The 70,553-nt window shown below is 45.3% G+C and overlaps 3 protein-coding genes and 1 pseudogene across 9 annotated transcripts in view; 1 reads left to right on the plus strand and 3 right to left on the minus strand.

Annotated features, from left to right (window-relative positions):
• Nucleotides 1-25,634: 25,634 nt before the first annotated feature.
• SMIM10L2B (small integral membrane protein 10 like 2B) lies at nt 25,635-29,341 on the minus strand. 6 transcript variants are annotated; one of them, XM_049107523.1, is made up of 3 exons: nt 28,469-29,341; nt 27,581-27,592; nt 25,635-26,817 (listed from the first exon to the last, which is right to left on the minus strand). In XM_049107523.1, the coding sequence occupies exon 1, from the start codon at nt 29,091-29,093 to the stop codon at nt 28,857-28,859; it is 237 nt and encodes a 78-aa protein (XP_048963480.1). In that variant the 5' UTR covers nt 29,094-29,341; the 3' UTR covers nt 25,635-26,817; nt 27,581-27,592; nt 28,469-28,856. The 6 variants fall into 6 exon arrangements, with proteins under 6 accessions (XP_048963480.1, XP_048963483.1, XP_048963482.1 ...); XM_049107526.1 differs by having other exon boundaries at nt 25,635-25,825; nt 26,166-27,592; XM_049107525.1 differs by having other exon boundaries at nt 25,635-25,837; nt 26,166-27,592.
• A 5,303-nt stretch (nt 29,342-34,644) lies between these two features.
• Nucleotides 34,645-47,059, plus strand: CT55 (cancer/testis antigen 55). The gene is made up of 5 exons (XM_025431458.2): nt 34,645-34,946; nt 37,516-37,697; nt 40,880-41,024; nt 45,942-46,054; nt 46,797-47,059. The coding sequence occupies exons 1-5, from the start codon at nt 34,847-34,849 to the stop codon at nt 46,986-46,988; spliced, it is 732 nt and encodes a 243-aa protein (XP_025287243.1). The 5' UTR covers nt 34,645-34,846; the 3' UTR covers nt 46,989-47,059.
• An 18,758-nt stretch (nt 47,060-65,817) lies between these two features.
• On the minus strand, nt 65,818-66,641 carry LOC112649065 (26S proteasome non-ATPase regulatory subunit 8-like; annotated as a pseudogene).
• A 3,405-nt stretch (nt 66,642-70,046) lies between these two features.
• The window catches only part of LOC112649322 (embryonic testis differentiation protein homolog B), a 1,161-nt gene continuing 654 nt past the window's right edge, over nt 70,047-70,553 (minus strand). For both annotated transcript variants that reach the window (XM_025431567.3, XM_049107586.1), the window contains exon 2: nt 70,047-70,403. In XM_025431567.3, coding sequence (XP_025287352.1) covers nt 70,164-70,352 — 189 coding nt within the window. In that variant the 5' untranslated portion in view covers nt 70,353-70,403 and the 3' untranslated portion in view covers nt 70,047-70,163. The remainder of the gene's footprint in view (nt 70,404-70,553) is intronic.

The raw sequence follows: 70,553 nt of genomic DNA on the forward strand, positions 1-70,553 counted from the left end.
TGCTATCTCTGTCTCTCTCAATATAAATAAATAAATATTTTAAAGATGGTTTTTAAAGGAGGTAAACATATGGCTAAATATATACAAGCAGTAGTACGAATATTGAATTTTAAGATTAAAAACAATAGATGGAGGCACCTGGCTGACTCAGTTGGTAGGGCATGACACTCTTGATCTTGGGGTGGTGAGATAATCCCCACATTGAGGGTAGGGATGACTTTTTTAAAAAGCTTTTAAAAACTGGGTGGGTTGGGACACCTAGGTGGCTCAGCGGTTAAGCATGAGGCGTGATCCTGGAGTCCCGGGATCGAATCCCACATTGGGCTCCCTGTGAGGAGCCTGCTTCTCCCTCTGCCTGTCTCTGCCTCTCTCTGTGTGTCTCTCATGAATAAACAAATAAAATATTTTTTAAAGTTATGTACTATATTTATCTTGTTTTAGTGTATCTGAAAAGTTAACATGCATATTTAACGGTATACAAAGTTTCAGCTGACAAAAAATTAGACTCTAACAATACCAAGTACTAGTGAGGAAAAGGGAACACATATATTTTTTTTTTTTTTTTTTTTTTTTTTTAATTTTTATTTATTTATGATAGTCACAGAGAGAGAGAGAGAGAGAGGCAGAGACACAGGCAGAGGGAGAAGCAGGCTCCATGCACTGGGAGCCCGATGTGGGATTCGATCCCGGGTCTCCAGGATCGCGCCCTGGGCCAAAGGCAGGCGCCAAACCGCTGCGCCACCCAGGGATCCCGAACACATATATTAAAGTTAAGAATGTAAATTAAGAAATATTTTGGGGCAGCCTGGGCGGCTCAGCGATTTAGCACCGCCTTCAGCCCAGGGCGTGATCCTGGGGACCCAGGAATGAATCCCGCGTGGGGCTCCCTGCATGGAGCCTGCTTCTCCTTCTGCCTGTGTCTCTGCCTCTCTCTCTCTGACTCTCATGAATAAATAAATAAAATCTTTTTAAAAAAAGAAAAGAAAAAAGAAATATTTTTGAGGGGCTTCTGGCTGGTTCAGTTGGTCTGGCATCTGCCTTCAGCTCAGGTCATCATCCCAGGGAACTGGGATGGAGTTCCAGGTCAGGCTTCTTGCTCACTGGAGAATCTGCTTGTCTCCTCCCTCTGCTGCTACCCTTGCTTGTGCTCTCTCCCTTGCTTTCTTTGTCTAATAAATAAACAAAAATCTTTAAAAAAAGAAATATTTTGGAAAACACTTTGGCAATTCCTTTAGATTGGATTCCCCGTGAGCTGATTTTGACCAAGAATTCATGTAAAAGTGATAAAAAAAATAAAAATAAAAGTGATACAACAAGACCACAAGAAGTGGTCCAAATAAAAGTACACTGATGGGGAGTAAGGGAAGAAAGCTAAGCAATGTTTTGATATCAACTGAAGTCTCACAGAGGGTCACTTGACAAAATCCATTGTATAGGCAATGTAGGTCACACCTCAAACTTGTTCCAATCAGGGACATGAGAGCTAAGGTTTTTATAACTACACATCCATCAGTCATTGGCTAAAGGCTGCTCTCTCTGGAGAACTTAAATTACTAGCTACTAGCTCTTCATGCTTGCAGACAAAGGGGATGTTGGTAGACTGTGGGCAAAGAGCCACAGATACTAGCTGTTGGGAGGAAAAGCACAAGAGAAGCTGATGTGCAATGAAAATGGTTGAGAGGTCCAAGGGGGAGAAAGACAGAATGTTCATAGCATCTGCTTCCATGGGCATTAGTTTTAATACTGTTAATACCATGAAAAATAATATGACAGCTAGAATCAGCTCCTCCAGCCCTTCTTATAGTTATTTGAACTAACTGCTTAAATACACCTGCTTAAAATACCTGGGGTATATTGTTTGTTTGCAAATGCCTGTTTCTCCTATCTGTGCTATTCTAAAAGAGTAGACATAAACATGATCTTCATCTTAAGTTAATGAAATGTGCACAAGGCACATCTAACATTTCTTTGTACATAGTAGGAGCCCAAAACATGCAAGTCTTCAATACTTTTAAGTATCAGATATTAATATGTTTTCTTGTAGGCAGAATGGACGGGGCTGGCCCTGATGTTATGGCTACTCACATAGCAAATTCTTTGCTCCTCATCTTTATGACCTTGATCAAACAAATTGTATGGATGTGAATTCATTATTTTTTAAAGACTTTATTTATTTATTTGTGAGAGACACAGAGTGAGAGGCAGAGACACAGTCAGAGGGAGAAGCAGGCTCCCTGCCAGAAGCTTGATGCAGGACTCAATCCCAGGACTCCAGGATCATAATCTGGGCCAAAGGCAGATGCTCAACCACTGAGCCAACCAGGTGTTCCATGACCAACAGTTTAATAAACGCCATGCTTCTCTCTAAGCGATTGGCCTGTGATGGCCACCTGACACTTCTCCTCAACAGCCTTTGTTAAACCAGTAAGAGAATCAATGCCTAGAGGATTACAAACATAAATGCAAAGTTCAGGTCATTGCAGTACAGACTTAGTGATTAGCTGTAGTGATGATAGGATCCAGGGGTCTTGATGCCCTCACTAGGTATTCATTGGTCAGTAGACTGGTTTTTTTCTTACTGTCCAGTTGTGACCATTTCCCCATGTCATTAGGTAGTTTAAAATCATAATGGGCTTTCATTTTACTTTATTTCATTGAGTGTCTTTTGATTGATCACTGTCCTTTCCATGCCTGGTCCCATTAGATGTGTGACATTTCATTTTAGATGTATTGCTCAGAACAGCTTGATGAAGGACCTAAGTTCTCACAGTACCTCCATGATGGAAGACAAAGAAGTGTCTCAAGCCCTGAAGAAGCAAGCAGAGTACCAGAGTACCAGAAAATGCTCCTGGAGGAAGCTTCAGGGCTTCAGGGCTCCCCAGATTTCTGGTACTCTCTCAGCCTGCCCCTTCAGCTCCAAGCCTCTGGTAAACAGATGGATCAGGAGTATTCACAAAGAGTCCATCTGAATTCCATTCCTACTCTGTCTCTGCCATAGGGCAGGGTCTGGATACAGGGGTATACTTAGCACTCCGGGGATAAGGGAAGAGAGAGCCATTTCACCACTATGTTCTACCACAATTCCCCTGACTCGGACACTCAGGACCCTGAACCACCCAAAGGCCACTTCATTACTATTTTAAATTTTTGTGAATTTCACCGTCACAAAATCTCTGTAATGTTGTCTTAATTACAGATTTCAAGTCATCATTGGCCTCAACTACCAAAAATAAATAAACAAAAGGTTAATTGCATTTCTCTCTTGTCCCTCTTATATGCATCTTCCGTTTTCTCAGTTTTTATAATGCTCCCTCCTTCTAAGGTAAAGTTTCTTGGTGGATACAGAGTTGAGTGCTAGAAGGAGGTCAGGGAAACAAACCAAGAATGATAACCTCAAGGCAGAAGCGTTGGATTGCAAAGTAATGAGAAAGAACCACCTTCCTTCCTTACAAATGCTGTTCATTTGTCCCTTTGTGGACTCTTACTAAAGTATCTAGGATTGATTCTTGCAAACTAAGACCGTCTCCAAGACATTTTCCTCATGAAAAATGACTGGGGATAATACAACTAGAGTACATGAAGGCATGATCCCTAACAGAGCCATGCTGGTGGGAGGATGATAACTGCCAGGTGTTTTTGTTGGGAAAGGCAGGCTGGGGCGGGCTGTTAAGTACATTGTTCGAAGGATACTCAGAAGCCCCTGCCCATTCTACCTAGCTCTCCAGCCAAGTGGACACAGATCATAGGGATAATGCTAGACGGAGTACATAAACTGTTTCCAAACACTTCCTAGAACCACTTGAGCAGGGTCTATGTTTAAAACCAAACAGTGAGGGTAGCCCAGGGGGCTCAGCGGTTTGGCTACGCTTTTAGCCCAGGGTGTGGTCCAGGGGGGTTCTGGAGACTCGGGATCTAGTCCCACGATGTGCTCCCTGCATGGAATGAGCCTGCTTTTCCCTCTGCCTGTGTCTGTGCCTCTCTCTCTGTGTGTTTCTCATGAATAAATAAATAAAATCTTAAAAAAACAGTGAATATGCTTAACACAGTCATCCTTGAAACCCATGCAGGAAAGCTGACAGGTAGCACCTCAACTTGAGATCTCATAATTAGACAGCGTTCAATTGTTTTAAGAACTCTGCGAACCATAACAACTTTATTAAGTAACTTAAAAAAAACCCTCTGATTTCAAGATTTTGATCTATTATAAGCCACTATGAAAGTTAGTGATGCTTCCATGATTTCTTGGAATAAAAACATTATCATATATGTAACACAGATGTTCCTCTAGTTTCTGTACAGCCTATGAAAAACTGTATATATACAGCAAAAGTTTACCTGTTCAAAAGAAGAGAGATAGAGAGAAGGGGAAAAGTGAAAAAAACACTGGTATGATGGATTCTTTTGCATGTTCTTGAAAAATCACCCAAATTAGAAGTGAGACAGAGTTGACAGTGCTGCCTTAGAAGCCCACCTTTCATCTAACTCTAGTAGGATACTTAATTTTTCCAGCCATAGATGAGGCAGCAGAGGCTTTTCTCAGCCACTGTGGATTTCAGAGGTGAGCATACAGAGAACAGTAAGAAGTGACATTTTTCCTTTTCTGCCTTTCAGAGAAACTTATAATTTTATTGTCCTGTAGTTCATCAACCAGGTTCGAACTAAATTAACAATCACACTTCTGCACTCCCTTCTCTACTACTCACACAACCAAGGCTCTATAAATGTAAATGCTTTTTCTAAAGAACCTGTCATTCTGATTTCCTGAATAATGGATTAAATAAAATCTGACAGGTGTTCAGCAACTTATGTGTGGGATTCATGATTTGTCACAGAAAGATGCTGTGCATTCCAGCAGCTCTTTGGAAACGAGGAAATGTTTTCCAGAAGCTTCCTAGCTGCCTTTTCCTGATATTCCCTTGGCCAAACTCAGATGCAGGTCCATTTCCTAGGGGGCATGGGGCTGACCGGATTGGAAGAGTCAGCATCTGGGCCCACATGAAGGTCGGAGGGATCTCCATCCCCAGGACCACCACAGGACCACTTGCTGTTTCATTTTTTAAATATTTTATTTATTTATTCATGAGAGACACACAGAGAGAGGCAGAGACATGGGCAGATAGAGAAGCAGGCTTCCCGCAGGGAGCCCCAATGTGGGACTCCATCCGAAGGGCCTTGGGATCACAACGCGAGCCAAAGGCAGACGCTCAACCGCTGAGCCACCCAAGTGTCCTCCGGTTCTGTTTCATAATGCAAGATTCCACATCAGCCACAGATCGGCAGGGCACACGCCTGCTGGACAAGACCCACGGACCCCGAGTACCGGCCCGGGGAAGGAAGAGGTGCCACATTCATCAAGACTGAATTTCTTTTAATAGCTTCTCACATTTATTGAAAAAAAGAAAAGACGTTTGTCCAGGTAGTGTGGAAGGGCTGGGCAGAGTGCAGGGGTTAATTACTGTGTTGAACAAAAGGCACACATCAGAGAGACAGCTGCAAATTGAGAACGGAACCTGCCCAAAACGCACAGGTACACAGAAGGAAAACGAGTGACTGGACCCGACTGCCAGGCACCCCTGGGACCTGGTGGCCATCTGGCAGGAGCAGAAGAGGTCTCTGGGAGGAGGGGGGTGGAACGGGTCTCACTGGAGGCGAGAGGCTGGCCGGCCCCTCCGCGGGGGTGGGTGGCAAGCTGCTGGAATCAGTGTCCGGGGACCGCGGCCGGCTCGGATACTTCCTGGCTGAGCTCAGATCGCTGGAGGCCGCAGTCTGGTGGTGGCGCACGGTGGGGGGCGTCAGCGGCGGCGGCGGCGGCGGCAGCCACGGCGCGGGTCTGTCTCCTGGCACCGCGCTGCAGGCCTGGCGGTCAGTCTGGCGGAGGCGGCCCGCGGCGGCCGGGCTGTGGGTGGTCCGCCCGGCGTGTAACGGGAGCCAGGCCCGCAGCTGGAGCGCGGGCCCGAGTCCAAGTGTGCACGGGAGGGGCCCGGCTGGCCGCACAGGGGCGGCGAGCTCCGGAGCGGGGCCCAGAGGCAGCGGCGGGGACCTGGAGCGCTATTCCTGGAACAAAGGCAAGCACTACGCGGGAGGGGACAGCAGCGCGGGGGAGAGCGCGGCCACTCGAGCGCCGCGAAGGTGAGGGAGGGGGAGGCGCGGCGGGGCGACGGGCGCAGCGGACCCTCCCCCCGAGCACCCGCCCCCAGGCCCGACGGGCTCTCGGCCTAGAAGTCCTCGTCCTCCACCCATCCAAAGACCCGCTTCATCTCGGCCAGGAAGCCCCGGTAATCATTGAGGAGGGGGCTCCCCTTCCTGATGTAGGGGATCACCCACTGCAGGGCCGGCCCGGTGAGGCGGGTGATGAGGAACGTCACCTTCAGGGCATCGCTGGAGAACAGGGTCTCGTCCACTAACATGTAGGCGCCCGTCTGCACGATGAACTCCGGCAGCCGGTCGGTGTCGCCGTCAAACGTCTCGGGGAAGGGAATCGGGTTCCTCCACCGCCGCGTCTGGGGCCGCAGGGGCAGGGCCAGGAGGGCCTTGATCAGCTGCACTCGGCCGTCCATCGCGCCGCGCTCGCGCTCACAAGGCTGGGCTGGGCGGGGCGTGGCCGAGGTGGGCGGGGAGGCGTGGCGGGAAGTGCGTGCGCGCGGAGGCGGGCTTGGGCCCGGGCCCGGGGGCGGGGTTGGCGCGGGCGCTGGCGCGGGCCCGGCCCATGAGTCCTCGTGGTCGTTAGGGCGCAGGCGCGACAGAGGGAGGGCGCCCTCGGGCCCCCTGGGAAGTGTAGTCAGTCCTAATGCCGCTCGAGGAGGCAGGGTCAGAATTGAGGGGCTTGGCCGAAGGTCACTAGACCAGTGGCCAGTGTGGGGCGGGGCCAGGAGAAGAGCCCAAGATGTCTGGGTCTATGTAGGTCTCTCTGTACCCATGTCTCTATTTGGTGCAGGCAGGGCCTGCTGCATGTGGACATCGGTATGGCTCTCTTTTGGGGGTTGAGGAGTCCTTTCTTTTCAACTTTTCTGCCTCTGAGGCCTATATTTGTGGAGTCTTGCATCTGAACACCACTTGAGAAAGTTTCTTTGAACAGATTCCTGCTTAATCATAGCTTTCTCAGCTAGAGTAGTTTTACTCGAAAGGTTTAGATGTAGTTGCCTTGCAGTATAATGGGAAAGCTCCAAATATTAGCAAATATTATCCAGAACCTTGTAACCAAAGAATGATGCTCCATGACATCATTAGTGTAAAGAGGGTTAAATACAAGAAATCTCTTGGGATCCCTGGGTGGCTCAGTGGTTTAGCGTCTGCCTGCAGGGTTCTGGGATTGAGTCTCACATGGGGCTCCCTGGGGAGCCTGCCTCGCCCTCTGCCTATGTCTCAGCCTCTGCCTATATCTCTGCCTCTGCCTCTCTCTCATGAATGAATAAATAAATAAAATATTTTTTAAAATGTTAAGAAATCTCTGAATTTGGTTTATACAAGATCAAAAGAGGATTATCAGTAACTCCTGGGTGGCTCAGCGGTTGAGCATCTGCCTTTGGCTCAGGGCGTGATCCCTGAGGCCTGGAATTGAGTCCCATATTGGGATCCTTGCATGGAGCCTGCTTCTCCTGTCTCTGCCCCTCTCTCTGTGTCTCTCATTAAGAAGCAAATAAAATCTTTTTTATAAAAAAGAGGATTATCAGTATAGAAACCAAGAGACAAAAGAAGAGGTATTGAATGCTTTCCAAACCTGACTTACATTTCCATGCCGAAAAATAAAGGAAAGAAATAACAGAGATTAATCTATTGAAGGAGGGGAAACTATTACAGGTTATATCTGAATTCATTTGTTTGGTTGAATACAAAAGTAATATAAATTCACCACAAGCTTTCATATATGGAGAAAATAAGCTAGATGAGGTTGTTAATGACCAAATTTGAAAAAGCAATTAAAAAGAAATAGTACCAAAAATAAAAAATAAAAAAATAAAAAGAAATAATACCTTGGTATGTACTTGAAAAATTATAAAAGCCATGTAAAGAACATTTTTAAATGCTAAAGAGGTATACGAAAGAATACTCAAGCAGAAATGCATGCTCAGGTCTGGTACAGAATAGCACAACTTCTTAAAGATATTCATTTTCCATGCGTGAGGAAATGTGGACTGGGTGGCACCCCAAGACGTGCAATTGCGGCCTTAGCAGTTAGAGAAGGTGAAGAATTGACCCAGCTGGAACTAGATGAGCTATAGAGCCAGCTGCTGCCCATACCAATAAGGTGACAGCAAATTTGCTTCAACCTGCTTGACTTGCAACAGTGCCCAGAGCCCGCATGATCTTCCAAGGGCAAAATATCTATTGTAGACCTAACCAATCCAGAGTTATTTACAAGAAAAAAGGCCTTTAAAATATATAAAATGACAGACAGCCCGGATGGCTCAGCAGTTTAGCGCCGCCTTCAGCCCAGTGCCTGATGCTGGAGACCCGGGATCGAGTCCCATGTCGGGCTCCCTGAATGGAGCCTGCTTCTCCCTCTGCCTGTGTCTCTGCCTCTCTCTGTGTTTCTTTCATGAATAAATAAATAAATAAATAAAATCTCTCTCTCTCTCTCTCTCTCTCTCTCTCTCTCTATATATATATATATATATATATATATATATATATATAATATGCCGCATATAAAATGACAGTTTTCTGATATCCAGCAGCCAGGGTAGTGTTCCCTAAGAGTGAAACACTACCTCAGGTGAACCCTTTCATTGCCTTGGCTTACTGTCAAGAGCATACACCCAGGCTGCCTGTTTCATTTATTTGTGTGTATATGTGTGCGTCTGTGGGGGACTGTTTATCCCTGCTGACCCCAAATGGGAAGCAGATGTGAGAAATCCCTGTCTCCCATAGTTTTGCTTAGCTTCTTGCCCTGCAGATCTTATCTCTCTATTGAGGCCAATTAATAACATACTTCTCTCCCGCTCCAATGTCTCTTTCTCCAGGTCGAGACCACTCCCTCCCAATCCAGGCTGGACTTCTCATTGGCACTTAAAATCTCTCTGGAGGAGTTAGGGCCGGTGCAACCAACCCTAAGCACTCCCTGGTATGTGCATGGTGACAGCTCAGAGAATCTCTAACAGCTGAGGGAAGACACTTGGCTGGTGTCCATAGAAAGTGAACAAACCTTTTACAAAATATTTAAAGAGAAAGGAAAAGCATTTTATTCAAGCTCAGGATAGGCAGCTGCCCTTCTTCACAAAGAAGGAAATGCTCCGGGAAAGGAACATTTGGTGCAGGGTTAGACATATTTTTTATATAAAGAGTTACAAGTTGTAATGAAGAAAGCCATTCCAGAAAGTTACAGTCCTTACCTTATGTTTTTAGTATGTACAAGGCCATATGATGATAATCTCATGGGAATCAGGGAGGGGTGTTGTTGTTTTTCTTATCTTTATGTTTAGAATTCTCCTTTTTGGTTATTTATTATTATTTTTTTAATAAGGCAGACATACGATGTGGGCTCAGGGCAGAAATAGAGCCCATGCATTGAGGCTTTGTTAAGCCGTTTAACCTCAGTAAATATTCAAGCACAGGTTCCCTGGGAGCCCAGGAACAGGTTCCACAAACATTAAAAGTTGAAAATTTCCTTTATCACTGAACAGCTAGTGGAGCCAGGCATCCAAGCCACATCTGAATTGTGACAAAGATTCATTACTGAGTCCCCATCAGAAGCTTGGAAAGACCATCTGTTGCCACTTGTGGCTCTGCCAGTGCTGAAATGCTGTCCTGTGAGTTAAAATACCCCATGTGTCACTGACCGTCTGCACACATAACCCCTAAGTCCCTCACAAACTGGTCACCACACGGAAGAGCATTTCTGAGACTCACAGGGACACACACTGTGGAGACAGTGTACTGTTTGCAGTGCGGGTGAGCATAGCTGGGTAGGAGTGGCTCACAGCTCCATGGACAACCCATTCCTTACCCCAGAGAGAGTAATAATGGGGATATTTATAAATACAATTCCAGCTACCCTGGGAGACCAGAAAGGAGGTGTTTTGTCTTCCGCATGCTAAGAAACCCCTCCCACAGCACGAGAGATGTGGCAGACGGGTCCCTCTTGACTGGGAGGCAAGAACAGAGCTGCTCACACCTATGGACCAAGATCCTTATGAAATCCCAGGGAGAGACCTGTGTCCCACAGATGGCCACAGTCTTGCTGTCTCTTCTCATGGGGGGGGGGATTTTATTTATTTTTATTAAGATTTTATTTATTTATTAATGAGAGAAACACACAGAGAGGGAGAGGTGGGGGGCAATCAGAGACAAAGGCGGAGGGTGCCTGATGTGGGACTCGATCCTGGGACCCCAGGATTATGCCATGGGCCAAAGGCATGCACCAAACCGCTGAGCCACCCAGGCGTCCCGGGGTGGGGGGGGATTTTAATCATGACAATGATAAGGCTATTTGACAAATGTTTAAATCATAGTCAGCTGTATAGAGGACATGCAATAGTAGTTAATTGAAAATTTTATACAAGTAGTGGGAAATGTTTTGATATCTATTTTTAAAGATTTTATTTATTTTAGAGAGAGAGAGCACAAGCAGGTTAGGAGCAGAGGGAGAAGCAGACTCCGCATTGAGCAGGGAGCCCAATAACAGCTCAATTCCAGAACCCTGGGATCATGACCTGAGCCAAAGGCGGATGTTTAACAGAGTAGGCCACCCAGGCACCCCTATATTGATATTTTTTTTATATAGATATTTTTAAAGGACAGTGTCACAGATAATCTTTACTGACCTGACTCTCCAGATTCTGCTCTTAATAAGACTTTCTGAGGCCAGGTAGTGTAGAATAATGAGAACTATTTCATATTTTTAAGGGACCAAGATTCTAACACAGGCTTGACCGGGAATTACTGCATGCTTGCTGCTTCCAGTTTTGAGTCTCATGACTTCTGTACTGTTCTTGGGCAGAATGGGTTGGTCACCCTACCTCTGCCTTATTCTAGCAGGAAGAGAAGATGCCCCATCACTCCCATAGTATCTGAACATGTATTTATAATCTTCATGAAGTGGCCACTTTTCATAGGAATTATATGTTGGATTATCTACTACATTTCTTACCTTAGGCCCCTCACCCTGCCACCAACCACCTGACATCAGTGCCTCAAATTACAGAGCTGGGAGTTCTGCCCTGGCATATACCCTTAATGGCAGAAGCACATGCTGCCTTGATCACATTTGCATTCATTGCAAATAATAAAAATCTCCAAATGGGAGCTTCTCCAACAGCAGCAAAAAAATTTATTAAAAGAATGCAAGTATTTTACAAAATCCAATTGGAACCAAGCCAATGAACAAGTGTCACAAGGACAGGAACAAGGGTAGCTCAGGAGAAACCAACAGTAGGTCATCTAAGTAAAATTCTCAAAAGAAATGATGTTAAAGAGACTTAGCAGGAAATCACTCGGGGTCCAGTTCAATACTCTAAAATTCATGGGACAAAGACTATGATTGCCTTAACTAGGGTGAGGAAACCAGTATCAAACCAAGTTGCTATGGCCAAAGGACTCTGTCACACAACCAGGAGAATGGTGTATTTGCAGTGGACAGCTCTCAGAGAAAAGGTGGGGTAGTTCAAACAGCCTATGACCATTGCCTTCACCCTGTAGGATACAAATAGGGCACAGATACGTTTGACATCTTTCCATGTATAAAATTCCAAGATCCTTTGTCTAAGCACAAATGGACATATTTTAAACAATGAAAGCAACCAAAAGACAGAGACAAAGCCAAAGTCACAGCCTCCCCACCCCGACAAAAGATAAATCACGTCAAACCCATCAAGAGCTGTTTTAGAAGGTTTTCTTAAATGAGTGTTTCTTCATTTACTGCATTCCCTTAGCCCCATTTCCAAAGACTTTAAATGGCTGGTTTTGAAATAATTTTCACCAGTTTCACATGGGAGCGGGCCCATGGAGCTCTTCACGCCGCAGTGCGGGAAGCAGACCTCTGACTTACCTATTCTGAATCTGGCCTTGCAATGATTTTGTAAAAGCAGGCACTGTGATGTAATGGAAGATTCTTCAGAGTTAAAGAACCAAGGTTCTGATACCAGTTTAAACAGGATTTAACTGTGTGCCCACTTTTTCCAGTTCTGTCCTTCCTGAGTTCTTTCTCTTTTTTTTGGCATCAAAGTGATCCCGTAATCATAGGACCAACTGACCAGATTTCAGCAGGAACCTGGGTTCTGGTTCAATACCATTGTCTGAAGTTGAATCTGAATTTACATGCATCTGAAAACATCTGAGCAGGGGACATGTGTGTGTGAGTGTGTGTGTATCCAATATATGACTTAGAATGTATACTGTCTCCCTATAAAAAAGATCAAATAGGTATGCTGAAAGCACTTGCACAAAACAACATTCCTATGAAGATCTTATAAAAATTATAGTATCTGAAGAGAGCAGCAGAACTTGCTAAATTTGGTTTCACTTGGCAGTTTCCTGATTAGGTCTCACTACACACTCTGATTTACATGGTTGACTTCAATACATCTGCAGAGTTGAATAACATGCACTAAATCCATTACCCACTTTCAGTCCATAATCAACACAAGTCTCCTCATTCCATGTTAGTTTATTTACATTAAAACAAAATCCAGGGATGCCTGGGTGGCTCAATGGTTGAGCATGCCTTTGACTCAGGGCGTGATCCTGGAGTCCGGGGATCGAGTCCTGCATAGGGCTTCTTGTATGGAGCCTGCTTCCCCTCTGCCTATGTCTCTGCCTCTCTCTGTGAGGCATGAGATAAATAAATAAAATCTTTAAAACCTGAAAAAAAATCCAGTTCTTTTCATGGAGAGAAGAAAATGGAGGGTGAGTTTTTAAAAAGATTTTATTGATTTATTTGAGAGAAGGAGAGAGACAGAGTACGAGAGAGGTGCAGAGGGAGAGTGAGAAGCAGACTCCCTGCTTAGCAGGGAGCCCGATGTGGAGCTCAATCCCAGGACCTTGAGATCATGACCTGAGTCAAAGGCAGATGCTTAACTGACTGAGCCACCCAGGTGCCCAGAGGGTGTTTTTATTTTTCCAAGAATGTGGAGAACAAAGCAAAAAAGAAAAAAGAAAAACTGGTAGATTTGACAGTGAGTTGAATCCAAGTAATGGCTGTGAACAGATATGTGTGTGTGTGTGTTTAATGGCCCTAAGAATGTATATACAAAAATACAAGAAAAAGAAATTAAGACTCTAGAAAATTAATGATAAATAACATGTTTCTTACGGAGCAGTTTTTAAATTTTCAGGAAGCTGAGATAATGCCTGAAAGTTGTCACGATTCCAGCAATTCTGCCCTGAATACTCCTCAATTCTGCCCTGAATACTTGCTCATTGTAATATTAATCGCAACTATGCTGTTGGAGCTGCCAATTTGGATGATTTTATATAGAGCCTCAAAACAAACTCCACGGCTGCCAAATCCAAGTGAAAACCAAAGTTGTGTCTACATGAGAAGTTAGAGTTAGAAAAATAATCAGTTAGGCACTTTTCCAAGGCTTATCTGTGTTAGGAGAAGCAGGAATCTAAAAGGCTGGCTTCACTGTTCAGAGAGCTATCTGGACAAACCAGTGAACTGCACTGCACAAAATCTGTAGACATCACCCTAAGAGAGACCAAGAAAAAGGCTGATTTGCATCAATTCAACACAGAAAAAAAAGTCACACCCTGAAATCCAGTACAGTTATCTGTCATAAAATTTATTAATGACAATAATGATATAAGTTTTACCCATTCCAATATATACTGCCAATAATCATATGAATTCAAGGGGTGTCTGGGTGGCTCCGTTGGTTAAGCGTCAGACTCTTGATTTCAGTTCAGGTTATGATCTCAGGGTCATGACATTGAGTCCCATGTAGGACTCATGTGCATGGAGTCTGCTCTAGATTCATTCTTCCTCTCCCTCTGCCCATCCTTTCTCTGCCCCCCTTCTAAATAATAATAATATGAATTCAAATTTAATTTTATCATGGAAATAAATCTCAGTTATGGAATTTCTAAGATTTTTCTTTTTAAAAATTATTTATTTATTTGACAGGGAGGAGGAGAGAGAGAGCACAAGCAGGGGGAGCAGGAGAGGAAGAAGAAGGCTTCCAGATGAGCAGGGAGCCTGATGTGGGGCTTGATCCCAGGATCCTGGGATCATGACCTGAGCCAAAGGCAGACACTCAACTGACTGAGCCACCCAGGCACCCCAGATTTTTTTCTTTCTAATGAGAATTACCTAAATTCATACTTTCATGTTCATCAGTGCACTCTTGTGTTTAATATTTTGCCCCTCGTTTATTGTGCTTAATTTTTATTTTTATTTATTTTTTTAAAGATTTTATTTATTCATTCATGAGAGAGACAGAGAGAGAGAGAAGCAGAGACACAGGCAGAGGAAGAAGCAGGCCCCATGCAGGGAGCCCGACGCGGGACTCAATCCCGGGACTCCAGGATCACGCCCTGGGCCAAAGGCAGGTGCTAAACCGCTGAGCCACCCAGGGATCCCCATGTGCTTAATTTTTAAAAAGATTTTATTTTTAAGTAATTTCTAAACCCAATGTGTGGTTCAACCTCCTGACCCAGAGATCAAGAGTTGCATGCTCCACCAACTAAGCCAGCCAGGTCCCCCAACTGTACTTACTTTTTCAATTGAAATATAATTGACATACAATGTAATATTAGTTTCCAGTGTACAATATACTGATTCCACAATTCTATACATTACTCAAGGCTCATCACAGGTGTCACCACAAAACATTATAAAAATTGACTATATTCCCTATGCTATACTTTTTACCTCTGTGACTTATTTATTTTATAACTGGAAGTTTATACCTCTTAATCTCCTTCACCTAATTTGCCCACCTCCAGTTTGTTCTCTGTATTTAATAGTCTGTTTGGGGGAGCCAGGGTGGCTGAGTCGGTTAAGCATCTGCCTTCAGCTCGGGTCATGATCATGATGTCCCAAGGTCCTGGGATCAAGCTCCATATTGGACTTCCCACTCAGTGGGTAGCCTGCTTCTCCCCCTCCTCCCTGCTCCTGCTCTCTATCTCTGTCGCTATCTCAATCTCTTTCTCTTAAATAAATAAAATCTTTTGAAAAATAGAGTCTGGGGACACCTGAGTGGCTCAGTGGTTGAGTGTCTGCCTTTGGCTCAGGGCGTGATCCTGGAGTCCTGGGATCGAGTCCCATATTGGGCTCCTTGCATGGAGACTGCTTCCCCTCTCTGCCTCTCTATCTGCCTCTAATGAATAACCAAAATCTTTAAAAAGAAACAGAGTCTGTATTGTGCTTATTTTTATTATTACTTCTCATCTTCATAGTAGTTAGTGCTGAGCAACACTAGAAAGAACTTTGCTCATCTACATAGTAGAATGCATCAATTAACAACTCAAATTATTTCTTCAACTTTATTTGAACTTGAGAATTACAACATCCATACCTCAGGGAGCTTTCTCTGATAGCGTAGCTGCTTTATCAAAAAACATAACTAATTAAGAGGGGTAAAAAAACAGACAGATATCCCCTTTGGAAACTACTGGAATTCAAAGGTGCCCTCTCTACCCCTGGCTCACTAAATATGAGGCTAAAGAAAGTATATATGCTTAGGCCTTAAAAAAAACTCTCATTCTCTCTTTTTTCTTTCCTTTCATTAACACAATGTTCATTTATGTAAGACCTTAGATTTATTTATAAAAGCACCCTGTGTAATGAGTTCTCATCTACTAGGGATCTGAGACAACCATCTGGAAGAGAGCATATGAGTCAGTAGGCCCCAATAGCTGGCAATGATATACAACCTTCTGCCACTCTTCTTTGAATTTTCAATGCTAAGTAATTGTACTTCTTTTATTTTCTTTAAAAATTGTTTATTTATTTATTTATTTATTTATTTATTTATTTATTTACTTATTTATTTATAATTTAGAGAGCATGCGAGCCAGGGGGGACAAGCAGAGGAAGAGGGAGAGAATCTCAAGCAGGTTCCCTGCTGGGTGCAGATCCCATGGGGGCTCAATCTCATGACTCTGAAATCATGACCTGAGCCAAAATCAAGAGTCAATCACTCAACCTACTGAGCCACCCAGGTGACCCTTAAGTTATTATATTTCTAAATATCTATTGCTGGGATCCCTGGGTGGCGCAGCGGTTTAGCGCCTGCCTTTGGCCCAGGGCGCGACCCTGGAGACCTGGGATCGAATCTCACGTCGGGCTCCCGGTGCATGGAGCCTGCTTCTCCCTCTGCCTATGTCTCTGCCTCTCTCTCTCTCTCTCTCTGTGACTATCATAAATAAAAATAAACATCTATTGCTTCTTTTTTTTCAATTTTATACAAACTAAAAAATAACCTTAAAACAATTGACCCATTTCTCCCACCCCTAATCCCCTGCTTCTGGCAACCACAAATATGTTCTCTGTATCAATCTATAAGGTAAGTTTTTTTTTGTGTGTGTGTATGCAAATATATATATTTGTTTAATATGTGTATATATGTCATATGTGTATAGTATTACATGTATATATATCTAGATTCTCCATATAATAGAAATCATATGGTATATGTCTTTTGCTATTTGACCTATTTTAGTTAGCACAGTGCTCTGGAGGTCCATCCATGTTGTTGCAAATGGCAAGATTTCCTTTCTTTTTTATGGTTGAATAATATTTCTGTGTGTGTGTGTGTATCTCAATTTCTTATTTTTTAAAAAGATTTTATTTATTTTATCATGAGAGACACAGAAAGAGAGACAGAGACACAGGCAAAGAGAGAAGCAGGCTCCATGCAGGAAGCCCCATGTGGGACCTGATCCCGGGACTCCAGGATCATACCCCGAGTCAAAGACAGACAACCACTGAGCCACCCAGGCATCCTTGTATCTCAATTTCTTTATCCATTCATTCATCAGTGAACACTTAGGTTGTTTCCGTATCTTGTCTATTTTAAATAATACTGCAATGAACATAGGGTTGCATCTATTTTTTCAATTAATATTTCTGTTTTCAAAAAAAAATTCTGTTTTCCCAGAAATGGAATCGTTCAATTATGGTCATTATATTTTTAATTTTTTGAGGAACCCCCATACTGTTTTCCATAATGGCTGCAATTTACATTTCAACCAACAGTGCACAGGGGTCCCATTTCTCCACTTCCTGACAACACTTGTTAATTCTAGGCTTTTTGATACTAGCCATTTTAACAGATGTGAAGTGATATCTAATTGTGGTTTTGATTTCCATTTCCTGATGATTAAATGATGCATAGTATATTTTCATGTACTTGTTGGCTATCTGTATGCATTCTGTGCAAAAATATTTATTCAGATCTTTGCCAATTTAGAAATCAAATTGTTTCTTCTTTTTACCATTGAGTAGTATGGATTCTTTATATATATTTGGATATTCATCACTTATAAGATACATGATTTGCAGATACCTTCTCCCATTCAGTAGGTTGTCTTTTCATTTCACTGACAAGGTTTCCTTTGCTGTCCAGAAGCTTTCTTTTTTAAAGATTTTATTTTTATGTATTCATGAGAGACACAGAGAGAGAGGCAGAGACACAGGCAGAGGAATAGTGGGCTACCTGTGGGGAATCTGATGTGGGACTCAATCCCAGGACCCCAGGATCACGACCTGAGCCAAAGGCAGATGCTCAACCACTAGGCCACCCAGGCATCCATATGCAGAAGTTTGATGTAGTCCCATTTGTTTATTTTCCCTTTTATTGTTTTTGGTGTCATATCTTCCTGTCTTTTTTTTTTAAGTATTCTTTTTTTAAAGATTTTATTTATTTATTCGAGAAAGAAAGAGAGCATAAGAGAGTGGGAAGAGCAAAGGGAGAAGCAGATTCTCCACTGAGCAGAGCACCTGAGGCATTGACCCCAGGACCCTGGGATCATGACACAAGCCAAAGGCAGACATTTAACTGACTGAGCAACCCAGGCGCCGCCCACTCCTGTCTTCTTAGATGACCTTTTCTAAGACTACACTAGTCATGCTAGCTCTGTCTTGCTTTAGCAGGGTCAGGAGATTTCCCTCAACACCTCTACAATCTTCACATATTCATCTATGGCCTTCATGTAGTGGCCCAAAGGATCACTTTTCACAGGGACCTATAAATTTACCTACCTTCTTCCTTTCCTTAATAAACTACTAAACCTCAGGCATCACCAGTAGGGGAGGACAGATTATGGGATCTGGTTTCTCATGATGGGGTATTATGTCTCCTAGTAGCAGGATCTAGTATTAATCCAAGAAAGGTAATGAAAAGGTAAAAAGGGCACGGCTTCACCTAAAAATATGGGGGAGTGGGGGTAGACGCCTGGATGGCTCAGTTGGTTGAGCATCCAACTCTTGGTTTCAGCTGAGGTTGTGATCTCAGGGTCATGAGATACAGCCACGAGTCTGAGGAGTCTGAGCTTTGTGCTCAGCATGGAGTCTGCTTGGGATTCTTTCCCCCTCCTGATCCCCTCCTCTGCTCCTCCCTCCCACACCAACTCCATAAATAAATAAATAAATAAATACATAAATAAATAAATACACACAATCTTTAGAAGTATGTGGCAGGAAGAATCCCATCCTGTTGCTGGCCAGAGACTTCATACAGCAACCCAATATGCAGTGCATCATACCACCTGCTATATTTGCTTGCATCACAGCCAGAGTCAGATGCAAAGATTTATTCTCCTTTGGATCTGGGTACCTAGAAACCTAGGTACCCAGCTACTTTCCCATACCAGAAACTCAAAAAATTATCCCTGCATCAGCCACCCTAGCAGCCCCATCCTGGCTTTGGGGATGTCTGAAGTAATTCACAAGCCAATAAAATGGATGAATACAACAGATCTGATAATTGCATACTTGGAGTTCTTTTATTTTATTTTATTTTATTTTATTTTATTATTTTTTTACTTGGAGTTCTTCATAAGGCTTTTCTGGCCCTCTTTTTGAGAGCTATTTCCTATACATATTTATATGTAATGTATAAGATTCATGTAAAAATAATCCTGTGGTAGTAGGAAAGGCAGAGATCAAGTGTGATCAAGTATGGGTTGATACTAATTGTCAACAGATGATGGGAACATGGAGTTTCTCATATTATTGTTCAACTTTCCTGTGCTTGATCATTTCCATGACGTTTGTGAAATGCAATCTGCCTTGGAGAGCAACCGCAAATCCAGGTCCTCCTGAACATCAAGTGCTTTATTAAGCTTGTGATTCTCTGGAGAGCAAGAAAACAAACCTCAGTGTGGCTCTATGCATTGGAAATTAGACTCAGAGAAGAGGCATCAGAGGCTCTGGAGAGAAGTGTCCCACTCCTAAATGCTGAGATTTCTCGAAAGATGTTTTTTTTTTAATTTTTATTTATTTATGATAGTTACAGAGAGAGAGAGAGGCAGAGACACAGGCAGAGGAAGAAGCAGGCTCCATGCACTGGGAGCCCGACGTGGGATTCGATCCCGGGTCTCCAGGATCGCGCCCTGGGCCAAAGGCAGGCGCCAAACCGCTGCGCCACCCAGGGATCCCTCGAAAGATGTTTAAAGGAGAGTGGCATGGCCATATTTATGTTTTTGGTGAATCATATTATCAGGGATAAGGATGAATTTTGCATTGGCAGGGGGCAGGGCTGAAAACCTGGGTGGGGGTAAACAATGACAGGAAACGTCGAGAAGCAATGGGGAAATAATCTCTGTCTAAACCAAGGCAAGGTTGATGGGGATTGGAAAGTGGGGATGGATTCCAGAAGCCATGGGAAGGGGAGCTCTACTAACTGGATACTTGAGGAAGAAGGATACAGTTGACTCAGAGATGATTCCTGATTTCTGGGTGGATAGTTTCTGACACCACCCAAGATAGGGAGCCACAGAAGAAAAGAAATGTATTTTTTATTTTTAGTAAAGACAAGTTCAGGGGCACCTGGGTGGCTCAGTGGTTGAACGCAGAGTCTGCCTTTGGCTCAGGTTGTGATCCCAGCGTCCTGGGGTTGAGTCCAAGGAGCCTGCTTCTCCCTCTGCCTATGTGTCTGCACACATGTGTCTCTGTGTCTCATGAATAAATAAATAAAATCTTTTTTTAAAAAAATGAAAAGTTCAACTTGGAGCATTTTGAGTTTAAATATTTGAGTGTTCCATTAGCAGTTAGATTCTTTTTTTTTTTTTTTTTTTTTTTAGCAGTTAGATTCTTAATCACAACTGCTGTGGTTACCATGTCTAAAGCCTGGTCCTTGGCATTGCAGGGTAATGAGTTCATTTTTACAAGTCAAGAATTGACGTAAACTCACGGGAGATTGATCTACAAACTAGGACGTCAACCACCTGTCATGATGGAGAACTATAATGGTCAGGATACACTACAAACATGAATCTAGAGAATAGAAGTTATTCTCAAGGGGAGGGTTTCCCAGGACAAGTGTATTTTAACTGAGTAGTGCAGACATAAAGACCTCAGGAGCCCCAGGTCAGGCATAGGAATCTAAAGTTATGTGATGGTTCCCCAGAAAGAAATGTGGCTGACTTTGCAATTTTACACCCTCTGTAGCATAGGAGGCTGAGGAAGTCCCTGTGCTCCGTGGGAGCCCCACATGATGGAAATGCATAGAAGGGGATGAGTGGAGGACGGCGGCAGACAGAGCAGGCAGGGATGTGACCAGGCTGTGGAGGTCGTCAGCCTGTTTCCCCTTTGTTTCATGTTTTCCTTTCTCTCCTGCTGCGAGGGCGACCCCCGCGTCCAGCACCCCCAAGCCCCCTTGCGCCCCCCCACCCTACCCCCCTAACACCGACCCCTGCGCTTCCCACACCCACACGCCCCGCTGCCCCGCGAGCCCCCACCCCCCTGCAGCTGAGAGCCCCTGAGCAGAAGTGAAGCACCCCACGCGCACCCGTTGGAAGGAAGGGGGCGTTCCTGGGGGACCGCGCGTGGCAGGCCAGGCTCCTGCCCAGCGGGGTGCCACAGCAGCCGTGACCCTAGGGGCCCCTCCCACGTGCCCCCCCGCCCCCCGCCTCCGTGACAGCCTGCCGGGACCCTGTGGCACCTGCCAGTGTCACCATCAGTCACGAGGCTGGGGCTCCGGCCGGCGCAGGGCGCTCCCCACGGCCCCTGAGAGGTGGTGCAGCTGTGGGACCCCCACCACCAGGTCTGTGGCCCCGACGCGGACACGGGGCTGCCTTTTGGCGTCCCTGACCCCGCACAGCCTGTGTGACTAGCTGCCCACACGGCTAAGCGCCGATAAAGACTAGTCTTCGTTTACCCCACGGCTTCCACGTGTCGGCCCCGCGCGATGCTTGTTCATTGACGGACATGTCCTCACCGACTCCCCACAGGACCCTGGGTCACTAATCCTTGTGCAGACGAAGAAGGGGGGGCAGACAGAGAGTACGCGGGCCTGGCAGAAGTCCCCGCTCACAACCCAAAGAGCCAGGGTCCAAACCCCGCTGCTTTCCGCTTCCCCAGCCTTCCAGGACCGCACGGGCCCCGGTTTAAGATGGGACTGACCATCTCCTGGTATTAACGGGGTTCTGAACAGACCCTGGTGACACGGGGGTGCCCTGCTACCCCCGTGTCTGAGAATCATGGTTGCAGCATGCCTAGAATCGGCAGCACATCATCCGTTCAGGGGTCTTCGTTGCTCAAGATCTTGCACCTCGGGTAACTGGGAAACCCCTATCTCATCTTCAGGGGTTCCTAGTTTGCAGGCAGCTTAATTCTGTCAAAGCTGGATGAAAGGCCCTTTGTGCTCCCGCGAATCTGGCCTGTGCTGAGCGTGGCGCCATCTCCTGGCGAGTTCCTCGAACTACATCAGAAAGCCTGGCGGGGCCGTTGCTCTCGCCTTCCACTAAGGGGCGGCAGTCAGCCATGCGGAGCAGTTTTTAAGGGGAAAGGTCTTGGGGCACCAAAAGGGGGTTGGGGATGTGGGGGTCAGTGTGAGCCTGTGGGGCATCTGCTTTAGCCCTATCGCCAGGGTGATGTGGTATGACTTTTTTATTAAATTTGACATCGGAGAGAAGCACAACCAGCAGCAGTTCAGCTGAGAGCTACAGTAACCCACAAGTGGCATGTATTACAGTTTTGTCTCTTACATGTATGCCATGGTTTTGAATTAATTTTTGTATAGGATGTGAGGTTAGGGTCAAGTTTCATTTTTCCAGGCAGGCCTTTCCGATGTGCACAATACTATTTCTTGAAAATATTATCCTTTCTCTATTGGCTTGCCTTGACGCTTCTGTCAAAAGGCAATTGTCCACCTAGTTCTGAGTACATTCTGAACTCTCGTCTGTTCATTGATGTCTTTCTGCAATACCACAAGGCCCGGATGATGGCTTACATTCTATAGTAAGTCTTGAAGGCGTCAAAGCCCTGGAACTCTGCTCATCTTCAAAATTGTTTGGCTGTCCTAAGCCTTCTGTATTTAGTATAAATGTTGGAATCACCTTGGTAATTTCTTTTAAAAGTCCTGCTATGATTTTGTTGGGAATGCGCTGAATCTATATGTCAGTTTCATCAGTCTTCAAATCTATGAGCATGGCATAGTTCTGCATTTATGTTCATTCTTGAATTTCTTTTCAGGTTTTCAGCGTACAGGTCTTGCATTTCTTTTGTCAAGTTTATCCCTAAGTACTAAACTTTCTACAAAGTTATACAAATGGCCGACAGGCAAATGAAAAGATGCTCAACATCCTTAGTCATTAGGGAAATGCAAATAAAAATTACAGTGAGAGGGATGCCTGGGTGGCTCAGCGGTTGTCTGCCTTTGGCATGACCTGGAGTCCAGGGATCTAGTCCCACATCGGGCTCCCTGCATGGAGCCTGCTTCTCCCTCTGCCTATGTCTCTGCCTCTCTCTCTCTCTCTCTCTCTCATGAATAAATAAAATCTTAAAAAATTACTATGAGATACTACTTCACACCCGCCAGGAGGCCATAATTTCAAAACAGGAAAATAACAGTTATAGGGTTGGATGTGGCAAAATCATAAACATCATACATTACTAGTGTGAATATACAGTGATGCAGCCTCTATGTGAAATAGTTTGGTGGTTCCTTAATAAGTTAAACGTAGAATAACCATGTGATCCAGAAATTCCACTCCTAGATATGGATCCCAAAATTTGAAATCAGGTGTCCAAACAAAATTTGTACATGAAAAAAAAATTGTACATGAATGTTCCTAGCAGCACTATTCAAAAGAGCCAAAAGTTCTAAACAACACAAATCTCCAACAGCATATGTGAATGGGTAAACAAAAGTGGTATATTCATCCAGTGGAATATTATTCACCTCCCAAAAGGAACAAAGTACTGACACATGTAACAATGTGGATGACTCTCCCAAACCTTATGCTAAGTTAAAGAAACCAGACATAAAAGTCACATATCTGTGATTTCATTTTTATCAAATACCCAGAGGAAGCATATCTATAGAGGCAGAAAACACATTTTTGGTTGCCAAGGGCTGGGGTAGGGAGGGAACAGGGATTGACAGCCTCATGCATATGGTGTTTCCAGTTCAGGGTGATGAAAATGTCCTGGAACTTGAGACTGGTGACAGTTGCAAAATATTGTGATTGTACTCCATGCCACTGAATTGTATACTTTAAAATGGTTAAAATGGCAAATTTCATCTTATAGGTACTTTGCCACAATAAAAAAAATCAATGGATCATAAATGTAAGGATTTCTTTAAAGTCTCTCAATCTGTTCCAATGATTAATACACATATCTTTGCTCCAATACCACACTGTCTTTCTTACTATAGTTTATACTAAGTTTTGAACTAGGTATGGTGAATCCTCAACTTTTTCTTTTTCAAAATGTTTTAGTTATTTAAGGTAATATACATTTCCACCTACATTTTGGGTTCAGCTTGTCAGTTTCTACAGGAAACTCAGCTGAGATCTGGATAGAGCATCTGTTCAATCTACAGATAAATTTGGGGAAGATTGCCATCTTTGACAATATTCAGTCTCCAAACTATGAAATGTCTTTCTATATACCTTCATTCTTCATTTTATATATATACATATGAGAGAGAGAGAGAGAGAGAGAGAGAGAGAGACAGTGAGCTGGAGCAGGATTGTGGGGGAGATAATCTTCAAGCAGACTCACTTCTGAGCACAGAACCCACGCAGGGCTCATCCTAGGACCCTGAGATCATGATCCGAGCCAAAATCAAGAGCCTGCCGCTTAAACAACTGAGCCACCCAGGCACCCCTCTATCCAGAGCTTCTTTAAATTTTCCCAGCAATGTTTTCTTTTTTTAAAGATTTTAGTTATTTATTCATGACAGACACAGAGAGAGACAGAGACATAGGCAGAGGGAGAAGCAGGTTCCATGCAGGGAGCCCGTTGCAGGAGTTGATCCCATGACTCCAGTATCACACCCTGAGCAGAAGGCAGAAGCCCAACTGCTGAACCACCCAGGCATACCCCAACAATGTTTTCTCATTTTTAGTATGCAAGGTTGGTACATATTTTATCTGCTTTATCCCTAAGTGTTCTACTCTTTTTAGGCTATTGTGAATGAAATAAAATATTTTCTTTATTCCAATTTTTAAATTTCTGTTGCTAGTATTCTGAAATGTTCATCTCATGAGCCGAGCATTTGTCTGGGCCAAGCCCTGGGCACAGGGCCAGAAGACCCCACAAGGAGGGGGTTTTATTGTCATGTCCACTTTACAGCCAGGTCAGGGAGACATGACCAGGGGAAAGTGGGCACCCGACTGGTATTATCCAGACCCAGAGGCCCAGCAGCCATTCCCTGCTGGGTGTGCCCCCCCTCCAGCCTCTGGGGCACCTCCTTCCACAGGATGAGTGAAGGGCGGGTTCCGGGCACTGGCAGGGACTGAGGTCCATCTCTCCCGTGGTGGCAGATGTCAGGAGGGTCTCTCTCCTGTCAGGGTGCTTGGACCCCCAGAAATTCCCAGCAAGGGGAATATACCCAAGGCCCTTGCCCCAGGCTGTGCTCCTCCTTGTGACCATTGCCCTGCTTCCTCAGCCGCCTGCCCCCTGGGGACCAAGAGCCTTCCTTTTTCTACCTGGGCCACTGTGCTCCCCAGACCCCCTCCACCAGGCCTCTGCCTGCGTACCCACCCTCAGCTCTGCAGCCCGTGGAGCCCATGGCCAGGCCTCTCTGAGGAGTCACCAGGCTGGGGCTCTGAAGGGACAGGTGGGGCCTAAGCTGGGGGGAAGGGCAGCAGGCTCCCAGTCCCCATGCTTTACCTTTCCCAAATCTGGGCACCCACCGGACTAGCAGGGAGACAAGGGGTCCTCGCCACCTGCTGTGGCTTTTGGGGGCCCCAAAAAGATGTGCAGAGAGCCCACTTCACCCCACCTCCCCCAGCCCATCCTCAAGCCTCCAGGTGTTAAGTGCTTTCTGAAGCCCAGCTCGAAAATGGAGAAAAGACCGAGGTGCTTGGTCATTCAGATAAAGGTTGTGAGTAGGACAAATTCCCACTCCTCGGGCCAGGCCCCACTGCTGCCTTCTCCTCAAGGAGCAGTGGCCCAGGCCAGCCCATCTCCCCACACCTCCGGAGCAGGCCTCCACCCCTACCGCCACCCCCACCCCGCAGCCCTGCAGCGTGATATCACCGCTGGCCCCCTCCTCGAAGGCTACTGCGCCACACCAGAAGGATGGCCTCCACTTGTATTTCATTTTATTGAACTTAGGGAAGGTTTTCTTTTTAACTTAGAGTGACAGGATTTGACAGCAGAAACGAGCCCATTCCTCTGAGCAGAGGGCGCTGACCAGCAGTTAATCACACACGGGAAAGTGACAGTCATCATATTCAGCCCGTGGCTCTGATGCTGTAGAAGCTCTGCCGCCTGGAACACAGACTGCAAATAAATAAAGTGCATGGAGAGCCTGTCAGGCAGCCAGGGCCCAGTGCGGGAGAGGGAAGGGGTGGGGAAGAAGCGCGCTAAGTACTCAAGGCCAAACCGGTCAGGAAAGCAGTGGCAGGAACACGGGGCGAAAGACGTGCATCCCCTCCCCTGCCCCTCCCCTGACCCTTGAGGGCTGCGCAGGGACACCCTGTACCCTGGGGGAGGGGGTGGCACAGGATGGAGCTTTCTGCAGGGGAGGGGCCGCGGGCCAGGGGCCCTGAGGCTCTCCCCACCCCTCTCCCAGCCGGTAAGAGATGTCACAGGCCCCAGGCAGCTCCACCTGAGCCACAAGGCTGCAGCTGGGGAGCCGGTCGCTCGAGGGTGAGACGGGGGTCTTGAAAGGGGCACATCAGTGGATCAGCCCTAAGGAGGCCCCTCGTCCTCTCCTCTCAGACAGCCTCAGGTGGCTGTTGAAGGCTGTCCCCAGACATCTGTAGATGGAGTCAGCAGGCTGGCAGGCTCCCCGAACTGGACCTCGGTGGAAAGGGTTGGGGTATGGGAGGTTCCACCCGGATCAGGGACCCCAGGGCACTAGGCACAAGGAAGGAAGCCATCACACCCTGTGGGGAGCTGCAGGGGACACATGGTGGCTTCGTCTGGCCTCAGTCCCCGGGGTGAGGCAGGCAGAGCTCTTCAATCAGGATCAGGCTTCCAGCTTGGCAGCTGAGGAAAGCAGGAGGTGTGACACTGGGCCACTCTGTCCCTGGGGCTGACCAGATTGCTTTGGTTTTCAGGTCCAGGAATTCAGAGCGTGGGGACCAAGAGCAACCAGTGGCAGAGCAGCTGTGGGACAGGGGTCTTTCCTGGCTCCCCTTGGGGCCATGCCTGGCCATCCTGGTGCACCAGGTAGCAGTACACCTGGGTCCTCCGGGACCAATCCAAGCCCATCCAGAGAAGGTTCTCTGAGTGATCCTGGGCTTGGGGCCCTGAGCCTGGGGACAGAGAGACGGAGTCACACACGGGTCCCAGGCTCATCTTAGGTTTATCCCTTCACCCTCCTGATTCCGTCATGTCCCCAGGAGCCATGCCACCACCCACCCCCACCCTGCCACCCAAACTAAGAGGCTCCTGCCACTCAACTGCTGAGGAGCCCTTGGTCAAGCCTGGGGTGGGGTGCTGGGGAGGCCAGGCCGTGTGGGTAGACGTCAGCTCCGCAAGGGGTTCTAGGACTCTCCTGAGTCCACCTCAGCTCTCGCTGTCTCCCCTGTGACCTCCCATAGCACTCCAAGAAAAGCCAATCCCCCACATTCCCTACCCTGGACCTCTCTCTTTCCCCTTAGGTCCCTCAGAGGGGCCCTGAGTTCCCTCCCACATCCACCCTCTACCATGCCAGGTTTTCCCAAAGTCTGGGGGCAGATCAGATTCAGCCCCACCACTTCTTATCTGTATGACAAGGACAATCTCTCCCTGTCCCAGAACTAGTCTTTCCAATCATCAGGTGGGGAGAACAGAACTCCTTCAAAGTGTTGCTAGGAGATCTAGTGCTGAGATGACAGGGTCGAGTCCTTCCCCATGCAACAACTGGACCACTGGGTACCCCACCCCTCAGTGCCTCTGCCTGAAAGGTCCTTTCTCTCCTCCTGGCCCAGGCCTTTTGCCCAGCTGCTCCCCAGGCGGCTGTGGGGCCAGGGGCACCCCATGGGCAGGGATTGGAGTCTCTTGACAAGGCCAGAGAAGGGGTGGGTCACCACTTACAAACACTGGCTCCTGAAAGACAGAAAGAGATGGAGATTTCACAGTGGCCTCCCCACGAAGAGTGGTGACGGCTTCCCCAAGTGCTGTCTCCTCCCAAGCCCCTCCTCCACCTGCTTTTGCCACGCGAGCCTGAGAACTGCCTGCCGTCTGCTCAAGGAGATCCCCATTTCCCCGGATGCTCTGGGTGCACAGAGGCTGCTGGAGGCGGCACTCAGTAGCATCGGGAGGGCAGAGGTAGAGGCTGGAGGGAGGGTGGCTGTGATGGCGCAAGAGAGAGACTGTGGGGGCAGGGATAGGGCGGGGCGACCTTTCCACTCTAGGTCTCCAAATGTCCAAATGCCCAGCGCCAGAGGATGCCCCTGGGGGTAGGCGAGCAGCAGGCACAGCAGAATCAGGCCCAGAGCAGTCCCCTGGACACCAACACGGGGCAGATGCAATTCTGCCAAGCGCTGGGCGTGAGCTGCCCAGACCCCAGGGGCCTGAGGGATGGGAAGAGGCCTGACCAGGGCTTTGGCCAAGAACACAACCAGCTTTCCTGTCTGGTCCCCCAAGGGGGCAAAGGGTGGCAGCATCTTTTCCTTCTACAGTCTTCCCTGGGGCCTCCCCCAGCTCATTCCCCTCCATTCCCTGGGGTTCAGGTGGCAACGCCAGGCCTCTGGGCAAAGCGGGGCGGGGATGGGCTGACCTCCCAGATGCCCAGGCCGCCGCTGCCCCTCACCCTCGTCTGGGAATGAGGACCAGGGAGTTTGGGGTGCCTGCGGCCCCCTGCCTGGGCAGCTCCGGGGCTAGCTTCCCGGCGTCCCGTCCACAGTTCCCCCTGCCACCAAGATGTCATGGCAAGCGCCGCCGCCAGCCCATGGGTCCTCCATGGAGCCTCGGGCCTCCTACCTTGAAGACTGAGGCCAGTCAAGTCCCTGCTGCAGAATTTTTCCTTGCTGCTTCCCCGCCTCTGGCCAACGTGAGGCAACAGGTCGGCGGCACTTAAATCGTTTTTTTTTTTTTTTCTTTCGAGCTCGACGGAAAGGGCCCGTTTGTGGAGTTTCTGTGCAATCGGTCACCGGCCATGCTGCGGGCGGGGGGGTCGCGGCCAGGGCCGGGCAGGGTGGCCCCGCGGCCGGGTGGCCGGCGTCCTCCTGCGGGGGTCTAGGGCCCCGGGGCCCGGGCCGCCCCGCCCCCTGCCCGCGCCGCGTCCCGGCGGCCGTCGTCCATGCCCGCGCCCCTGCCCGCGGCGGCCCGGCCCGCGGGACCCTCTGGCCGGGGCTGCGGCGGCGCGCGCTCACTCGATCCGCACCTGCAGGCGGACGTTGAGCATCACCGAGGCCACCACGTAGAAGTAAGGGAAGTTCATGCGCAGCCGCCAGGCCAGGTCGAAGAAGGTGATCAGAGTGCGCGTGAGCCCCTTGCAGAAGGCGCCATACGAGCCGCGGGCCGCCGCCGAGCGCGACAGCCGCACCGCCAGGCCCGACAGGGCCGCCGCGGCCGCCGCCGCCGACAGAGCCGCCGACGCCGCCATGGGCCCGGGCCGGCGCGGGCCCGCCGACCCAGGGGAGCCCGAGCTGCCGGGCAGGGGGACGCGAGGCTTGAAGCGCCCCGGCCCGCCTTCGGTCACCCGTTCCCTGGCCGGGCCGGGGATGCAGCCTCAGCTGCTGTCGCCTCCGCCTCCGCCACCGCCCCTCTCCAGCAGCCTATGGGGAGCTCCGCCCACGGAGAACTCCGCCCCTCGCCGGCTGCCAGGGCAGCCGCCGCCAGCGGAACCCCGCCCCTGGCTTGGCCACGCCCCCTCCCGGGCGCCACAGAGCGACGGCCCGCGGGACCGCCCCGCCAGCAAGCCCCGCCTTCTCCTGGGCTCCCAAGGGCAGAGCCCGAGGGCGGGAAGAGATTGGAAGGTGACGTTCCCCAGGGATCGCTTCTGGGGCGTGTCCTTGAGCGCGGCGGACGGCCAGAGGGTCTAGAAAGCTATACTGATGACGTGCCGAAAGCCCAATGGGCACTTGAAGGGATGAGCACTGGGTGTTATGCTCTATGTTGGCAAATCGAACTCCAATAAAAAAAATACAAATAAATAAATAAATAAATAAATAAATAAATAAATAAATAAATGGAAAGCCCACTGGGAAGGCTCCGCCTGTTTAATTTATCCCTTCTTCTGCACTGTTTACACAGAAAACCCAGCCAGGCAACCCATTGTACCATTAATTTGCATTTCTCTGCTAACTCAGCACTGTAGAGGTTCACCAAACCCACAGACGCATTTTTTTCTTTTTGGTATATTTGCTGGTTATGTGTATTTCTTTTTTTTAAGATTTTATTTATTTTTCTTTTTTTTTAAAGATTTTATTTGTTTATTCATGATAGTCACACAGAGAGACAGAGAGGCAGAGACACAGGCAGAGGGAGAAGCAGGCTCCATGCAGGGAGCCCGACGTGGGATTCGATCCCAGGTCTCCAGGATCACGCCCCAGGCCAAAGGCAGGCGCCCAACCGCTGTGCCACCCAGGGATCCCAAGATTTTATTTAATGTTCATGAGAGATACAGAGAGGCAGAGATGTAGACAGAGGGAGAAGCAGGCTCCCCACTTGAAGCCCTAGGTGGGACTTGATCCCAGGACCCTGGGACCACGCCCCAAGCCAAAGGCAGATACTCAACCACTGAGCCACCCAGGTGTCCTTATTTTTTTTAATTTTAAAAAGATTTTATTTGAAACAGAGAGAGAGCAAGCATAACTGGGTGGAGGGGCCGAGGAAGAAGCCTATTCCCCGCTGAGCAGGAAGCCCAACATGGGGCTCATTCCTGGGATCCTGGGATCACAATCTGAGCTGAAGGCACATGTTTAACCAACTGAGATACCCAGGCACCCCAAAAGATTGCCTTCTGAAGTTTCTGGGGGGATCAGAAGGGTCTGCTGGACTTGATCAAAATAGCTCAATAAATCCACTGGCAACTCTACCAGCCTGCCCACACACCATCTGATTATGTGTATTTCTTTATTAAATTTCCCCATTGTCCTTCCTTTAGCTGTGAGGGAGAAAAATTTCCCTCTATACTCTTAGAGCCTATTTGTACACATCTCTTAGGTCTATGAAATAAATCAACAATATGCAAATTAACTGCAGAAAAGGTATGCACATTTATTAATTTTTAATATTACCTGCACGGGGACATCACAGGAAAATAAATGTAAACACCCAGAGAGGCAGTGAGATTTGAGAGCTTATATACCATCTTAATAGAGGAAGGGGAACGAAGATGTAGGCAATTTAGGGAAGTCTAAATGATTTTTGGGAAACATGAGTGAGTTCTTAGTAGAATAAATGGAAGATGTGATAGTTTGTGACAGAGTTTGCATGTGGTGTGGACTTCTCATCCATTTACCTTTTGTCAGAATCAATTTCCCGGGGATCCCTGGGTGGCTCAGCTGTTTAGCGCCTGCCTTTGGCCCAGGGCACCATCCTGGAGTCCCAGGATCGAGTCCCACGTCGGGCTTCCGGCATGGAGCCTGCTTCTCCCTCCTTCTGTGTCTCTGCCTCTCTCTCTCTCTCTCTCTCTATGTCTATCATGAATAAATAAATAAATAATCTTTAAAAAATAAAAAAAAGAATCAATTTCCCTGGTTGATGAAATTTCTAAGGAGGGATTTTCACAATCGAGTTCCTCTTGGAGGATCTTTCTTTAGGCCCATAAGGGGATATTAATCTTAAAAATAAAATGGTCAGTTATTCACCAGCCAAAATGTTTATTTGGGAATCAGAGTGAATTACAACTAAAGACAAGCAAGCAAGAACATAATGATAAGCAAATCAGTAGAACAAAAGAGAGGAAGCCTCTTTTTTTAAAAAAAAGATCTTATTTATTTATTTGAGAGAGAGAGTGAGTGAGAGAGCACATCAGCAGAGGCAGAGGGAGGTGAGGGAGAAGAGGAAGAAGCAGACTCCACTACAAAGCAGGGAGCCCCAGGCAGGGTTGGATCCCAGAGCCCAGGAATCATGACCTGAGCAGAAGGCAGTTGCCCAACTGACTGAGCCACCCAGGTGCCCCAGAAAAGCTCTTTTATAAAGGAAAGGAGGAGGCTGGGGTAGCTATTAGAAAGGACAAGTCCATTAGAGTAAACTGGGAGTTCCAAGTATACTAACTTTTCATTGACTTGAGTTATGACTGTCTCTCATTGGCTGGGCTGTTGGGGGAGAGTGAAGGGAAAACAGCTTTTGTTTTTCCTGCCGGGGTAGTAGTAACAAAAGTAGTGTCTATCTGCATGATAAGTCTCTTCTTGTTGAAGTCTGCAATTTATAAGGAGTGGTAGGACCTAAGAGCCCCCCCTTCTGGTCTCCCAACTCCACTTTAAATGAGGTTTCCTTTTATTAATTTTTACAGGGATTTCAGCGAAAGCCTCTCCCTGCATTGGCTGTTTTTCAAGTGCTTTTTGAGCTCAAATAATATACCAAAGTAGTGTATTTTGGCGTGGCATGTCCTGAACTCCTTCAAACCACACAGTGATTTCTAAGCACCCCTCTTAACCCATTATTGGTCCTGGTTACTCTATGGGATCTTCTCAGGTTTTCATTAGCCCTCGTTCATGACAGTTCTTGCTGATGTGCTTCGAAGCACTTTTGTGGTTTCATCTAATCTTTATTCTAAGCCAAATCCAACTCAAGCTTGATCATTTTTTAAGACCATTTAATAAATTGTAGAAATGTTCATGCTTGATTATACACATAACTTTTATTTTTATTTATTTTTAATTTTTTAAAATGTTATTTATTTATTTGAGAGAGAGAAAGAGAATGAGCAGAGGAAGGATGACTCAGGGCTCAATCCCTGGAGCTACTTAATGGGATTGAGCCTCTAGCCATCATGAGATCATGACCTGAGCCAAAGGCAGATGCTTAATTGACTGAGCCACCCAGGCACCCCAGCTTATACACATAACCTTTAAAAAGCTATCTTCAAGAAGTAGATTCACAATCATCCTGCCCCAGTTTTAACAAGGAGAGCTGGTCTGAGTATTTAGATTCTCAAAATGCCTGTTCCCCACAAGACTTGAGCATCCCTGTAGCCTCTCTATAACTGTTTAAGGAACTCAACAAAGTCATATATACTGATCTGGCAATTCCTTCCTACTCAGTCAAGGAAAAAAAGGCAAACCTGAAGCATCAAAGAAACTGAAGGTGGTGGTAAGGAGGAAGACTAATCAGTGGTTCACTTCAGTACCCAAACACAAATTCTATGTGAATACATCCTTCAGAAATGATGAGGAAATAATTCAGAAATGAAGAAAAATTAAGAGAAATTTTCATCATTAGACATACCCTTACCTTACAACCCAGCAATTGCACTGCTGGGGATTTACAACAAAGATACAGATGCAGTGAAACGTTGGGACAGCTGCACCCTGATGTTTCTAGCAGCAATGTCCACAGTAGCCAAACTGTGGAAGGAGCCTCGGTGTCCATCGAAAGATGAATGGATAAAGAAGATGTGGTTTATGTATACAATGGAATATTACTCAGCCATTAGAAATGACAAATACCCACCATTTGCTTCGACGTGGATGGAACTGGAGGGTATTATGCTGAGTGAAATAAGTCATTTGGAAAAGGACAAACATTATATGGTCTCATGCATTTGGGGAATATAAAAATTAGTGAAAGGGAATAAAGGAAAGGAGAGAAAATGAGTGAAAATATCAGTGAGGGTGACAAACAGGAGAGACACCTAACTCTGGGAAATGAACAAGGGGTCGTGGAAGGGGAGGTGGGCGGGGGTGGGGTGGGGTGACTGGGTGATGGGCGCTGAGGGGGGCACTTGGGATGAGCACTGGGTGTTATGATATATGTTGGCTAATTGAACTCCAATTAAAAAAAGAAAAAAAAATACCTGCACCTTAAAAAAAAAATCCTGGGTCTCTAACATCATGCCCCAGGCAGAAGGCGGAGCTAAACCCATAAGCCACTGGGGCATCTTGATCAAAAGAGGGATATGTGAAAATTATTGAAGGCAACCGTATTTAATATGGAGCAGGGAGCTCTAAAAGGAGAGCTCTCACACACCACCACTCTTAAACAGCCTTTGCAGCCCCCAACAGGAAGGAAGATTTCCTCCTGGCTCAGCAACAGCCCAGCCAATGAGAAACTGCCACAACCCAGACAATGAGAGGCCATCACAACCTTGATTCTCACTCTCCTCCAATAACTTTCCTTGAAAACCACCCATGGCAACTTCCTGTCTGCTAGGACAAAAAGAAAGCTTTTCGTTGTACTCTGTATTTGCTTACAGTTCGCCATAGTTCACGTGTCCTGAATTGCAGTTGGTCTCCTATTTCCAAATAAACTCATTTTGCTATTAAAATATTTAATATTCTTTTTTTTCCATTTAATATTTTAAATGTGATGTCTGCGTGCTACCCAGAAGAAAAGAATAGGGACGCAATCCGAACTCTGCTTCGTGCCACATCTCCTCGCCCTCCTCATCTAATCATCCTCATTTCCAGATCGTACTTCAGTGTGGCTCTCGGCACCATAGTGAGTGCTTTGGCACCGTTGGCTCCCTTCCAAGAGCAAGACACAGGCTACATTTTGAGACCCTTGTAGACGTGCAAGTTAGGCCTTTTCCACAGGATCTGTGGTTTCATTTAACACTGAACAGAAAGCCGTTGCTTAGAGCTGACCACCAAGTCTCCCTGAGGAGTGAGTGTAGGGGTGAGGAGGTGGGGCTGGTGGTGGTTGTGTGGCCGTGGAGGGCACTCAGAGGCAAAGGAAGAGAAAATAATTCACTCCGTGAGGGGTAGAGGCTGCACGCCTGGGGGCATGCTTCCAACCTGGGGACAAGTTGCTGTGCCACCTTCAAACAGGCATCAGGCCCTCCCTTAGAAGCCCACAGAGACCACAGAGTAGAGCCCACCTCTACTCTAAGAGGTGCAAAACGAGGTCTCACTGGAAGTGATTTCTGGTGGGTCACCGCATTTCCGCCCTTGCCTTGGTGGGAGGAGCCCATGAAGTCCCGCCCATCAGCTCTCAGCCTCTGAGTGGCTGGCACTAAGCGCACTGGGTCCTCATTGGCTGGATGATGGGCTGGGGCATGTTAAGGCCCTTCGCGTGGTAGCCTGAGCCAAAGCTCATGAAGGCACCTGACTAGACGTCCCGCGGTGCGGAGGAACCAGCGTGTGGTCTGAGGGGCTGCTGGGGTCAGAGTGCGGCTGGGTGGCAGAGACGTGGACAGAAGCAGGCTTGGTGCTGTGTTTGGGGGCCGCAGGCTGCCCTAGCAACGGGACCATGCTTCGGCTGATTTCCAGGGCTCTTGCCGTCTTCCGGAGGAAGATAGACTCGTCAGAGGCAGAGAGGGAGCAGCATATGAGGCTCTTGGAATTGGAAGGTATTTAATTTGTCTTCTCCCTCCCACGGGCCAGCACCTAGTTCAGAACTTCCGGGGCTCAGAAGGGCGCCACATAGCCATGCCAGCGCCTCCTTGTGGGGAGAGGGGTCCCTGAGTCCCTGAGCATGCCCGGAACCATCCTGCCCAAAGTGACGGTGGTGTAAACAGGGAAGGCCCCTGGGGAACTATGCACCACCCTTGCATTACCTCCCGGCCCCATGCCTTTGAAACTTACATTGTGTGTATGGTATGTACAACAGATTCCTTTTCATATTTCCAGTAGTAGTGGATCTCTCTGATTTGAGGGTGCATTTGATCTCGTTTCCCAAACATGCGTATATTTGAATCCAAGTGGTCAAGTCGCTGGTAGGAGGCTGGGGGCCACGGGTTAACTTGCTCACCTTTGTATCCTGACACAGTCCAGGGTCTGGCACTGAGGGGGAGACTCAGGAGGCCCGGGACAGGCATCAGGGTGTCGGTGAGTCCCCATGAAAACTGAGAGGGTGTGCTGAGGTGGATGGTGGTCCTGTTCTGAAGTGTTCCTCTCATGAGCCGAGCATTTGTCTGGACTAAGCCCTGGGCTCAAGGCTGGAAGACCCCCACAGGGAGCGGGGAGTATTGTCACGTTCACTTTACAGCCGGGTCAGGGAGACACAACCAGGGGAGAGCCGGCACCCGGCTGGTGTTACCCAGACCCGGAGGCCAAGCAGCCATTCCCTGCTGGGTGTGCCCCGGTCCCGCCTCTGGGGGGCCTCCTTCCCCAGAATGAGTGCAGGGCGGGCTCTGGGCCCGATTCTGGAAAGGGTCATCTCTGGTGGATGCAGTCCTCCCAGCAGGGCCCCAGCCTTCCTGGTGCCTGACTGGGCCTGCAGCTCCTCTGCCGGAGGAGTGTGAGCCCTGCAGAGTTGGCGGATTCTCGGCCCAGTGGGCCAAGGAGGGCTGCTGCCGAGCTTGAGCGGGAAGCGCTGCCGCTGCATCCCTTAGCCGGTAGCCATATTTTTGCCAATGGGACGATGCAGAAGAGTTTCTGATTTATTTTCATGAGCCTAGGTGGCAGTTGTCACCCTTGTACCTTCCATTTCCATATGTTTTGTGATTTCACTTGACAAATTTGACCCATTTTTTAAATAGTTTAGAAGAGGCTCCTATGGGGCTCTGTTGGGTTAAGCGTCTGCCTTTGGTTCGGGTCTTGGGTCCAGGGATTGAGCACCACCTCGGGCTCCCTACTGGAGGGGGGAGTCTGCTTCTCCCTCTCCCTCTGCTCCACCCACCCCCTCTCTTGGGTGCTCTCTCTCAAATAAATAAAATCTTTATTTTTTAATTTTCTAAGCCCTCCTCAAATAAAATCCTTTAAAAAAAAGTTTTCAGGGGATGCCTGGGTGGCTCAGTGGTTGAGCATCTGCCTTTGGCCCAGGGCGTGATCCTGGAGACCCGGGATCAAGTCCCACATCGGGCTCCCTGCGTGGAGCCTGCTTCTCCCTCTGCCTGTGTCTCTGCCTCTCTGTGTGTCTCTCATGAATAAATAAATAAAATCTTTAAAAAAAAAGTTTTCAGGATCTTCTTGGCTTCTGAAATCAAATTGTAAGCAATGTTTCTCCCAGCCTCACTTTGGCATGGCACCTAAGGCGTTGTGGTTCATAGTGGGCCCTGTGGGCTTATTCTCTAGGTTCAGATATCAAATTATGGCTTATTAGCTGTGTTTGTTCATGAAATAAATAAATAAGTAAACCTGAGTGTTTTGGATCCACATTTGGGCTAGATTTAAACCCCCAGATCTCTTTGTGTGCTTTGTTCGGTGAGATGTTTCAATAATCTCCAGGTGCTGCTGCTGCCGCTTTTGTTGATGATAAAATTCTATAACAATAATGGCTGTTTAAAGACTCTCTAGATGCAGAAACCATGACAACTAATGTGTAAGCTCTAACCTGTGGGAGGCATTCAATTTTAAGCAGTTGACATGTATGTGTCAGTTAATAACTGTAACAACCCTTTCTCCCCTGCTTTATTGAGACATAATTTGCATATAAGGTATGCATGACAACTTGTTACCTATATATTGTGAAATGATTGCACAATAAGATTCATTAACACATCCACACCTTATATAGTTACCCTGTGTGTGTGTGTGTGTGTGTGTGTGTGTGTGGAGAGCTTATAAGATCTACTCTCCTAGGCAGACATTAGTAATGCCCTGGTTTTCCAGATGGAAACAGATTCAGGGAGGTTAAGAAATGTGCCCAGGGTTACAGAGATGGTAAAGGGAGGAGCTGTGTTCACAGCTAGGCAGTCTGGTTCCAGACTCAGCACCTACTACAAGTCCCACTACCAAGGGCACTTGGCCACTGGGCCTCGCAGAGAAATGGTGGGATCAGCCTTTCAGCATGAGCACTCTGCTTCCCAAACAATCCCTATGCTCCTCAGTCATTATCATCTGTGTCTCAGAGCAAGCCCAATTTGTTTCTAGACTTAGATCATCGTCTCCCATTTCTTCCCACGGTAGGGCTTATTTCTTGTGTGTAATTTGCTTTGGAGGTGAGTTAATGAAACATTTTTTTGACCTATCTTTTAGGTGACACCAGGTTAAAAACTGTACAAGGAGTAGTGACACAGTTCTGTAGTGATTATGGCCTGATTGATGAGTTGATCTACTTCACCAGTGATGTTATAACTGGCAACGTGTTCCTGAAAGTTGGACAAGAAGTCACCGCCATTGTGGAAGAAGATAAAGCATATGGATTGAAAGCGATCAAAGTAAGATTACTATGAGTTTGAGGATCGGCTCTATTTCCCCGGGGGGGCTTTCAGCCTTGCTCCTGATTTGTTCAGCCTCTCTGACGTGACCTGGTATGGTGGATTTGAAGTCCAATCCACTGCATTGTGTGAGACACTTGTTCTTTTTTTTTTTAAAGATTTTATTTATTTATTTATGAGAGACACAGAGAGAGAGGCAGAACATAGGCAGAAGGAAAAGCAGGCTCCATGCAGGGAGCTCAATGAAGGACTTGATCCCGGACCTGGGAATCAAGCCCTGAGCCAAAGGCAGATGCTCAACCGCTGAGCCACCCAGGCATCCCGGAACACTTGTTCTTATCTTTGTAGTGGTTTCTGTTTATAAAAGTCTAAATTATATATCTATTCTTCAGCATTTAAAACTATGGTAAACATTAATAATTATTAGAGTCTATATTATTCTGCAATGTCCTTTTTTCTTTTTTTAAAAAAAGATTTTATTTATTTATTCATGAGAGACACAGAGAGAGGCAGATTCATAGGCAGAGGGAGAAGCAGGCTCCCCATGAGGAGCCCCATGTGGGACTTGATCCTGGACCTGGGATCAGGCGCTGAGCTGAAGGCAGACATTCAACCACTGAGCCACAAGGGGGTCCCTGCAATGTCCTTTTCTCAACCAAGTAAAGGATTTTTTATTTTGTTGTAATGTAATTGCTGGGTGAACAGAAATGCATTTTAACCACTTTTTTAAAGTTTTTTTTTTAAGATTTTATTTATTTATTCATGAGAGACACTGAGAGAAAGAGGCAGAGACAGAGGCAGAGGGAGAAGCAGCCTCCATGCAGGGAGCCTGATGTGGGACTTGATCCTGGGACCGACGGATCACGCCCTGAGCCAAAGGCAGACTCAACCGCTGAGCCACCCAGGCATCCTTAACCACCTTTTATTTTTTTAAGAGACATTTATTCATGAGAGACAGAGAGGCACAGAAACAGGCAGAAGGAGAAGCAGGCTCCATGCAAGGAGCCCGATGTGAGACTCGATCCCGGGTCTCCAAGGTCAGGCCCTGGGCCGAAGGCGGCACTAAACCACTGAGCCACTGGGGCTGCCCCTTAACCACTTTTTAAATGCAGCTTTGGGCACCTGGGTGGCTCAGTGGTTGAGTATTTGCTTTGGCTCAGATTGTGATCTCAGGAACCTGGGATGAGTCGAGAAACAGGTTCCCCACAGGGAGCCTGCTTCTACCTCTGCCTATGTCTCTGCCTCTCTGTGTGTGTGTCTCTCATGAATAAATAAATACAAACTTTAAAAAAATAAATAAAAGCAGCTTTATTGAGATACAATGGATGTACCATAAGATTCTCCATTTTTTTAAGTAGGCTCCATTCCCAGCTAGAGCCCAACACAGAGCTTTAACTCACAACCTTGAGATCAAGCCCTGAGCCGAGACCAAGAGTTGGATGCTTAACCGACTGAGTGCCCCAAAAGCCCCAAGATTCTCCACATTTAAAGCCATAGTTTGATGACATTTTTAGTAAATTTCACATAGTCATGCAACCATCACCTCAGTGTATTTACCATTTCAATAGATACTGTCCAATTATGCTTCAGCTGTATTGTACCAGTTGGCACTGTCAACAGCAGGCTCTGGAAACTACCTGTTTGCCAATATTAAGAAGAATGGAAAGATTCCAATCTTTGAAATCTTTGCCAATCTTAAAAAAAGGCAGTCTCATAATTTTATTTTGCATTTCTTTAAGTGTTGGGGAGAGTACAGCAATGTTTCTCTTCTTACAGCTATTTGTACAGTAGGAACATTAGAGCTGTTTGTATGTTACGGAAATGAGAGGTTTGTTAGGAAATTTCTCATATGAACATTTTGCGAATGTTTCCTCCCAAGCTGTCTTTCACTTTGTGCCATTTAATTTCTGTATACCAGAATGCATCCATCTTGTCTAGGTGAGATGACTTGCCATTTTCTGAGATACAGAAGATGGGGGGGAGTACAGTTTTTTCAGGGAAGTTCAGGATACATTAAATTTTGTCTATGTTAAGCTAAGATTGAGATACCAATGGGACACCATGTCTGTAACTTGGTGTATTCAGTTCAGCAACAGGAAACAAGAAGAGAGTGTTAACAGAGGAGGTTGAGATGGAGCCTCTCCAGGAAAGAGTGGTCACACAGAAGCCAGGCAAAGTTTTACAACTGGATCAGATGCTAAGAGGTTGAGTGATAGGAGCAGAGAAAATTGACTGTGGGATTTGGCAACCTGGAGGATGCTGGTGATTTTAAGAGCTTTAGAGCTTTAAGAGCTTTAGAGGCATTTGGGATACAAGGCCTGATTGGAGAGCAGTGAGGAGCAAATGGGAGATAGGGAAATGAGTATAGATTATTTTATTTTTTTATTTATTTGAGAGCGAAAGAGTAAGAGCAGGGGGAAGAGCAGAGGGAGAAGCAGGCACCCTAATGAGCATGTAGCCCGATGTGGGACTCTGTCCCAGGACCCCGGGATCATGACCTGAGCCAAAGACAGACAACTAACTGAGTCACCCAGGCGCCTTAGATGATTCCTTAAATATGTTTTACTGGTGGGGCACCTAGGTGGCTCAGAGACCATCTGGATTTTTTTTAATCTTTTAAAAAATTTTTTAAAAAACTAAAAAAAAATAAAGATTTTATTTATTTATTCATGAGAGACCCAGAGAGAGAGAGAGGCAGAGACATAGGCAGAGGGAGAAGCAGGCTCCATGCAGGGAACCCGATGCAGGACTTCATCCTGGGACCCTGGGATCATGCCCTTACCCAAAGGCAGATGCTCAACTGCTGAGGCACCCAGGTGTCCCATAAATAAAATCTTTTAAAAAATAAACTATGGACTTGAGGTCAATATACTGTACCAATATTGGTTCAACCAATCAAACAAATGCAAGGTGCTAATAATAGGGCAAACTAAGGACAGAGAAGTGGAACGTGTGGGAAATTTCGGCTCAAGGTTCCTAAACTGCTCTAAAACATAAATAAAATATATAAGGCTCAGTCATTATTTTATCATCGTCTCACGTCTACAATGTGGTCAGGTGAAATGTATTCACCAATGTTTGTTGTAGTTGTTTAAGCCATTTCTTGAACGACAATGTTTTAAGCATGTTTCTGCTTTTTAAACCTGTGTTATGTTTGCTATAATGGTTTCGTTATCTCACAGGTGGATGCTCTCTGTGATAGTTGCCATGGCAATGGACCTGCAGACTCCTATGCTAGAATCTCATTTGGCTCTATTACCTCTCTAATGGAAGGTGCTAACTACGTTGATCACACAACTTACTTCTCTCTAGATGTCATTTGTAAAGGTATAGTTTACTTTTTAAAAGATTTTATTTATTTATTTATTTATTTATTTATTTATTTATTTATTTAAAGATTTTATTTATTTATTCATGAGAGACACACAGAGAGAGAGAGAGGCAGAGACACAGGCAGAAGGAGAAGCAGGATCCATGCAGGGAGCCTGACATGGGACTTGATTCTGGGTCTCCAGGATCATGCCCTGGGCTAAAGGTAACGCTAAAGTGCTGAGCCACCAGAGGTGCCCAGTTTACTTTTTTTAATTTAAAGCTAGATTTTGCCTGTTTTTTAAATTTTATAGATTGGCTTTGCTGATGGTTACAGGCATCATTTCTAGGGTCGAATTTGGAACATGCTATTTAGCAAGAGGATTTTCGGATTAGAACTACTTCTCTAAGTGTCCTTGTCTCCAATAAGAGGCTCTTTGATACTTGAGGTGGACCTTTGCAGTTGAAAATAATGCACCGCAGTACATCATGTTCTTAAACACTCATGCTATCTTTTGTTGACGTTTTATTTATTGGATGCAACTGCTAGTATTTGTGTAATTTTTCTATTTGTACAGGCACTGAATTTCTAATCTAACAGAAAAACATTATGGGTATACAGGGATATTCTTTTTTATTTTAATTTTTCAAAGACTTATTTTTTTTATTTTTATTTATTTATGATAGTCACAGAGAGAGAGAGAGAGAGGCGCAGAGACACAAGCAGAGGGAGAAGCAGGCTCCATGCACCGGGAGCCCGATGTGGGACTCGATCCCGAGTCTCCAGGATCGTGCCCTGGGCCAAAGGCAGGCGCCAAACCGCTGCGCCACCCAGGGATCCCTCAAAGACTTATTAATTTGAGAGAGAGAGAGAGCAAGTCTTGAAGAATGGGAGACAGAGAGAGAGTCCTGAAGCAGACTCCCCACTTAGTGCAGAGGCCCATGGGAGGCTCTTACTCAGGACCCTGAGTTCATAACATGAGCAGAAACCAAGAGTTGGATGCCCAACCAACAGATCCACCCAGGCGCCACACAGATATACTCTTTAAAAAAATATATCTCAAAGGGCGCCTGGCGGCTCAGTGGTTGAGCATCTACCTTGGGCTCAGGTCTTGATCCCGGGGTCCTGGGATGGTGTCCTGCATCAGGCTCTCCACGGGGAGCTTGCTTCTCCCTCGGCCTGTGTCTCTCATGAATAAACGAATAAAATCTTTTAAAAACTAATGAAAATAGGGATCCCTGGGTAGCGCAGCAGTTTGGCGCCTGCCTTTGGCCCAGGGCACAATCCTGGAGACCCGAGATCGAATCCCACGTCGGACTCCCAGTGCGTGGAACCTGCTTCTCCCTCTGCCTGTGTCTCTGCCTCTCTCTCTCTCTGTGTGTGTGACTATCATAAATAAATAAATAAATATTTTAAAAAGTTTTAAAAAAATAATGAAAATAATATTTCAAATGCCTTGGAGAGATAGCCTTGTACCTTTCTGTTGGTTTGCAAACTGCCCCCACTACATAGAACCGAGGAGAGACAAAAAAATGAGGCAGGCCACTCTTGATTGGTAAGTGGCCAGTGTAGTAATCAAGGAGACTTACACATGGGTCTTGTCTGGGGGGACCTGAAATGAATTGATCTCCACACCCACCTGCCAGAATCTTAAAAGTTTACATAGATGCCTTAATTGGGCTCAGTCACGTACACTGTCCAGATGGTCTCAGCCACACCTTACTCTCTAAAGCCTTAGGCCTCCAACTGTTGGAGTGATGGGTGGAACACACATTCCCAGGACAGGGGTGGGGTGAGGAGCCTCAAGCTGGACCCCAGGGTCCAGCTCATAGGTCCACTGGTAATCACACCCTCTTGATGGCCTCCTCCAGCACTTTCTGTGTGTGTGTGTGTGTGTGTGTGTGTGTGTGTACACTGTTGTTGAATTCTATTTGTAATTATCAGGTCTAACATTTAGTTGTTTTATGCCTAAAGCAATATGTTGTTATTTTGTTTATGCTATTTGAGTTTAGCTCAGTTCACAATAGAGTGCTAGGTATTGGCAAGACAAGATAAATAAGACTTTATTTATTTATTTATTTATATTTAAAGATTTTATTTATTTATTCATGATAGTCACACAGAGAGAGAGAGAGGCAGAGACATAGGTAGAGGGAGAAGCAGGCTCCATTCAGGGAGCCCGATGTGGGATTCAATCCCGGGTCTCCAGGATTGCACCCTGGGCCAAAGGCAGGCGCCAAACCGCTGCGCCACCCAGGGATCCCTAAATAAGACTTTATTAAACCCTCCCTGTAAAGAGCTCATCGTCTAATTGGGAAAGACAGACATGTGGAGACATTAAAAGAATATAGTGAAAACAACTCTACTGAGCAGACAAGTTAGAATGACTATCTGCTATGGGGAGACTTGGGAAGGCTGCCTGTGTGAGATGCTTTCCCAGCTGGACAACTTCTGCTGGGCTGGCTTTGGAAAGATGACTAGAAGTAAAAATTCTGTACTTGTTTATGCCCTATCAGCTGCTATGTAGCTTGAATATAAAAAGGGGGAACTTAGTTCAGCCACACCAGGCAGCTTTCCATTTAATTTTTCTGGGATTTAAAAGCCAGGACTTGACCTTATTTGATAACCATGGAAGTCCCCAAGGATGATTATCTGGTGGCATCTGGGATTTTAAGACATGTTTAGTTAGAAATACCCAATTCTAGGAGAAAAAGCCCCTGTGATTGCTAAGCTCCAAAGTCAATTTCCTGGTCCCTATAACCATGCCAGTGGGAAGTCACCACCAATAGTAGCCCTTGCTAGAATTCTTCTCAAGATGGGAAACACTTGAGCATGTTTGTAATGCCAAAGGGAGTGATGGAAAAAACAAAAACAAAAACAAAAACAAAGGGAGTGATGGAAGGTGTAAGGGAGAGCCAGAAGGATGGATGGAACCAGGGTCCTGAGGCATAAAGAGGCCGGGACCCAAAGCACAGGTGAAGGGATTTACTGCTGCAAAATAAATTGAGTGATTCAAAGAGAGTGGATTAAAAATACTTGACCCCAGGATGCCTGGGTGGCGGATGAGTGGCTGCCTTCTGCTCAGGGCGTGATCCCGGAGTTCCAGGATCAAGTTCCACATTGGGCTCCCTGCGAGGAGCCTGCTTCTCCCTCTGCCTGTGTCTCTGCCTCTCTCTAGTGAATAAATAAAATCTTAAAAAAATTTTTTAAAATAAAAATACTTGAACCCTAATCAGTCATACTTAGCATTGTCAAAATAGCTGCTGTTAATCTATTATGACACCTAATGAAAATGGCAAAAGACAATTCCAATTTAAAACATAATGACAGGGGATCCCTGGGTGGCGCAGCGGTTTGGCGCCTGGCTTTGGCCCAGGGCGCGGTCCTGGATATCCGGGATCGAATCCCACGTCGGGCTCCCGGTGCATGGAGCCTGCTTCTCCCTCTGCCTGTGTCTCTGCCTCTTTCTCTCTCACTGTGTGCCTATCATAAATAAATAAAAATTAAAAAAAAACCACTAATAAAACATAATGACAACATTGAGCATAACACCCAGTGCTCATCCCGCCAAGTGCCCCACTCAGTGACCATCACCCAAAATGTTGGCAAATTGAACTCCAATAAAAAAATTTTTTTGGGATCCCTGGGTGGCGCAGCGGTTTGGCGCCTGCCTTTGGCCCAGGGCACGATCCTGGAGACCCGGGATCGAATCCCACATCAGGCTCCCGGTGCATGGAGCCTGCTTCTCCCTCTGCCTATGTCTCTGCCTCTCTCTCTCTCTCTCTGTGACTATCATAAATAATTAAAAATTTAAAAAAATTTTTTAAATAAAAAATAATAAAACATAATGAGAGGTAGTTTAAGCATTTTACTGTTGATTTCAGCTCAGGTCGTGATCTCAGGGTCATGAGATTAAGCCCTTGTCAGGCTAAGCGCTCAGGGAGGAGTCTTCTTGAGATTCTTTCTCTCTCTCTCTGCCCCCCCACTCTCACACGACCCTCTTCTCTCTCCTCCCTCCCTTGCTCTCTCTCTCTCTCAAATAAATAAATAAATCTTTTTTAAAAAAGCCAAAAACATAATGGGAATTGGGGCACCTGAATGGCTCAGTTTGTTAAGCGTTCCACTCATGATTTCAGCTCAGGTCATGGGTCCTGAGATTAAGCCCCACCACCGGCTCCACCTTCCTTGGAGAATCTGCTTGAGATTCTCTTCCTCTGCCCCTCCCCCAGTCTCTCTCTGTCTCTCAAATAAATAAATATATTTAAAAAAATAATGACCTGTGATGCCCAGCTGATACTTCTCCCCAACAGCCTTTGTTAAACCAGTGGGAATCAAAGCCTAGAGGATTACAAACATCCTTTCTGGCAGGAAGACTTACAGGTTACCTGTTTTTAAAAGGTTCAAAGGTACTTTTGATGTAATAGACATTATTTTAGGGTATTAGAACATCAAAGTCACTGTGAAACTGAACATTACCAAGACTAAGACATAATTCTTTTTTTAATATTTTTTTAATTGGAGTTCGATTTGCCAACATATAGTATAATACCCAGTGCTCATCCCATAAGTTTCCCCTCAGTGCCCATCTCTCAGTCACCCCATCCCCCCCGTCCACCTCCACTTCCACTACCCCTTGTTCATTTCCCAGAGTTAGGAGCTAAGACCTAATTCCAACTGGATTTCTCTCTGTGGCTGTTTTAGTGTTTGTTGTTGTTTTTAATTTAAATTTAATTAACATAGAGTGCATTATTAGTTTGAGGGGTAGAATTTAAGGATTCATCAGTGGCATAGAACACCCAGTGCTCATTCTCTCACATGGCCTCCTTCATGCCCATCCTCCAGTGACTCCATCCCCTCAACCCCCTCCCCTCCAGCCACCTTCAGCTTGTTCCCTAGAGTAAGTTAAGTCTCTTACAGTTTGTCTGCTGTTTTAGGTTTTGAGCCTTACCAGGGGGACCGAGTAGAAGTTGAGTTTTGCACCCCATTGGATGCGCTGAGCCGAAAGGCCCTCTCGGTGAAGCCTCTGAGACATAAGCATGTGCATGAGGTAGCTCCTTTGTGGGTAGCTCTTGTTACTCGGTTCTACTTTTCCCTCTAGTGATCCTTGCTGATTCTCGGGATTTCATGGGGTGTATTGGCAAAACCATTCTTGGCCAAAGAGTCTATTTCCTTACTAAACAAGACAAGCTCCACAGTGGGCATAACCCCAGAATAATATACAATATGCATATATTTAAGGTCAAAATTAGGTAGTTTACTTGAGAGGTATTTAAATGCCCTGAATAGAAAGCAAATTGTGTTGAGAGAATTGTGGGGGAGGAAGGAATGGCCTAGTGGGGAGAACGAGAGCATGCAGTGAATGCTGGGTGTGACTTGGGTCCTATGGACTAGAAATGAGTGCAAGAGTCAGTCTGCACAAAGGCACAGAGGGTGCTTGGGATGGGACCCAGGAAGTGGGGAGATGGCCTTCTCTTGGCCACCACCATTCTTTTCTCATTCTACCGCTTTTCCCTTCCTCAACCATCACTAGAGAGGTTAATGGACATCATGTAGTGTATTTAGAATAGAGTTTCTAATCTAGAGCAGGACCAGCTCTGTAGGGGTTCTGACTTAGCTGTTGTGAGGAAGGGGCCACCATGGGTAGTTTCACAGGGTGCTCCTGGGATTTCTGACATGGCAGCTAGGTTGGGAAAGGAGTGACCTTCAGACTAAGCCAGAGCAAGGTGGTACAGGCTTTAGGACAGCAGACGATGCTTTTACATAAACATTTCTATTACCTGTAATTACAGGTCTGCATTACCAGCCTTCATGGAAGAAATGGGGTGATAGATGATAGCATCTTTTTCACCTTGGAATCTCTGAAGCTACCTGATGGATACACACCTCAAATATCTGACATTGTTAATGCTGTTGTGGTGGAGAGCATTCAGTCCTGCTACATTTGGAGAGCCATTTCTATGTCTCTAGTGAAAAGGCAGTAATAAGAAAACAGCAGTTTTATTCCTTGTGCAGCTTCTCTTCTCTCATCAGTAAAGGGCCTGCTTTAAATGTGTTCTGTGAAAAATAGCTTGTAAACCTCAACAATTAATTCAAGCACAACGTTTTGAGTTTCATGTGGGTTTGCTAAATGGGAGGGTACCTTTCTGGAGAGAGGCTAGCATTTTTCCTTGTTGATTAAAGACATTTTCATTTTAATCTTTTTAATAATCTTAGGTTTGTGATTTTCTTTTTTTATTGGATCTGTTTTTTAAAGATTTTATTTATGTATTTGTTTTAAAAGATTTTATTTATTTCTTCATGAGAGAGACAAAGACAGAGGCGGAGGGAGAAGCAGGCTCCTCATAGGGAGCCTGATGTGGGACTTGATGCCTGGACCCTATTTTCACACCCTGAGCCAAAGGCAGATGCTCAACCTCTGAGCCACACAGATGTCCCAACATTTTTTTTTTAAGATTTCTTTTATTTATTCAAGAGAGACACAGAGGGAGAGGCAGAGACACAGGCAGAGAGAGAAGCAGGCTCCATGCAGGGGGCCTGATGTGGGACTCGATTCTGGGACTCCAGGATCATGCCCTGAGCTGAAGGCAGATGCTCAACTGCTGAGCCACCCAGGCATCCTCCGACAGTTTTTTAATTAAGATTTTATTTTTGGGATGCCTCGGTGGCTCAGCATTGAGTGTCTGCCTTCGGTTCAGAGCGTGATCCAGGATCTGGGACAGAGCCTGCTTCTCCCTCTGCCTGTGTCTCTGCCTCTCTCTCTCTCTCTCTCTCTCTCTCTCTCTCTCTGTGTGTGTGTGTCTCTCATGAATAAATATTTAAAATCTATTTTTAAAAGATTTTATTTTTAAGTAATCTCTACAGCCAACATGGGGGATCAAACTCACAACCCTGAGATCAAGAGTCACAAGGTCCACCAGCTGAGCCACCCAGATGCCCCTCATTTGTTAATTTTTTAAAGCAATCATGTTACATGTTCAGCCAATGCTGGTGAGAAAGATGAAAAGGCACAGTTCTTGTTCTTACCTGGCTCACTTCTCCGAAGCTCTCATCAGCCCATTCCTGGGATCTGAGGGGAAGCTGAAGCAGGAACGCCTCCAACATTTAACTGTCCAGAGAAGGTCCACTCTACCCTAAGACAGTGAGGACACTCAAGAACTCTGTATGTTCCTGGCAAGTCCTCCCACCTTTGCCTTACATGTCAGTACTCTCTGCCTCACCACAGTCTATCTTGAGACCTTCACTTCAGTCACAAAAAGCCTGGGAATCCTGGGATCTCACCAGCCCCTGGACCATCATCCTCATGAGACTCTATATATTCCCTTTTTTTCTTTTATTTTCTTTTCAAGATTTTATTTATGTATTCAACGGAGAGAGAGAGCACAAGCAGTGGGAACAGGGGGAGTAGGAGAGGGTGAAGCAGGCTCCCCACTGAGCAGAGAGCTCTATGTAGGGCTTGGTCCCTGGACCCTGGGATCATGACCTGAGCCAAAAGCAGACACTTAACCAACTGAACCACTCAGGCACCCCAGGAGTTGAGATGTTTAGAAAATGGATTTAGAAAAGAGGCTATGGGAGCATCTGGGTGGCTCAATCAGTTAAGTGTTTGCCCTTGGTTCAGGTCATGACCCCAGAGTCCTGGGATCCATCTGCACATTGGCTTCTCTGCTCATTCGGAAGCCTGTTTCACCATCTCCTGTTCCCCCGTTGGTGCTCTCTCTCTCCTCTCTCTTTCTCTGTCTTTCTCTCTCTCTCTATCCCCCATCTCTCTGTGTTAAATAAATAAAAAATATACACTTTTTAAGGATTTTATTTATTCATGAAAGACACAGAGAGAGGCAGAGACATAGGCAGAGGGAGAAGCAGGCTCCATGCAGGAAGCCCAATGTGGGACTCCATCCCAGGACTCCAGGATCATGCCCTGAACTGAAGGCAGAGGCTCAACCGCTGAGCCACTCAGGCATCCTTAAATGGAATATTTTAAAAACACACATCTCAAATCCTGTGACCCCTCCCCTATGTTCTTTTCTACTCTGTTCATAGAAAGACTGAGAAAGTTCTTAATTCCAAAGATGTTTATTATGGAAAACGTGAAAGAAAAGCCCTTGAAATACAGGTAAGAGTTTCATGGTCAAACATGGAGGCAGGGATCCCTGGGTGGCGCAGCGGTTTGGCGCCTGCCTTTGGCCCAGGGCGCGATCCTGGAGACCCGGGATCGAATCCCACATCAGGCTCCCGGTGCATGGAGCCTGCTTCTCCCTCTACCTGTGTCTCTGCCCCTCTCTCTGACTATCATAAATAAAAAAAAAACATGGAGGCAAAGCTGATTCCACAATGGGAATATAGTGACTGTATTGGGGGAGTGAATGCATGCATCAAAGTGTATGCTTGGGGGATCCCTGGGTGGCGCAGCGGTTTAGCGCCTGCCTTTGGCCCAGGGCGTGATTCTGGAGACCCGGGACCGAATCCCACGTCGGGCTCCCAGTGCATGGAGCCTGCTTCTCCCTCTCCCTCTGCCTGTGTCTCTGCCTCTCTCTCTTTCTCTCTGTGTGTGTGACTATCATAAATAAAAAAAAAATTAAAAAAAAAGTGTATGCTTGTATTTTAACATCAAGGATGGACTCAAATAACACGTTTAATATTTAAATATGAAAGTTAATTGACATGTGGATTATTACACTCACCTCAGAAATTGTATTAATGAAAAGATGTGAGGAAAGCAACATAAAGAAGCCTACAAATCCCAGCACAAGAGCATTTATAAGCATTCACGGAAAGCAGAAGATCTCACTGCAGCTTGCATGTGTCTCTTTGGTGGTCACACAATACAGCCTGCAAATGCTGTGTATGTGGGGAGAATGCATCTTGTCATGACTCCTTCAAATCAAGTGTATCAACAAAGTAAGGATATGCTTACATACTTAATGCAAGTTGCAAGTCTTGGTTTCTTTGCATATTCTGCTCTGTCAAAACCAAATTAGGACTATAAACTCTTACACGATATCATATTTATTTTTTTATTTTTTAAAAATATTTTTTATTTTTATTTTTTTAAAATATTTATTTATTTATTTATTTATTCATGAGAGACACACAGAGAGTGAGAGGCAGAGACATAGGCAGAGAGAGAAGCAGGCTCCATGCCAGGAGCCCGATGTAGGACTCGATTCTGGGACTCAGGATCATGCCCTGAGCCTAAGGCAGAAACTCAACCACTGAGCTACCCAGGCGTACTACGATATCATATTTAGCTTATGAATAGTGTTCTCAATTGAAAGATCAGCTGCGTCTGTCCCCAAATGTCACAGGTGACTTCTGTTTCTGTTGTTTATAAATGGTTTTGTTAATTATGAGAACATCTACATAATGTAAAGAAGGTCCATACCATGCCACGTTGAGTTTTCACTCTACATACAATACTTGGTGCGTATTTGGATTTGACTGCACAGATGAATTTTTTGAGATTTCCATATATTGCTTTACATTTTTATTTTGGCTTGTATTATGTACAAACTTCATTAGTTATCAACCAGGTGGTAGTAAGCTTTAAAAAAAATACTTGTTAGGGATTCAAAAGGCACAAACCGGTACCTTCTGATATTGTTTTATTCAAAGAAAGTTCTCTGCAGCTTTAACTTTGCACAAAGACAGATTCAGAAATGACCAAGTGAACACATGAGTGTCCACTTAAGCTCTAGGCAAACCAGAGAGTACTGAGGAGCTCAACATATTTTATAACTGGATTGGACATTATTTTTCTTTCTGTTTATACATGTCTATACTATCCATAAGGCCTTGTATGTACCTTGTAATGATTATTTATGAAATGAATAAGGATATTGTAATACGTAGGAAATAGGGAAAAAAAACTGAGAACTAAGTAAAACCTGTTTCCAATCCCTGATATTGGGAGAGGAAGTCATTCAGAAGGTAGTACAGTATGGAAAACACTCAAAAAGGAAAGCCATGCATGAATTATATCATTAATGTTTTCATTTTATAAAAGATTTTTTAAAAGTATGCTCTGTATCCAACATGGGGCTTGAACTTGCAACCTTGAGATCAAGAGTCACGGACTTGACTAAGCCATCCACGTGCTCCATAATGTTTACATTTTTTAAAGACTTGTTTTAGTGACAGAGGGGGCAAAGGGGCAGAGGGAGAGAGAATAACCAAGCAAATTCCTGCTGAGCATGGAGCCCACTCAAGCGCTAGATCTCCTGAACCATGAGATCGGGACCTGAGCCTAAACCAAGAGTTGGATACTTAACTGGCTGGGCTACACAGGTGCCCCACTGTTTACACTTAAATGACTGTACTATTATCTCATCCTGAAGGATGATGTGAAAATTAATAAAAGGAAATCTCATTTATTTTTTTAATTTTTTTTATTTATTCATGACTGAGAGAAAGAGAAGCAGAAGGAGAAGCAGGCTCCATGCAAGGAGCCCGATGTGGAATTTGATCCTGCGATTCCGGGATCATGTTATGAGCAGAGAGCAGACGCTCAACCACTGAGCCACCCAGGCGTCCTGGAAATCTCATTTAAAATGGAGTTTAGGAAAAAAAATGGAGTTTAGACATCTAGAGAGAGCTCTCAGGCCCCATCACTGGTCAATTGCAGATCCAACAGGAAGAGAGGGACGTTGCATATGGATACTGCTTTAAAAACAGCAGAAGGAAGGAATTCTTCCTCTTCCCCTTGCAACACCCCAGCGGTGAGAGACAGCCACAGCTCAGTCAATGAGAGGTCACTATACTTAGAACTCCCGGTTCTCTCCAATAGATTTCTTGTTTGCAACAGCCCTCCCAACCAACCTCTTTCTTCTATAAAGAAACCTTCCTCTCCTTCCTTCTCTGGGCTTGCGTATGGATTTGCCATAGCTTGCTTGTTCCAGATTGTAATTTTCTTCCATTCTCCAATAAACCCATTTTTGCTGGTAGAATAACTGGCAGTTTTATTTTTAAGATTAATGATGACTATCATATTACAAAAGATATAAATAAAAGATCAAAAATATCGGGGATCCCTGGGTGGCTCAGCAGTTTAGCACCTGCCTTTGGCCCAGGGCATGATCCTGGAGACCCTGGATGGAGTCCCACATCAGGCTCCCTGCATGGGGTCTGCTTTTACCTCTGCCTGTGTCTCTGCTTCTCTCTTTCTCTCTCTCTCTCTCTCTCTCTCTCTCTCTCTCTCTCATGAATAAAAAATAAAATCTTTTAAAAAAATCAAAACTATCATTCAGTTTATGATCAACATACCCTGGAAGCTAAAGCACGTTTTTGATCACTATTTGTAACTTTTGCACAAGACTAGGATAACTTTATAGGGTGCAAACAGAACTTGATTCTCCCATCTTGCACTTGACCTCCCAAATTTGCCTAAACCTCTGTGGGTCCAAATTGGGTATCCTCCCGTCCTTAGGTGATGATATTGATTACTATTATTTTGATTACTTTTAGATAGTAAAATCTCTAAGTCTTTATCATAAAAATAAGATAATTTCAACAATTAAAATGTCCAGTCTCTTTTTTTAAAGATTTAAAAAAAATTTTTTTTATTTTATGATAGTCACAGAGAGAGAGAGAGGCAGAGACACAGGCAGAGGGAGAAGCAGGCTCCATGCACCAGGAGCCTGACGTGGGACTCGATCCCGGGTCTCCAGGATCACGCCCTGGGCCAAAGGCAGGTGCCAAACCGCTGCACCACCCAGGAATCCCCTGTCCAGTCTCTTAACAAAATCTCAAACTATGGTAGGAGCCAAAGGCGGGCTTCCCCAAAATGTGCCACTTTGGCATATTATTTAAAACAAAAGTTGCTTAAGAGACAACCTATGAAAGGACATTCAGACTCTCCTCTGTTCCCCTGAAACAAGAATAAATTTCCCATGTGAAAAGTGCCCTTCCTGTACCAAGGGGTAAAGAGACATCTGATCACCAGAGGTGGAAAATTCAGAGCTGAGAAGGTTGTAAAAACAACACTTGTTACTTTGCATTAATGTACAACCCCAGGCCAAAATCTTTTTATAATTCTTTAATAATCGATGCTTCCAAAGTTAAATTTTCTTTTCCTGCCAATTCCTCACAGACTTATTGTCTCTTCCTATAAAAGCAAAAGTGCCTGCTTTGGTCATTTGGGGTGGTCTCAATTTCAATATTGGGCCTCTGTGTGTAATAAAACTTTGGGTTTTTTTCTTCATTAATCTGTCTCATACAAATTTAATTCTTTTTAAAAAAAGTTTTATTTAAGTAATCTCTACACCCACTGTGGAGCTCAAACCCATGACGCTGAGATCAAAAGTCACATACTCTTCTGAGTGAGCCAGCCCGGTGCCCCTAAATTTAATTCTTAATCCAGCTGGTAGATCTTGAGGTTAGAGAAAAACTTTTCTTTCCCTTAAAATATGTAAAATTTAGTCATGTTTCGTCCCAGTTCGGATCTACTTAAGTAGGAAATTCTCTAGTAGAAAAGTAGAGATGTGGTTGCTTTCTAATCTATTTTCCTGCCTTGCAATATTTTTCTTTACACCTGTGCTTGCTGAATGGGGTCACACATCTCCAGGGTCAAGGTGGGACGGGGGAAGAGTGAGTGTTGAGGATGGGAAGGTCTTATTTAAAGAGTAGTGCCATGACTTGGCTTTGATGCTGCCTGGTCTAGATGGCTCTTGAGAAATGATTCTTTCCTCTGTGGAATGCATTTCAAGGATTTCCTTGACATTCTTACACTAGGAACATCTAATGGCCATTCCTTCAACATGGAACCTGGGCAAACCCTCTCCTCGGTTCCACCCAGAAGACACATTCCCACTTCACATCTGACAGTACACCTCAGCTTTTTCTGCTAAGCTTTCCTTGCTCCAGGCAGTTCTCTTGGGTGGGGTCCTTTCCCAAGTGACTAAGTCCGTAAGACTTTCACTTGGAGTCCACATTTGGTCCAGGCTGGGAAACATCCCCCCTTTTTCATCCTCAGTCCCAGAGGCTGGACATTTTTTTCTTCTCATTGCCCTCTACTCTGCTGCCATGGATCCCTTCCTCCAGTTTCTTGCCTGGAGGCATTGTGGAGGCTTCAGTTAGTGTATAAACTGGTGGAATAGGGGAACCTGGGTGGCTCAGCATTTGAGTGTCGGCCTAGGGCTCAGGGTGTGATCCCAGGGTTCTGGGATCAAGTCCCACATCAGGCTCCCTGCAGGGAACCTGTTTCTGCCTCTGCCAATGTCTCTGCCTCTCTCTGTGTCTCTCATGAATAAATAAGTAAAATCGTTTTTAAAAACTGGTGGAATATTTATGTGAAAAGACAGTTGATCCTTCTATGAAAACCAAATTGAGGGACGCCTGGGTGGCTCAGCGGCTGAGTGCCTGCCTTCAGCCCAGGGCGTGATCCTGGAGTCCTGGGATTGAGTCCCACATCCGGCTCCCTGCATGGAGCTTGCTTTTCCTTTTGCCGTGTCTCAGCCTCTCTGTCTCTGTGTCTTTCATGAATAAATACATAAAATCTTTTAAAAAAATTAAACTAGATTGAAAGTCTTTAGAAACACTGATTACTATGCTGGAATTAAACATTTTAAAAATAAATAATAAAAAAGTCTTTGGAAATTTGTTCTCTAAAATCATTGCATTGTTATGACAAAGAAATAGGCAAAAGATCGAAAGAAACCTTAAAAAAAATAAAGAAGTTCTCTGTATTTGAGTTTCTTCACAGGGGACGCTAAGGTCTGCATCTCTTTAAAGAGACCCAAATCAGGGTACCCGGCTGGCTCAGTCACCGGAACATGTGACTCTTGGTCTCAGGGTTGTGAGTTTGAGCCCCACAGTGGGTGTAGAGATTACATCAAAATGAAATTTTTACCAAAATAAAAAGAAAAATAAAGAGACTCAAACTGGAAAGGGTGGAGGCTGTATGTGAATAGTGGTGATAGGGGCAATCAATGAGGAAATGCAACTGGCAGGTCTTTGTGCAAAGAAAAGGCCTTGGCTGCATAGCAAAAAGTTGGTAAGTGAGCGAATATTTACAGTTTTCATATTAAAATAAATGCTTAATGTATGCAGGTATTGTTATCTATATGATTTAGCATTTGAATCCACATTTTCAATTACCTGATCATTTACCCATCAAGTCTGATTTTGTAAGAACAAATGGCTTCCACTTTGCATAGAATACCCTACCCTCAGGCTCTAGAATCAGAACAACACTTGTGAAGCAGAAAGCAGAAAACAGAACCTTCCCTTTGATTCTGGCTTCTCGCTTCCTCTTGTCTCTGCTTTTCTGTTTATGCTCAAAATTCTGAAGTACTGTTAACCCTTGAACAACATGGGTTTGAACTGTGCAGGTCCACTTATATTTAGATTTTTTTTTCAATAACTACAGTGCAGGGGACACCTGGGTGGCTCAACGGTTGAGCATCTGCCTTGGGCTCAGGTCATGATCCTGGGGTCCTGGGATCTAGTCTCCCATCATGCTCTGTACCAGGAGCCGGTTCTCCTCTCCCTATGTGTCTCTCTTGAATAAGTAAATAAAGTCTAAAAAAACTACAGTGCAACCACTGTAAATATATCTTCCCTATCTTGTCATCTCCTTAATAACAGGTTCTTTTCTCTAGCTTACTTTATTGTGAGAACATAGGGTAGAATACACATGACATGCAAAATACTTGTTGACTGTTTATGTTATCTGTAAAGCTTCCAGTCAACAGTAGACTATTTGGAGTTAAGTTTTAGGGAACCCAAAGTTATACATGGATGTTCCACTTCACAGAGGGGTGGGCACCCCTAACCCCTGTGTTGTTCAAGGGTCAATTGTACATTGGTTTACATCTATCTTCACATTTTCCTTTCATATTCTCTTAAAAAATTGTGATAGGCCAGTTGCTAGGAAGATAATTCATTACACCAAAAATTATAAAATATAACAGCTCCTCTCAATCTTCTTTAATTGTTTTCTGGAACACTTCACAGAGTTGGCCACTCTTTCCTTAATTCTCTTGCCACCTGGGTTGAGTTTTCTTCCAATTTCTCTACTTATTTTTCCTCTTCTTTTTGTTTTTATAAAGTTTTTTCTTTCTTTTTTTTATTCATGACAGACATAGAGGGAAAGGCAGAGACATAGGCAGGGGGAGAAGCAGGCTCCCCATGGGGAGCCTGATGTGAGACTCAATCCCAGGACCCCAGGATCACTCCCTGAGCCCAAGCCAGACGATCAACCACTGAGCCACCCAGGTGCCCCTATAATATTTCTTTAAAGATTTTATTTATGGGGGGAGGAGCAGAGGGAGAAGGACAAGCAGACTCTTTGTTGAACACTGAGCCTCACATAGGGCTCAATCTCAGGGCTCCAGGATCATAATCTGAGCCAAAACCAAGGGTTGGGTACTTAACCAACTGAGCCACTAGGTCTCCCTATTTTTTTCTCTATTTAAAAGAAGATTTAAAAAAAAAAAAATAAAAAAAAAATAAAAGAAGATTTTATTTATTATTATATTATTTTTAAGATTTTATTTATTTATGAGAGACACAGAGACATAGGCAGAGGGAGAAGCAGGCTCCCTACCGGGAGGTCCATGCAGGACTTGATCCCAAGACCCTGGGAACACAACCTGAGCCCAAGGCAGACGCTCAACCACTGAGCCATCCAGTTTCCCCAAGATTTTATTTATTTTTTTGAGATACTGAGAGAGTGAGCAAGGGCGGAGATGGGGGGAGGGCATGTGAATTAGCCAGGGGAGGGGCAGAGGGAGAGGGAGAAGCCTAACTCCTAGCTGGGTCCCAGGACTCTGGGATCATGGCCTGAGCCAACAGTAAATGCTTAACCAACTGAGCCCCCCAGGCTCCCCTTTTTCCTCTTCTTAAGTGTTGTCTATTCATGTTCCCAACCCAGGATTCTTTAGCTTCTTCTCTTCCCATTGCTCACACTCATTGATTCAAATCCTTTATTTTAATTTTCACTTTTAGGATCATGCCAATGGCTTTTGTGTGCTTGAAACTCAGAGCACTGTACTTGGGCCTTGGCAGCAGTTCAATAAAGGCTTGTGGAATAAAGTTCCGAATTTACTTGGGAAGCCCTCATTTCTCTCCCAAGCTCCACATCCCAGGGAGCCAATACAGGGTAGGGTGGTGGCCCATCAGGTAGGCCATATAGTAGGATTGCTTGGGTTTCAACCTTGGTTCAGTTACTAGCAAGTATGTGGTTTAGAGAAAGTTACTTAACTTTTCTTTTTTTAAATTTTATTTATTTATTCATTAGAGACACAGGCAGAGAAGCAGGCTCCTCACAGAGCCTGATGCAGGACTCGATCCCAGAACCCAGGATCTCACCCTGGATCAAAGGCAGACACTCAACCACTGAGCCACGCAGGCATCCCAATTACTTAACTTTTCTAAGGCTCATTATCTTGATCCATGAGATAGAGATAATTACAAAACCTTCCTCATAATATAAACATAAGTTTTAAGCAATGTAATGCATGTCAAGGGCTTAGCAAACTGCCTGACACATAATAAACCCTCTATAAATAGGAGCTTTTGTTTAATTGCTTGGTAAATATTGCCTCACTGATGTCTCCCACTTTATCTGTCCAAAACTTAACCCATTACCTTAAACTCAAATATTGCTTCTCCTTGGATGCCTGGGTGGCTCAGTGGTTGAGCTTCTGCCTTCGGCTCCAGGTGTGATCCCTGAGTCTTGGATCGAGTCCCATATTGGGCTCCCTCCATGGAGCCTACTCCTCCCTCTGCCTATATCTCTGCCTCTCTCTGTGTCTCTCATGAATAAATAAATAAAATCCTTAAAAAAATTGTTTCTTCTTTCCTGTCCCCTACTTTAGCTAACAAATTTCTATGATTTTAGACAGTGAGGTCAATAATTGATTTCTGAGTCTTTATCTACTTTCTACTTCCTTCTCAATCTTCACATCTAGTGAATTGCTAAGGCTTGTACAAATTTTTTTGAAATATTAAATCTTAAAGCTGATTTGTGCTCATCTTCCTTTTTATACAGTTATCAGCCTAATTTGGGCCCCCATTATCTTTCATCTGGAGCACTCTGATAGACTCCGAACTGGCATACTTATTAAACTTATATTACTTCATAGAATTAATATTTTTTTAAATTTGTTTGTATTTGTTACAACCTCTTAAAGCAGAATGTGACTTGAGCACTACACATTTCCACTCACAAAACTTGTGGAGTTACTTCTTGAACAGCTTTACAACACGCCTAAGGAGGCTTAGAATTTTGCTACTCTAAACAACGCTCTTCTTTGGAAAACAAGCCCTATCCGTGGCTACTCCCATCCAGTTGGTTCAGTTTCACTACTAGTTTCTAGAGGCCTGGTACATGCAGTTGAGAACTACAAGGGACAGAAGATTTAAAAAGTAGATCCTAGAAGGTGAAAGTTGTTTTAACCAGTATTTCTTCTTTTACACATCAAGGTACAGCTCAGAACACCTCAGTGACAAAAACACTTGGTCTTACTACGGAATCCACACTTGAGACCACACGGCTAACATTAGGTTAAGTACACCTTACAACATATGTTACCTTGAAGTAACATAGAATACCTAGCCCATCAGAGTTTCCGTTTGCCTCTAATATATCCTTTGTTAGCCTTAAAAATAAAACTGCCAATTACTTTATCAGCAAAAATGGGCTTCTTTGAGAATAGCAAAGAATTGCAATGTGGAACCAGTCACCTAGGGTAAAACCACGATTGGAAAGAACAGTTGTACACAAGACGTCCATTCGAGGGAACTGGGAGTTCCAAGTATTGTGGATCTCATTGGCTGAGCTGTGACTCTCACAGTTCCTGCCTGTGCTTGAGTATCCTGCACAATGAGACAGGAGACTAAAACGTTGGGATGAGGTCAGATCATTGAGTGCTTAGAAACCTGAACTTGATTCTTTAGGCAGTAAGGAGTCACTGCAAGTTTCTGAGTTATTTAAAAATATTATATAGGAACATTATTGGTAACAGTTCAGGAGGTTTGGCAGGGGCGCCTCTCACATCCTACCACTCATAGTCAATTGCAGACTCCCCAGGAAGAGAAGGACCTTGCACGAGGATAGTTCTTTGTTATCCCAGGAGGAAGAAGTAACCCCTGGCAACAGCCCAACCAGTGAGAGACATCACAGCTCAGCCAGTGAGAAACCACTATACTTCGAATTCCCAGTTTTCTCCAATGGACATCTTGTTTAAACAACCTTCCTAACTAGCCCCACTCTTCTATAAAAGAGCCTTCCTCTCCTTTCTCTAGACTTGCATATGGTTTTGCCTGTAGCTTCCCTACCCAGGTTGCAATTCTCTGCTCTTCCTAAACCCATTTTGCTGATAAAAATAAATGCCATTTTTATTTTTGTAAGCTTACCAGGACAAAAACAAGCATCTGTTTTGATATGTTAAAGGTTCTTTCACAGATGCATTTGAGTCCAAGTTTTAGGCTGCTGTGGGACCTGATTTACTTGCATTTATGTTGTCGTTCTGCTAAGCAATGACCATGTCTGTGAGATTTCCTGTTGAGATAATAGGTGTACAGCAGAGAGGAAAGATGCTTTTTCTGCTTCTGATATCAAAATGTAAGAAGACAAAATTGATTTCCCTTAATGTAGCCCCAAATATATAACAAAACATTATCAAATACTGACACTGGTTGGATGACTTCATACTGAGTTATAAATTACTATGTAACCATGGATAATTTGAACTTTGATAATATCTAGAGTATATATTTATAACATCACTTTTTACTGGAAATAGTTATTAAATGATGATAATGGTTCTTTCACAAACCTGGCACATGGTAAATAGCACATCAATTATTAAAAAGATTTATTTATTTGAGAGATAGAGAGAGAGAGAGAGCATAAGTGGGAGGGGCATGTCTCAACTCTTTTTTTTTATGATAGTCACACAGAGAGAGAGAGGCAGAGACACAGGCAGAGGGAGAAGCAGGCTCCATGCACCGGGAGCCCGATGTGGGATTCGACCCCGGGTCTCCAGGATCGCGCCCTGGGCCAAAGGCAGGCGCCAAACCGCTGCGCCACCCAGGGATCCCCATGTCTCAACTCTTAAGCGTGGAATCCAACATGGGGCTCCAACTCATGACCCTGAGACCATGACCTGAGCAGAAACCAAGAGTCATAGGTTCACCTGACAGAGCCATCCAGGCACTGCAGCACATCAATTCTTTTTTTTTAAGATTTAATTTATTTGTTCTCTCATAATTTATTTATGAGAGACACAGACAGAGGCAGAGCACAGACAGAGGGAGAAGCAGGCTCCCCATGAGGAGCCTGATATGGGACTGGATCCCAGGCCCCTGATCATACCTGAGCCAAAGGTAGACACTCAACCATGGAGCCACCCAGGCACCCTGGCACATCAATTCTTAAAATGGTTTTTTGTTTAATTTGGTGATTTGGCTATAACTGTATCAATATTTGATTCACTGAATAAAGTGAACTGATACTTGTGGGGCTAGAGATAAATTATTACTTTGTTTCCTACATATAATTCTCAAACTTAAAATTTTAGCTAAAATCATGATAAAAGACAATGCTAATAATGAAAGGATTTTAAAAATAAATAAATTTAGTTTTCATTTTTAAAATTTGATCCTTTCTATATTGTCTGCAAAGGAATGGTCTTTAAATACTTCAAAACTATCATCTAGGCAAACAAATATAAAAAGTCACTTTTCTTGTTCCCAGGCAATAGTGCAGACAATTCCAGGGTTTCTTTTTTTTTTTATTTTTTTAATTTATTTATTTATTTATTTATTTTTTATTTATTTGTGATAGTCACAGAGAGAGAGAGAGAGAATGAGGCAGAGACACAGGCAGAGGGAGAAGCAGGCTCCATGCACCGGGAGCCCGACGTGGGATTCGATCCCGGGTCTCCAGGATTGCGCCCTGGGCCAAAGGCAGGCGCCAAACCGCTGCGCCACCCAGGGATCCCAATTCCAGGGTTTCTATTCATCTTCTCCCTCCCAACACCATGGTGAAAATGAACAATAGATGAACTTTAAAAAAATCACAAATGCAAAAAAAAAACAAAAAAAAAATTAAAAAAAAAAAAATTAAAAAAAAAAATAAAAAAATCACAAATGCAGTGGAAAATCAGTGGCAAAATGTAAGGACAATGAATTAATATAGTTTCTTTAAGATTTTACTTATTTATTCATGAGAGACACAGAGAGAAAAGCAGAGACACAGGCAGAGGGAGAAGCAGGCTCCATGCAGGGAGCCTGATACGGGAGTTGATCCCAGGACTCCAGGATCACACTCTGAGCCAAAGGCAGACACCCAACTGCTGAGCCACCCAGGCGACCCCCTTAATGTAGTTTCACTTCTATTTTCATATGTAAGCAGTTTAAAAGAAAGTAAAGCAGGATGCATCAGAGATTTCACAAGCCAAGTGGTCCCCATCCTAATAGAGAAAAGACTAGATTTCGGCCAGGAACAAAAGTTTCCGCCACAACAGTGGATTTAGATGCCCATTAGCATCATTGGTGGACCATGTATCACAAAAGATCCAGGCCACAGCCTACTTAGCAAAGTTTAGTTTTCTAATCTTCCATTGCTTTGCCCTGAATTTCTACCTGGATCCCCCGTTAACTATATCTTACTATTTAACCCCCCTACCCCAGGCAGCCCGGGTGGCACAGTGGCTTAGCGCTGCCTTCAGCCCAGGGCCTGATCCTGGAGACCCGGGATCGAGTCCCACGTTGGGCTCCCTGCATGGAGCCTGCTTCTCCCTCTGCCTATGTCTCTGCCTTTCTTGCTCTCTGTGTCTCTCATGAATAAATAAATTAAATATTTTTAAAATAAAAAAATAAAATTAAAAACAAAGAACACCAGGAAATTGTATACTTTTAAAACTGAATTTACAGCTTTGTGTCCTTGGTTATTCAAAGGCAAGAGATAGATTCAAGATTGGCTGGTGTTCATATTTAAAGCCAGTTTATTTTTTTTTTTGTTTTAAAGATGGACAGCTGTTTAACAAACATGAGTTTATTCAAATTATTTCATTTTTTGAAATAAGATTGCAATTCAATAGAAGTAAAAAAACATAAAATCTAATCAAGCAAAAGGCTCATAGAAAAGACAATTTGTTTGGATGCTGAGGTTATGCGAAATTTTATATACTGACATCCACTCACATTGACATCTAGCATTATTAAATACCTCAAAGAACTCCCTTTGAGTGTTCTTTTCAACCAAGAAGAACTCTATTTTAGCCAAGACTTTCACAATCATTTTTCAGCAAAATGTTTTAAACACATTTTAGTGAACTGTGTACTAAATGGATTCCAAGTTTATATTTTATAGCTAAATGATCTGAAGCAAGATATTAAAATTTTTTTTATTTATGATAGTCACAGAGAGAGAGAGGCAAAGACATAGGCAGAGGGAGAAGCAGGCTCCATGCACCGGGAGCCTGATGTGGGATTTGATCCTGGGTCTCCAGGATCGCACCCTGGGCCAAAGGCAGGCGCCAAACCGCTGCACCACCCAGGGATCCCTGAAGCAACATATTTAAAACAGTGTTAACATACAAACACCAATATAATTAGGTTGCTATGAATAATAATATGATATTGCAAAATTACTCTTACAATTCTATAGCAATATACTAATATAGATTGTTAGGATGATATTTGATGTTTTTCAAAGGACACAGTGCTCATTTGAAAAGACTTGTATTTAGTATTACTAGATCAACTAGAACTAAAATGACTTTAAAATACAGGGTTTTTTTAAAAAGATTTTATTTATTCATGAGAGACATAGAGAGGCAGAGACATAGGCAGAGAGAGAAGCAGGTTCCCTTCAGGGATCCCAATGTAGTACTCAATCCCAGGATCCCAGAATCACGACCTTAGCCAAAGGCAGATGCTGAACCACTGAGGCACCCAGGTGCCCCCCAAAACCTGTTTTTTTTTAATTTTTATTTATTTATGATAGTCACAGAGAGAGAGAGAGGCAGAGACACAGGCAGAGGGAGAAGCAGGCTCCATGCACCGGGAGCCCGATGTGGGATTCGATCCCGGGTCTCCAGGATCGCGCCCTGGGCCAAAGGTAGGCGCCAAACCGCTGCGCCACCCCAGTGATCCCAAAACCTGGTTTTGATGATAAAATCATCAAAAGTTTACGTATCTCCTTTCCAGGGCCACAGAGTACCCAGGTCAAACATTATTCCAGGCATGTCGCTGAGGGTGTTTTGAATGCAATTAACATCTCAATTGGGGCAGCCCGGTGGCTCAGCGGTTTGGCGCCACCTTCAGCCCAGGGCCTGGTCCTGGGGACTCGGGATTGAGTCTCATGTCAGGCTCCCTGCGGGGAGCCTGCTTCTCCCTCTGCCTATGTCTCTGCCTCTCTCTGTGTGTCTCTTGTGAATAAATAAATGAATAAAATACTTAAAAACAAAACAAAACAAAACATCTCAATTGGTAGATTGAGTAAAACAAATTGCACCCTAATGTGGGTGGCCCTTCGTTCATCAGTTGAAGACCTGAAGAGAACAAACAATGCTTCCCCTCCTATGAATAAGAAGGAACTCCTCCTGCCTGACTCAGCAAGGACATTGATCTTTTCTGGCCTTCCAACCTAGACTGAAGCATTGGCTTTTCTTGGGTGTTAAGCCTGCCAGCTTTCAGACTGGAACTTTCATCATTGGCTCTCCTGTGTCTCCAGCTTGCTGAATGGAGATCTTGGGACTTCTCAGCCTCCATAATAAAACAAGCCACTTCTTTCTGATAAATTTGTCTCTATCTTCTTATCCTCTATCTGTTTATATGTCCATCCACCCAATGCTAACATCCATCCATCCATCCATCCATCCATCCATCCATCCTATTGGCTCTGTGTCTTCGGGGAACCCTGACTAATACACTTCTAAGAAATGCTAGATCTTGCCTGCAAACTACCAGAAGCTTAAGCAAGAGGCCTCCAACAGATTTCTCCCTCACAGCCTTTTGAAGGAACAACACTGCTCACACATGATCTGACTTCCAGTTTCCAGAACTGGGAGACAATCCATTTCTGTTGTTTAATCCACTGAGTTTGTGGCAAACTAGTAAACCTTCAGACACTACAAATTGCAGAAGAGAATTGAAAAAGCAGCCTGCTAGTTCCCCTTTGTAAAACAATGACTTCTCCAGTTGCAAATTGTTGTAAGGGTTACTACAATCCCTAGGTTAAGGCACTGTTCTCTTCCTTCCACATCTCTGGTTTTGAGTGGTTTTATTTCTTTGTTTTTTTTTTCCTTTTATATTCTATTTCCTTCTACCAGTCCTCCATTTCTTCTGTTTTTAGCACTCTCCATTCTGATTCCTCATGCTTCTAATGTGGTTTCATTTAAGCAGTGGCTTTATTTCTTCCTCTTTTTACAGGGGCTTTGCTAGCTCATTGTTATCTGTCTATTTCCTTTTTTATCTTAGTTCTTCTTTAATTTCATTTTTTTCCGTGATTTAAAATTTCTTAATTCTATTAAAAAAGAATATCTCTAATTTTCTCTTACACTACCTGGGAGTAATTCTTTTTCCAGAATTATACTTTCTCTGTCTTTTGTATTTTGTTGTGTTACCTTGCTCTTCTTATTTCTTTGTTTCTTACTTTTTTTTCTAATAACATCAATCCACTATCTCCTTTATTTAAACTTCCGCTTACTACTTAATTTGAATCACAGCAACCCTAACTCAGCCTGATATTGTTTAATAACAGGTTTGGGTGGGGAGGGGATGGGTGTAGAGTATGAACAAAGGGAAGGTCACTGGTAGTTAAAAAGGTAGTTCTTAAGTGGTTCCCACCTCTGATTTTATTCCCTTTTGTTGGAGCTAGAACTTTTTGGGCTCTCTGACCCCCCGTCTTCCTGCCTGTCTTCATGCTTTCTCTCCTTCTTTTTTTTTTTTCAAAGTGTTTTTTATTTATCTAAGTCATCTCTATACCTAACATGGGGCTCAAACACAACCCGGAGATCAAGAGTTGCAGGCTCCTCCAACTGAGCCAACCAGGTGCCCCCTTCTTTAGTCTAATGAAATCTGCACATTGCATAATATCTGAAAAGACTAGTCGGAGCTCTGCATTATTCCTTTATATGTGGTTTGTAGCTGATTGTATTCCTACCATTACTGTAGATGGAATTTTATTCCCAATATTTTAATTTTTGATTCACAGCTATCACAATGAGGAGTTTTGTTTTTCTTTTTTTCATTTAACATACCGGTTTAAGGGACACCTATGTGATTCAGCAGTTAAGCTCCTGCCTTAGGCCCAGGGCATGATCCTGGAGTCCTGGGATAGAGTCCCACATCTGGCTCTCTGCATGGAGCCTGCTTCTCCCTCTGCCTGTGTCTCTGCCTCTCTCTCTCTCTCTGTGTCTCTCGTGAATAAATAAATAAAACCTTAAAAAAATGCCAGTTTAATTGCAAACATTTTTTAAAATTGTGATGCTTCACCCCCTTTGCTGAAAAACTTGTGCCTTGCCCTGGTCCTCCTGTATTGTGCATTCATGGCTGGCTCCAACAGTCCCTCTACCTGAAAATGTGTTCTTCTGCATCTGAGCCCCAGCAACGGGCAGCCATTTGAGAACTTGAGCAGTGGCCACTGGACAGAAGCTGACCCAACAGAGGGTTTATCTCAGACCCAAGAGGGCCCCCAAATGTCTAACTTCTTCAGAGATAAGGAACTTGTCTCCCCACCATTCCACCAGGGGAAACAAAGGTCTAGAAGAGAGAATGGCTCTCCACCTTTATTGGAGGAAGCCCTGCACTGCCACTGCTTTAAAGACCGCAAGCCCTGCCTCACCTGGGTGCCTGGTGGGCTCAGACCATCTCTAGCTGCCAGGCATACTCAATGACCTGTGTAGCCAGTTCTGTGGAGGGGATGGTGGTACCTTCTGGCTTCTGCTGCTGGCTGACAAAGCTGTAGTAGTTGCTAAGGCCCAGAACCCACCCTCGCTTCTTCGTGCAGTCTGCCTTCTTTTTGGGTGTGTTAAAGAAGAGGATCTGGGTGGCCTCAGTGAAAAGCATTTGCTCATAGGCCTCCTCGATGCACCCAGCAATCTCATCAGAGTGTCAAGCAGGATGTCAGTGAAGAAGGTATAGCTCTCAGCAGGAATGTTGCCTTTGGCCAAGAAAACCCTGTGATAGCTTCTCTCCATCACGTATTGCTGCAGGGACACAGGACGCTTGATGTATATACCTTGGTCTGCATGTCCTTGGCAGGCAGCTGCTCCAACTCTTGTGTGGAACTCAGCCACCCGGTTCTGGGACAGCAGGAAGAGGAAGTTGAGGCCTGAGAGTTGGTGCATGTCGGCTGACTCGGAGAGTTGCTCCTCACAGTTGAAATAGTAGCATTTGAGCTGGGTCATGTAGTGCTGAAAGGAGGGGACGTCCTTGCACAGGATGCTCCACTGAGCCCCAATCTCCAAAATGTTACCAGCCAGAATGAACTGCTGTTTGGTCAGTTGGGTCCCTGTGGTTGACAAGAAGTTGAGCTCCAGCAGAACCAGCTTGAGATGGCCTTAGTTGTTCACTGTGCTTGTAAGACTGGAGCTTTTACGGTTCCACTTGCCCTTAAGTGCTGCCACCCACAGGACTGCATCCGAGGCCACCCAAGGCCAGTGCTCGAGGCACCCTGTGCCCATTCATGGCCGTGGGCATCACCTGCCATGATGTGGTTCACAATGTATTTCTTTTTTATTTATTTATTTATTTATTTTTTCACAATGTATTTCTAATCTCTATTCTACAAAAAAACCACTTGCGATCAAGTTGTGTAGACTTAAAATGCCCATTGCAATCCTGTGGAGAAACAAAGTTTAGAGTTCTAGGCAATAGGACCGAGGGCTTCCATCTGGGTATTTGAGCAACAGACCATGGACCGATCACTCCAAGTCTTAATGCCTTACTTAAGTCTCAGCTTTTTATGCATAACATGTGGCGTTAAGAGGAAATATATTCTAAGATTTCAACAATTCTAAAATGTTATGACAGTAAATGTAATTTCATGATTTCATGAATAATAATTGACTTATTTCAGGGAAAAGAGACACAGGTTTGAAAGATTTGTGTAACTGTTCTATGTCCAGGAAAACGAGCAGGCAAAAGTGTATCGCCTATGTTTGTTTGTTTGTTTGTTTGATTGATTGATGGCCTGCCTCACATTGACCTGTACTCAACTTATTAGAGAAGAGAATAACCAAAGGAACAAAGTGCTTTTTATGGCAATTTTGCTTTCAAAGAAGGTATCTTAGAGTCTGTACTTGATGCTAATAGAACTTTTGTTCCTAGACAGTTGTATGTTTTCCTTTTCAAAAAATTACTTGTTTCTTTATTTTTGAGAGAGAGCTCTCATGAGTGTGGCAGAGGGTGGGGAGGAACAGAGAGAGAGGGAGAGAATTTCAAACAGGCTTTGCACCCAGCACTCAGCTCAAGGCCAGTCTGGATCTCCCAACCTTCCCTCCCTAGATCTTAACCCATGGCCAAACCAAAAGTCGGCCTCTTAACTGACTGAGCCTACTAGGCACCCCCAGATGTATGTCTTTTTTAGAAATATTCCTTACAGACATGCCTGGGTGGCTCAGCGGTTGAGTGTCCACCTTCGGCTCAGGGTGTGATTCCAGGATCTAGGATCGAGTCCTGCATCTGGCTCCTTGCAGGGAGTCTGCTTCTCCCTCTGCCTGTGTGTCTGCCTCTGCCTCTCATGAATAAATAAATACAAATAAATACAATCTTTTTAAAAAGAAAGATTTCTTACAGTTATAAACATATCCATGATGCACAGGCAGTGTGTCCACGTACCCTTCTGCTATAGGGTCTCTGGTAACACTCAGTGCATGGGCATCTTTACAGACTTCAGGGAGCCTCTTCCTCCTCTTTTCTTCCAGCTAGCTCTAACTTGGGGTGGAGGGAAGGGGCAGAGGGCAGCCATTTGAGAAGATCGAAAGAGAGGTGGCCCACCCCTCCCCAGTTTCGTTTTCACATCTTGTTCCTGTTCCTTTCTCCAACCCCAAGAAGACAGAGGAGGGGTGGTCATTATGTTCCCTCTTCCAGAGCCTTTTGGAGTGATGTAGTGTCTTCCCTGGATGTTTGGCAGTGATTCTCCAGACACTGGACAGGGTTACTGTCAAACCCCATAGAGGACTCTTCTTGGAAGAGGGTCTGAAACACTAAACAAACTAAAAGTCGGAGTCTCTCAAGGGAGGATAGCTGTGGATGTGACGAGCCCATGCAAAGGACCCAGGATTGACTTCTGGGGTCAATTTCCTTTTCCTTCCCTCCTTTCCATCGCCCTCTCCCTGTCTGTCTCTTTCTGTCTCTGCCAGCCCCTGCCCTTTTGAATGTTGTATTTGTGCTTCTAATTTATGGAGACACAAAGTGAGCCCTCCACAGGGACACTGAAATGCATTCCCCCAGTAACTTTGTGCGGGAGGGATGTTCCTCTAGTACAATCAGCACACAGTGGAAGCTCTGTAAGGAGGTCTCTCTAACTTCCAAGCCTCCTGCCCTGGCCTCTGCCCCATGAGCGTGGCCTTCAGTGGGTTTACAGTCAAGAGTTGCCACCGCGTGTGTCACTGCCTCCGGTAGGCCTCCACTGAGGATCAGGCACTCCGGGAGATGCGTGGTAGGAGGTGCCAGCGGCTGCCCCAGGGCGGGGACCTGCGTGCACGCTTCCGTGCTCCATGCTGCCCAGCACCAGAAGGCACGTTGCGATGGCCCCCAGCGCGGCTCATCCCGTTGCTCCAGGTGATGACAGTGACACTCGGCCCAAGCGTCCAGGTCTGTGGCACCTCCGTTTGCTATGAGCGGTGCGGGACCCGGGGCAAAAAGGCGCCCTTCCAGGGATCCCAGAGGCCCGGTCAGACTATGAGTGGTCAGGCACGGGGACCAGAGGATGGGATGCAAAGGGCCGGAGTTGTCCCAATTAAGTGACGGACAGGGAGGAGCTGGTACCCTGAGGTGCTGGCAGGCGGGAAGGGAAGTGGTGGGGGGACCATCCCCATCCCCGACTGACAGCGGTGAAGGAGGGGGCAGGGGACAGGCGGTGGCCCCCACCACCCAGGATAGGCATGCCCGCGGCTGCGCTGCTCCCGGCTCTACTCCCGCTTGGGTCCCCGGGCTGCCCCCCACCCCGGGCTGGCTGCTTCCCCATGCCCTGTAGGTCCTTCATCCCGCACCCTGTTCCCCCAGGCATCCTCACGCCCTGCAGCCTCCTGGAGGGGGGGCGGGGGGGGGGCGACTTTCTCTTGTGCCCCTGTCTTGCTGAAAGGAGCTGGGGCCCTCAGTCCGGTATGTTCTCCACTGCCAGCCACCGCCCACCTGGCTTCACCCCACCAGGCCAGAGAAGGGCCATTACCCTTCAGGAGGCCCTGAAGGTGCCATGTTCCCATATTAAAATGCCATGTACTCTGATTTTTTTAAAAATATTTTATTTATTCATGAGAGACACGCAGAGAGAGAGAGGCAGAGACACAGGCAGAGAGAGAAGTAGGTTCCATGCAGGGAGCCTGACACGGGACTCGAACCCGAGTGTCCAGGATCACAACCTGGGCCGAAGACGGTGCTAAACCGCTCAGCCACCCAGGCTGCCCTACTCTGATTTTTTTATATGAAATAGAGCCAACAAAAACATAACGCTGTAGTTTCTAAATGGTATCCTCATGAGGCTCAGAATAAAAAATATGGATATCCTAAACTTCCTACGCTGCGGGAGGCCCATTCTTAAACTTTCACCAGGGTAGCAGCCAGGTTTTCCAGCGAGAAACAGCGGGTGTCTCCTCAAATGCTTAGGAGAGGGGTCTCGGTTCCCGGGGGTCCCCAATTCTGCATCACTGCCCCCTTGATTTTGTTTCAGGTTAAGGGTGGAAGAAATGTGACCTGCACTGTGACCTCACCGCCTTGCAGGCTATGAGAGCTCCTGTGTTCCAGGTTACCGTGGTGAAATCCCCTGTCCCATATTACTAACCTAAAAATGCTGTTTGGGCAATAAAAACATACCAAACCAAATAGAGTGAAAATGCAGCTTTTGTTGTAGTAGCTGAAACAAGGAAGTTGTTTTGTTATTTTAAATCAATTTTTTTTTTGCATTTTCAAAAATTGGGGTAAGCATAAGCAGGTAAGACCCATGCTTTTTTTTTTTAGCAAGGGCCACCTCTACCCTGGTGTGGCTATGTCAGCATCCACAGCCACCTAGACAGATCCACATCACTCTGGTGCCTCCCCAGCTGCCTCTCCAGTAAAAAGTGCAACACGTTCTTGGTGGGCACGGTTTGCTTTGAGCGTCCACTTGTCTTCTCATTTTTTTCATCACTGGTTGTAGATGGGCTGGGTTTGAATTCAGGGTTTTCTTTCTCCATGTCTGGCTAACACCACAAATGGCTTCACAAAAGGAACACAATGGAGTAAACCTGAAAAAGTTGATGAAATTCAGTTGATTCTATGCCCCCCGCAAGGGGCGCTTCCTCCTGCCACTTCCCTGCCACACATACTTTGTTTCCAGCATAGTCCTATGAGATGGTTTTATCTCCCTTATTCCCCACATCAGACAAGAACCATTA

This window comes from Canis lupus, chromosome X, assembly GCF_003254725.2.
Source record: "Canis lupus dingo isolate Sandy chromosome X, ASM325472v2, whole genome shotgun sequence".
In the NCBI taxonomy this organism is placed as follows: Eukaryota; Metazoa; Chordata; class Mammalia; order Carnivora; family Canidae; genus Canis; species Canis lupus.

What these genes read in the sequence shown, in the direction of transcription:
- SMIM10L2B (XM_049107527.1), bottom strand. Translation starts at nt 29,093, where the DNA reads ATGGCGGCGTCGGCGGCTCTGTCGGCGGCGGCGGCCGCGGCGGCCCTG.
- CT55 (XM_025431458.2), top strand. Translation starts at nt 34,847, where the DNA reads ATGCTTCGGCTGATTTCCAGGGCTCTTGCCGTCTTCCGGAGGAAGATA. An exon ending in GAGGCTCTTGGAATTGGAAG is followed by an intron (nt 34,947 to 37,515) that starts GTATTTAATTTG and finishes CCTATCTTTTAG; the next exon opens with GTGACACCAGGTTAAAAACT. An exon ending in TCTAGATGTCATTTGTAAAG is followed by an intron (nt 41,025 to 45,941) that starts GTATAGTTTACT and finishes CTGCTGTTTTAG; the next exon opens with GTTTTGAGCCTTACCAGGGG.